The sequence below is a fragment of the Cetorhinus maximus genome, chromosome 13 (genome assembly GCF_964194155.1).
Source record: "Cetorhinus maximus chromosome 13, sCetMax3.hap1.1, whole genome shotgun sequence".
Classification (NCBI taxonomy): Eukaryota; Metazoa; Chordata; class Chondrichthyes; order Lamniformes; family Cetorhinidae; genus Cetorhinus; species Cetorhinus maximus.
In genome coordinates, this window is record NC_135891.1 from 81,996,539 (window position 1) to 82,068,627 (window position 72,089).

General features: G+C 44.4%; 1 protein-coding gene across 1 annotated transcript; it reads left to right on the forward strand.

Moving 5' to 3' along the window:
* Window positions 1-2,300: 2,300 nt before the first annotated feature.
* On the forward strand, window positions 2,301-34,729 carry LOC144688767 (cysteine dioxygenase type 1-like). The gene is made up of 5 exons (XM_078555680.1): window positions 2,301-2,554; window positions 18,341-18,418; window positions 29,593-29,753; window positions 31,635-31,804; window positions 33,643-34,729. The coding sequence occupies exons 1-5, from the start codon at window positions 2,385-2,387 to the stop codon at window positions 33,670-33,672; spliced, it is 609 nt and encodes a 202-aa protein (XP_078411806.1). The 5' UTR covers window positions 2,301-2,384; the 3' UTR covers window positions 33,673-34,729.
* Window positions 34,730-72,089: the final 37,360 nt, after the last annotated feature.

The window sequence follows — 72,089 nt, forward strand, 5'->3', positions numbered from 1 at the left end:
ACCTGTTCATGATATTTTAATGTTTCCACCCCAGCCACACCCCCCCACCAAACGCCCAAATATCTTTGGACCTCCGCTGTTCCTAGCTTTTTACCATTTAGAAAGTACCCTGATCTATGCTTTTTAGATCCAAAGTGAATGACCTCACATTTGCCTACACTGAAATACATTTTTGACCACGGTTTTGACCATTCACTTAATCTATCAATAACTCTTTGTAATTTCACGCTCTCATCTATTCTGCCTATCTTTGTGTCATCAGCAACTTTGGATGTGTCGCTTTCTATCGAACCATCTTAGTCATTAATAAAAACATTGAATAGTTGAAGCCGGAACACAGATCCTTGCAGGGCACTACTAATCACATCCTGCTAAATGGAGTACCTGCCCATTTTCCGTACTCCCTGTCTCCTGCCACTTAGCAAATTCCTAACAAAGTCAATAATTTGCCTTCAATTCCATGAGCTTCAACTTTAGCTAACTTATGAAGGATTTTACCAAATGCCTTCTGGAAGTTCATATAAATAACATCCATAGATATTCCCCTATCCACTACTTTAGTTGCCATTTCAAAAAAATTCAACCAGATTCATCAGGCATGACCAATCCATGCTGGTTCTCTCTGATCAGCTGAAAATTTTCAAAGTGTTCAGTCATCTGATCCTTAATTATAGACTCTAATAATTTCCTGACAGCAGATGTCAGGCTAACTACTCCATAAGTCGCTAGTTTTCCTCTCTCACCTTTCTTAAATAATGGACTGACCTGCACAGTTATCCAATCAAACAAGTTCTTACATTATAGCATCTTATTTTTTAGTCTTGGAACCTTGTCTGTACACTAAGTATTTCTATTACCTTTATCACTGTTTGTACTCTGACCTTTGCTCTTATTCTTTCTGTATCTTATCTTTAGGCTGCTATTATTTCTAAAATTATTTCTACTGTTATTTTTATCAAACCTTGCACCTCCTTTCTTGGTTTCAAGTTCTTTCTGCAGTCCTATTTATCCTTTCCACTAGAGCTTTGGTTACAGTCTGGTTCAGATGCAGCCCCCTTCCAGTCATATAGCTCCTTCTTGTCCCAGTATAAGAGCGGCAGTGTCCCATGAAAAGGAACTGCTCCTGGCTACAACACTCTTTCAGCTTTGCATTAACTTTCCTGATCTGTTTATGAGATTTGATAATCAGAGCACTTGTCTCATGTTGTAATCCAGAGATTACAATTATAAAGAGCCTGCTTTATAAATTTAGTTCCTGATACTCAAGTCACCAGGAACCTTGTTCCCTGTTCCTTTCTATATCAATAGTTTGGACATGGGCCATGACAACTGTTTTTCCCCTTCCCTTCCCACAACCCTTTCCAGCCACTGTGAGACATCTTTTACCAGAGCATTGGGTATGCTACACACCCCTCTGGGCTCTCAATCGGGAGTGCACAGGACACCCTCTATCCCCCTAAATATAATTGTATTATATTCTTTTTAACCTTCCCATCCCCAAACGATATGTCCTCTGTTAATGTTTGAACTCTCTTTCCTGCTGTATAGCAAAGGCAAGAAATCATGTTCTCAGGGGAATTTGAGCCCCACTATTTAGTGGCAGAAATCACTTTCAGTAGCAGCAAGATTCAGGACAGGGAGTGACTCAAGTAGGAGTGAGGCTTCAGGTAGGAATGGTGCTTCGGCTTTAGGTAGGACTGGGGCTCAGGTAAGGGACTGGATTTGTTGAGGTGAGCACCACAGAGGAGGCAGTGGGAGGCCACTTGCAAGGCTGAGGTTGTGTCGATTTTTGTTCAGAGACACAGGTTGGACAGCCTGAACCCTGATAATGGCTGCATGCTTTGTCTTAGTTGGGAGAAAATCAGTATGTGGGAGCGTCCTTCTGAATCAAACAATGATTGAGATACAGTGGAGCTTAAATCCTGCCAGTCTTCAATAGTATAAGGAACACGTAAAATTGCTTCAATAATGTGGCATAACTCTGGAGCGCATCATCATTCATTTCATGAACCTAAAGAAATGTGAATCATCTGTAAGATTTCACCAGGGCCTTGGGACCATGTTCCTATCGTAAATTGAACAACAAAAAATTCCAAAAACTAAGCAGAATACCAGATTATTTTGACACAAAATATTAAACTGTGAGCATCCAGACGTTTTGATATGTTGAGTCATCAGTTCAGAATGCAGGGAACCAGTGGTCATGTATTGTTAAATTCCCGACTTTAATTCCCTGGAACTCCGCCCTCTGTCATGAAGACCGCCCACAATTTTTCCAGGCTTCTTATAAAGTACTTTGCTGCAGTTTCAATATCACCTTTATTTCATTTAGTCTGATCTGCCGTTTGTTCGGTTCACCAAAAAAAAAAGAACGCGGAATAAAGATGAATCAGACGCAGATCCAAGTACCGGAGACGTTAGAGAATCTGATTAAACAACTTCATGAAATCTTCTCCAGTGACAAAGTCAACGTGGAAGAAGTGCATGCTCTGATGGAATCTTATAAAAGCAACCCTGCAGATTGGAGTAAATTCGCAAAGTTCGACCAGTACAGGTAACCCACTTGGTAACCTACAGGTAATCCTCAACATTGAGATTAAAGGGCAGATGACAAACTCATTACTGGAAACAGGGTCAAAGGTAAATCGTACCTGGGACTGGAACTTTTGTCACCACATACATATTTTTCTGCATTAATGTTGCAAAAGAAGAACGGTAGTTTCAGATTGGTGAAATCCAATCTGTGTGGGACGTTTGATAATCAGGGGACTCAATTGACGCGTTTCAAGTGTTGATCCGGTCAAATTGTTGCAACAGGTGCAATAATATTGCAACGTTTAGCAACGTTTTTCCGTGGCAAGACGAAAACACTCAGTTACGTAAGAGATTAATCCCGTTTCCCCCGCCCCCCAACACGGATAAATTAATGCATTGACTAATTGATGGGTTCATGTATTACAATGTGAGTGCATCGATGGACAACTTTGCCATGTATGCAATTGACAATTTGCAACCGTGTTTTCTTCTAGGAGTCGATGTAGACTTGATGCCTGCAAATTAGTGCTCTGTATATGTTTTGTCAATTCATTGACAGCAAACGTTATTGAAAACTGGTTGTTTTCAGGATGTTTATGTGCGTTCACAGTCACATAGCCTACAACACACACTCCTCAGACTTGCATGTGTAGGTTTATTAACTTGGTTGAATTGCAGGTGAGCAGCTGGTACAGGCACCTTCAGTCCCTTTTGGAGAGGTCTGGGGATCTCAACGGAGCGCTGTTTTCGTGGTAAAATTTGAGCATTTTGTTATTTAAGAAGAAAAAGACCAGAGAGCCACGTTCACCTCTGTGATCTAAAATAGTGGGACTTTTTTGGTTGGGGGCAAACGAATGAAAGATTTGCTGGACACATTCATGAAACTGGTTTTACCTCAGAGCTAAACTAGCCAATTCAATTTGTTTACATTTCTTCAAAGGTAATTATGAACAGAGGCTCGTATTAAAATATTGATTTGAATATAAAAAGTTGACATTGGGATTCACAATCTTAAATTGCTCCCCATCAACCTAAAACTAACTTTTTCCTAAATGCTGAATCTTGTGTAACTGCTGACATCCTTTGGGTATAGTTAGTTTTATTAATATTCTCAAAAGTAGATCTATTGTTTAATTTGTAAAGCTATACTCGGTAACACAACATTGCCAACATGGCTTTGTTTATATGAACATTGAATTTGTGTTTCTGTTTGTTTCGTGTATGGAATCTTGTCGATAAGTAACAACATTCTGTATTGATGCCTAAAGGACTTGTATTTATACAGTTGAAATGTTTAAGTAGCTGTTTACACAGACAAATGCTGTACCTAATCTATGCACAGTAATACTGTACAACACTGCTCTACGAAGGAATGTTGGCCTCTTACATGTCAATTCTTGGAATTCTAACATTTTCAGAAGATCCCCACACCCTGGGGCATTCTTCCTACTGCTCAGTCACAACTCGGAACTGCAGGGTAATTGAAGAGGTTGTCTTCTTTCTTTTTGCTTTTGGTCTCTGCTAGAACACACTTGCCTCCCCCACCAGCGAGAGAGAGAGAGAAATTGCCTGCCTGTCTTTGCAGGGGTGTCTGACTGGTGTTTTTTCTTGTTTCTTTCACACACACATACTGGTCTGCAGCCAGCTTTTTGAACTCATTTTCTTCATGTATTCCCGGGAGGAGAAATAGTTATGTCTTGCATTCATATCAGAACATTTTACATTGTCTTCATAACCACAGGAGATTAAAATCCAGTCTTCTGCATTTTCCATGCCCTTCTTTCAAGTATCTCTGTTTGAAGAAGGCCATGACACCTTTTCAGGTGCGACATTCCATGTTCTCCCAGGACAGGTCTGTCAGTATAATCCACATAGGAATTTTCCAGAAAGTGGCCAATTAACATTATCAACCATCTTTTGGTCAGTCTTTACTTGTATTTCTTTTAAAAACACAGGTCTTCCTAAAAAAAAGTTAAGTATGCCCATAGGTAGTTGGTAGCTGCAGTGCGTTGTCATGACAAGGGTGACTGTCATTTTAACCCCGCCTCTCATCCTATTCCCATCAGACAAGCAAACTTAAATGTGGCTATTAAGTTATTGCCTAAATTGTTTTCATAAAACTAAGATTAAAATTTCAAGTCCAGAGATCAAATTACATTTATCTAACTAATGTACTAGACCTCAGCTAAGAAATTGTCTTGTGCAAAATGTCTTGTTCTCTTGGCAAACTCAAATGCAAATAATTTTTAGGACAAAAATCAAGTACAGTATCATTGTGAACCAATTACTGTGTTTAAAAACACTGGAGGTGATGAGGCAGCTGATCAGTGATATAACCCGCTCACATGCACTGTTCCTTTGACTTCACCCTCTTGAACACTTATCTAATTGTTAGGGACTGATCCTGTGGGCTCCTGACTGCAGCCTTTTGCAAGCAACCTTGCCGGGTGTGAGCAAGACTGCAATGTAATGAGGTCGGAAATAGAAATTGAAAATGCTGTAAATACTCAGCAGGTTTGGCAGCATCTGTGGAAAGAGAAAAGGAGTTAACATTTCACTGACCTTTCGTTCTCAACCTGCAACGTTAACTGTTTCTCTCCAGAGATGCTGCCAGACCTGCTGAGTATTTCCAGCATTGGTCCCTACCAAAGCCCATTGGTAGCAAAGCTTTCAGCCTGAGTCCTGTTCTCAGGAACTCCCTCGCTACCCTCTCCGTCTTTTTTTAAAAAAATCTCAAAAGACCTAAGCTTTTGGTCACCTCTCCCTTCCGGCCTTGGCATGTTTTCCTTAAACCTATGTAAAACCTTGGGTTTTCCTTGACATTAAAGGTGCTATATAAATGCACATTATCACTTACAAAATAAAATTTAGAACTAGCATTTCATTGTGATAGACAGAAAGCTGTCACTAAACAAAGGAGTAATCTCCCTCTCAAATTGCAGCTACGTTGTGTGCGTATTCCAAAGTAATCTTCGAAAATGAGGCAGTGTGTGGGCAGTCATGCTGGGTGGATAATCAGAGAGGATGTTTGCAGACTATATTGCAACAAAGAATGAAGCAAACAATAAATTTCATCAAAGTGTTTGAGATTGGGTAGCAATGGGACAGTAACCCAATGAAATCATTAGACCCAATTTTAAAGGGGCAGGGAGAGCACATACTGTGCATGCTAGCCCCAAAGTGAGTGGTGAACCCGGGTGTCTGCATTCAGCCTTGTTACAAAAGTAAAATACTGTGGCTGCTGGAGATCTGAAATAAAAACCCAAAAATGCTGGAAATACTCAGCAGGTCTGGCAGCATCTCTGGAGAGAAACAGTTAACGTTGCAGGTTGAGAACGAAAGGTCAGTGAAATGTTAACTCCTTTTCTCTTTCCACAGATGCTGCCAAACCTGCTGAGTATTTCCAGCATTTTCAATTTCTATTTCCGACCTCATTACATTACAGTCTTGCTCATACCCGGCAAGGTTGCTTGCAAAAGGCTGCAGTCAGGAGCCCACAGGATCAGTCCCTAACAATTAGATAAGTGTACTGGCCAGACAGGGAAGTAATTACCGCTGTCCCACTCATATCTTTGACTGAAATAGAAGATAATGTCATCAGCATCTGAAGGGGGTAAGTCACTTCCCTCATTTTAATTGCCCTGCCTCACCGCAGTTTCTGTTAGGCAGGACAATTAAAATTAGGTAATAAAAACAAAGTACTGCAGATGCTGGAAATCTGAAATAAAAACTGAAAATGCTGGAAAAGCTCAGGCCTAGCAGCATCTGTTGGGAGAGGAACAGAGTTAACATTTCGAGTCCGTATGACTCTTCTTCAGAGTTAAAATTGGGACCATTCTCTGAGCATCATTGTGAATGCTGAGTAGCCTGGGACAACTTTTCATGTGATTCTCCCTCTCTCCTGACCTACACTCTCCCACCAGTGACCTCTAGGAAACTAATATTGGGAGTAACACAGTGAAGGGAAAAATCACGAGCACAAATGCACAATCCATGGCCCAGTGATACTGGCACTTCCAGATGATCATCTAACATGTACGCAAATGTTTGTTAACTTTCTCTTTCTGCAATCACTCTCTTGTCTGAAACAAGCCGCAGCATTTGAGATCAGAAGATCTCAACTCGCACAGTGCTGAGATTACTGGGCAGAATGCCAGCCACAATGGCAGGTTTTCACACTGTATTGTCCCAAATCCACCCAGCATTGGGTTATGCATTCCCAGGAAACACGCCATTTCGATGGCAGGTGGGCTCTCATTTGCCCACCACACCGTTTCATCATGCCAGGCGCCATATTTAAACTCCAACTGCGTGCACACATCTGTGTTTCCAACCCACGACTACTGCAGGAAAGGTGTCCAAGAAAGGCAAAAAGACTGCAGCCCCCAGGTTTAGTGACACACCACAGGAACATGTTTTGTACGCTGTGGAGGCCTGCCGCAATGTCCTATACCCCAGCTTTGGCCGCAGGATGGGAAGCGGTGTGACCAACCAGGCTTGGGAGGTGGTGGCAGTGATCAGTGTCAATGCTGCACAGAAGAGGTCAACCTTGACCATCCAATGCAGATAGAGGATGAATGATCTCATCCGTGCAGCCAGGGTACGGAAACCATCTCATCACTCTCAAGTCACACACTGAAGCCCATCACATATTCACTGGCATCTCACTCACTGCCAGCTCAAAGGACGACATCACCCATTCTCTCACACACACCCTCACATGTCCATCTGCCCTCATCTCTTCTGGACACTGCCTTATACAGATCAGCATGTGCCCCACTCACACCCTGGGTTACCCTGCTTCCCCAGTACAGCCCTCGTCCTGCAGCCTCTTCTCCCCCTTTGCCAAGCAAGCCCTAGTCCTGCAGCCATTAAAAAGCCATCCACATATGGCTGATCTGGTAGGTAGAGACCTATCCATGAGCCCTCCTAAAAGTGATGTGGTGATGTGGTATTGTCTGTGAAGCCTGGCGCTGATGACGCTGAGTACTGTCCGCAGCAAGGTAGGCAAACAAACCTTGAAGTCCAGAGCAAAGTGCAGCCTGCCAGGTGCACGTCGCTTATGTGCTGTTGTGAAACATGTCGGCGTGTTTTCCCACAGACGTGGACAGACAATCCAGCAGCCGGGGGAGACGATGCAGATATGCTGATTTATTACAATGAGGTTCCTGACATCCGATGGTGGAGTACGAGGCCCACCATTGGCGGGCTGAGGGACGATCACAAACTGGTTTCACGACGTTGTGAAACCGATTGCGCCAAATTGTCTGCTCACGTCACCGAACACTCCCGAAGCCAGCGGGCATGGAATATCCCAGCCTATTGTCTTTTCTAATGATCCAAAGGGTTTAACCATAATAATTTATGTAAGATTCCAATTAACCCTAAGCAAAGTGTAGATTGGAGCATTGGATGCTAGGGACTCCTGCAGAATCAGCTTCAGTGGACTGGACACTGTGCCTAGGTGTCTGAAATCCAGCCACCCCCAACTCAAACCAGGTTCTGTTATCTGACCTCTCCAGGTCCAACGGTCCAAGGAGGGCAAAGAAAATGCCTCAAAAACACTCTGAAGCTCTCCTTGAAGTGTGATTAGTGTTGATCTAATGACTGGGAGGAGCTTGCTATCAATCGTTCAGAATGGTGGCAACTAGTCCATCAAAGGTGAGGCGATGGCGTACTGGTATTGTCGCTGGACTAGTAATCAGGGTAATGCTCTGGGGACCGGCGTTCAAAGTCCACCATGGCAGATGGTGGGATGAAATTGATTCAAAACATAGATGGATGACCATGAAACCATTGTTGTAAAAACCGACCTGGCTTACTAATGGGAGAGGCAATGGCATAGTGGTATTGTTGCTGGACTAATAATCCAGAGATCCAGGGTAATGCTCTGGGGACCTGGGTTCAAATCCCACCATGGCAGATGGTTTGAATTTGAATTCATTCTCTAATGATGACTATGAAACCAAAACCGATCAGGTTCATGAACACCCTTTAGGGAAGGAAATCTGCTGTCCTTACCTGGTCTGGCCTACATGTGACTCCAGACCCACAGCAATGTGGTTGACTCTTAAATGCCCTCTGAACAAGGGCAATTTGGAATGGGCAATAAATGCTGGCCTAGCCAGTGATGCTCACATCCCGTGAATGAATTTTTAAAAAAAGACTTGTGTCTTAAATGTGCTAGCCTACAGTAATTTTAAGGTTGTGTAAGTAATAAGAAAATGAAAAATTACAAATTTTATTGCCAATAATTTCTTTGCTCTGTTGCTTGCAGCAGTGACCAGGGATTAATTTCTAATTCATAATGGATTGCTGACCCTTAAGTCTGCCCGAGATCTGTTTACTGCACAGATTGTTTTCAGCATGTTTGTGTTCTTGCTCTACATTAACAGTAGTAACCCCACTGTAATTTCACCATTGTGTACACAGCCTGTTTAAATATTAAACATTTTTGTCTGAAACAAGATGACATGCATGGCCTTTTTAATCTGAAATGGAAGAGTCACATGTGTAACTGTGTCAAAGTCTTGAGGTCACAGCTGCGCATTGCCTTCCCAACCTCAAATGACAAAAAGAAGAAACCTGCATTTACATTGCAATTTTTTACACCCTCTGGATTTCCCAAAGCCTTTCACCACCAATTAGTTATTTTTAAGGTACAGTGACTGTTATGTGGGAAAATTGGGTAGTCAATTCTGTGCATTCTGTCCAGAGAAAATAAAATTCCCTGATTCTCTAAGATGAACTCCCATTATAAGTGGCTTGGACCTCCCTGCTATCTAGCTCATAGAGCCTTGGGGATTCACCCTGTTGCAGACCATTCTGGCTGTTCCACTCGCATTTAGGGTATCTATTTTAATGTCCTGGCACACCTCGCGTCCATTAATTTCCTAAATCCACTAGTTTAAAAGAAGCAATGCTAAGAAAAAATCTTTCCAAACTGTCATTTCTAATTTTTAAATAGGCAGATCCAGTGCTTTAAATGTTACCACTCAATAGAGGCAGAGTGTATAAATTTGAACTATATAGAGGGTGAGGGCTTTTCTAGATTGTTTAATTACACAGAATTAGTAGTTCATTTACTAGAGTTTTTCAGTCACTGCTAAATTAACCATGTTTGTAAAGTCTATGGCACATGTCTTGAAGTGGATTATAATCCTAGCTCCTTTTTGTGACTAGTCTGGATCATGCGTACTCCTTGGATGATTGCTCTCACTTAAGGTTGAGAAAGACAGGCCTGTCAGACACTTAAGTGGGTCTGAAGAACTGATCTAACTCTACCTGAAGGAAAGGAACCACCAGAGAATATTACCATCCTCTAGATAGCCTTTTTAATCATTTTTAGCTAGATTATAACCCAGATATTATAAGGGTCCAGGCATCTCTCCTCCACAATGTACCCCTCCACTGAAGAGTGTACGGAGATGGATTTTCAAGTTCAGATACAGGAGACTTTGAGACGATATATTTTCTAAATTATATAAGAGTTTATTAAAGAATAAAACATGCAATTCGCTTTTGATAATTCAATCGCAACATTGTCAGTTTTAGGAAAAGTAAATATAATCTTGTTTCTAATAGAGAATCCAGGTCTCATTAGTGCTACAGGGATATTTAAGATATCCATCAATATTTAAAGCAGTTTTTACCTTAAATCCCCAAGAAGAATGCTACCGAGTCTAGCAAGATACCACAATCCCAATTAAGGTGGGAACTATCATCACTACACTGCAGCAACTACTTTTTACCTTGATAGGTGCTGGAGTGAATCCAATGAATCCAAAATATTCTAATATTTATAACCTAAAAGAATTAAACCAGCAGGAAGCATGTTGAACACTCATGCTAGACCATGTTCTTTGTTTTTCATCAACATCTTTCAATCAAACAGGATACTGAGGTGCAGACAGTGCTCACTTCCTTGCAACACTCAGTTTTCAGGATTCAGTTAACAAGTTGTTTAGGATCCTCCTTAGGTTATCATTGTTAGGTTGTAGTATCTTACAATTTACCATTGCCTTGCTGAGGTGAAGTAAAGGCCAGTTCCTGTTTTTCAGAACTGCCTTGTGTTATACTCTATGCTGCAGGATGTTGTTGTCCCCGAACACACAATTATGCATAGGCATAATTATAAACTTTTAAACCTTTGTCCAGCAGATGAACTCTATCTTTAACTTTTAATCTCTACTTCATAGGAGAATCACTCTTTTTAAATCTCCTTATTTATGGCTGGATTCTCTTTATAATACCTGTTTATAGCTGCATTCCTTCACAAGCTCAGTGGAAAATGTGAGGAAAAGATTTTCTCAAAGACTCAGTTAATAAGCAAAGGAAGAAAATCATAGTGCTTATTTTAGTGTTCTAATGGGCTACAATAATGAATAAATTACTGCCCCACTTGTACAAGCAAAATTGATTTTTTGATGTGAATTTTATGCTGATCAAAGTGGGGGCCAGGGCAGTATAGCGTTGGGGAATGGAAAACCTTTCTACTTCGCATGTTTTGAATCTGGGACTCCTGGGGCTGGGTACAGAGTGGTTAGCTCCCTCTTTTCCATTCCAGTGACATGTTTCAGCCATCCCGCTGATGTTTTCCTTTTCCAGGAAACGCCAGCTATCTTGTGTTGCGGATATCTGTGGCTTAGGAATTGGCCCGTACAAGTACAATTATCCATCTGAATTGAAATTGAACCCAAGTCCCAGGGCTGAAAGGCCAATACCTAATCCAATTCTCAAGTGACTATCTCAAGCAGGAATGTCACTCCATGTAAGTTATATGGTATTGGAATATTATTATAAGCTAGGTCCTCTGTAGCTTTTGTTACAGATAATGGAAGGTACAGAATACTGTGAAATTTAATGCTGTCATGTTGCTTGTGTCATGACTCACTGGGGATAGTGCGCTGCAATATCAAGCTCCCCGAGCCACGACAAAGTTGAAAAAGTTTGATCAAACCAGCTAATTGTTTAATTTGGGTTAACAGAATATGAGCACCAGGTTTGTAAACTTAATAAGTTGTCTCGTAATGCTGAACTGCAGAGGTGACCACAGGCATGGCTTCCTTCACCTTGATGCCAGTATGCAGAAAGCTGCCTTGAGCTCCTTTACCTTGAGGCAGTCTAATATCTCCTCTTTTCAGACTCGAGGGCAAGTTACAATTTGGCTACTCGGTGGCAAAGGTTACCCAATATTGCCCTGGTTCTTGACACCACAGCATTGGACCACCAGTGTTGCAGGAAGCGCCACAGTGAAACTTAAATCCAGTCTCATATGAGGATTGAGAAAGCAATTGATATGTTGAAAGGAAGATTTGTATGCCTAGACAAGTTAACTGTCTACTGCAGAATGTTCCTAGCACTGTCGCTAAACTGATTATAGTCTTCTGTGTTCTGCACAATTATTGTCCACAATTGCCAAGGAAAAATCACCAAGTCCCATTCATCCTTCACCCCTACGCTCGCTGACCTTGTTACTTACTTGTTAAGCAAAACCTCAAGTTTAGAATTCTGGAAATGTTGGTTAGGTGTTAAATGTTATAAGCTCACTTTTAAAAAAAATAATCAGCAGTGATTACTGTCAGACAGAGACCAATAGATAAAAGTCGAGCACACTGTGCCAAATATGTTATTAAGAGTGGCAATGCAAGGGCACAGGTGATGGAAATTACTTGGTGACCAGCGTGTCAGGGCCCAAACAACATTTATTTTGGCAGATTTATTGCTATTCTTCTCAAAAGAATTGGACATTTTATTATCTCTAACCTCTCTTGCGTATCAGTGCAAATTGATCTAAATTGATCTTCCACTTCTGTCTTGTTTACAAAGCACATTAAATGAATCTGAAGGGAAAACAACAAGTATTTCTCTGCCAGTGGTGACAGACAGGAAATTTCCTCTCATCCCACCCTTGCAAAATTATCAATCCATTCTTTTGGAACTCCCAAAATGTATAAACTGACAATGTTTTGCCAGGCTGTAGCCTGCATTGTAATGGAATTGATGAGCTTCACTCCATGAATTGTTTGAGGCTTTAAGAGGGCTGAGAATGGAAATTATGCCATCTTTCATCAGGGGTGACTTTCACTGCCTATGAAGGAAGGTGGAATGACCAGAAACCCCAGGAAAGCCTCAGAAGGATTCCAGCCACATCCAAAAGCTGACTGCAGTTAGAGATGGTGGAACACATGCAGTATCCAACATATTGTACATAAGGGTGGAATCCACATAGATCTGAGTTCCGCATACTTTATGCCCCTCAAAATCCCAGGAGGGATATGACCATATGGAGGAAGATGTTTTTTTCCCAAAAACCGAACAATAAAAAATAACTTGCATTTTGAGATGTCCTGAGGATTTAACAGACACCTTAAGCTTCTTTGCAATCAATTAGTTACTATTGAATTGCAGTCCCTGTTGTTTTGTAGGCAAGCCTGGCACAACAAGGTTGACAAACAACTATGCGAATTGGTGAACAGTTGATCTATTGTGGAATTTAAGATAAATGATATGAACATACGAATTAGGAATAGGCAACTCGGCCCTTCGAGCCTGCTCCGCCATTCAATAAGATCATGGCTGATCTGATTGTAACTTCAACCCCACATTCCTGCCTACCCCCGATAACCTTTCACCCCCTTGCATATCAAGAATCTATCTACCTCTGTCTTAAAGATATTCAAAGTCTCTGCTTCCACTGCCTTTTGAGGAAGAGAGTTTCGAAGACTCCTGACCCTCAGAGAAAAAAATTCTCCTCATCTCTGCCTTATTTTTAAACAGCGCCCCCTAGTTCTAGATTCTCCCAAAAGAGGAAACATCCTTTCCACATCCACTATGTCAAGACCCCCTCTGGATCTTGTATGTTTCAATCAAGTTGCCTTTTACTCTTCTAAACCTTAGCAGATACAAGCCTAGCCTGTGCAGCCTTTCCTCAAGACAAGCCAACCATTCCAGGTATTAGCCGAGTAAACCCTCTCTGAACTGCTTCCAATGCATTTACATCCTTTCTTAAATAAGAAGACCAATACTGTACACATTACTCCAGATGTGGTCTCACCAATGCCCTGTACACCTGACGCATAACCTCCCTACTTTCATATTCAATAACTGCAATGCCTTGCTCCCTTCTCTTCATCAATATTACTATGGTGCTTTTTATATCCACCTGACCATGCAGACAGGACCTCATTGTCCAGGTGCCGTCTTTCAAATGGGACAATGTAGCACTATCTCAGCACTACACTAAAGCATCAGCTCAAATTATGCATTTTAGACTGACCATGGTGCCTAAACCCACAATATTCTGAGTCAGTGATGAGAAGGCTACCACTGAGCTTATATTATATTGCATTTTTCTTCACTCCTAACTCCCTAAGTTGAGCATCTAAAATCTGACTGTCATTGCAAATGCCTAACTAAATTTGTTGAGACACCAAGATAGGCAGGAAAGTAATCTGTCAAGAGGAGGTAGAGAGTCTGCGAGGCGGTAGAGACAGGTTAAGGGAGTGGGTAAAAATTTGACAGTATAATGTGGAAAAATGTGAACTTGTTTACTTTCAGGATGAAATAGAACAGCAGTATACTATTTAAATGGGGAGCGAAATGGCAGAACTCGGTGGTACAAAGGGATCTGGGTGTCCTGGTACATGAATCACAAAAGGTTAGCATGCAGATACAGCAAGTGGTTAGGAAGGGAAATAGAATGTTGGCATTTATTGCAAGGGGAGTGGGATATAAAAGTAGGGAAGTTTGACTGAAACTGTACAGGGCATTGGTGAGATCACATTGGGAGTACTGTGTACAGTTTTTGATCTCATTTGGAAAAAATGATATAATTGCATTAGAAGCAATTCAGAGAAGATTTTTAAAATTTATTTATGGGATGTGGGCATCGCTGGCTAGGCCAGCATTTATTGTCCATCCCTAATTGCCCTTGAGAAAGTAGTGGTGAGCTGCCTTCTTGAACCGTTGCAGTCCCTGTGGTGTGGATATACCCACAGTGCTGTTAGAGAGGGAGTTCCAGGAGTTTGACACAGCAACAGTGAAGGAATGACGATATATTTACAACTCAGGATGGTGAGTGGCTAGGAGGGGAACTTCCAGGTGGTGGTGTTCCCATCTATCTGCTGCCCTTGTCCTTCTAGATGGTAGCGGTCATGGGTTTGGAAGGTGCTGCTGAGGAGCCTTGGTGAGTTTCTGTTCATTCGACTCATTCCTGGGATGAGGGGCTTATCTTATGAAGAAAGGTTGAACATTTGAGGCCTATACCCATTGGAGTTTAGAAGAATGAGTGGTGGAAACATTCAAGGTCCTGAGGGTACTTGATAGGGTAGATGTCAGGGCAATGTTTCCACTTGTGGGAGAGATTAGAACCAGAGGACATAGTTTAAGAATAAGAAGTCTACTGTTTAAGACAGAGATGTGGAGAAATCTTTTCTCTCAGAGAGGGCCGTTAGTATGTGGAATTCTTGTCCCCAGAAAGCAGTGGAGGCTGGGTCATTGAATTTATTCAAGACTGAGTTAGACAGATTTTTGATAGACAAGGGGGTCAAGGGTTATGGGGGGGTAGACAGGAAGGTCGAGTTGATACTACAACCAGATCATCCATGATCTTATTGAATGGTGGAGCAGGCTCGATGGGCTGAATGGCCTACTTCTACTCCAAACTCCTATGTGCCAAAATCCTAGATCTGCTACTGTGCCTGGGAGTCTGGCTAGACTCTGAATCTACACCTGGAGTCTCCGTTTCAGTGAGTACTGATCTTGCACATATTTTTTTGGCAACATTCACAAAATTTGCAACAAAAACTCAGCATACAGGTCATGAAAGCCTCTTTCTTCATTCTACATGGTGACCTCACAAACAAAGCCCTTCATTTTCTTGCCAGTACATTCCATTCTTGTTTGATGTGTTGTGAAATGGTCATGATGGATAAAGTCAGCAAAACAGACTGCATAGGAATGGGTCAAATGAAACCCACACAATCACTTTCTCGCTCTCTGGTTCCTCCCCCCACAGCCAACTCACCATCATTCCAACCGGTCCACGTCACCACCTGCTGGGGCCAAATTTGTCATCTTGCTCTACTGTCATCTGACTTTCATTTATGACAACTCAAAATCAAGGACAGATCATGGACATTGTGGCCTCACTACAGCTGTCCCTTTATTACACTGCTGACCTTTTAAGGAATTCTACCTATTGTTGGAGCAGTGGATGGAAAGCAGGTGATATTTAAAGTCTGTGCCTGTGTGTGCTCCCATTGTGTTTAGTCGGTTGACATCAGTGATGGAATAAAATCTTCTAAAACTTCTTGTTACACCAGGCAGCCGTGCAACAACTGAAATCCTGTCACTCCTTGTTCAATATTAATTAAATATCAAATAGTAGCACGAATGAATTGTTGCTTTGAAATCATCTTTGGTGTCTTATTGCTAAAAGGAATTTATTTTGCTCCCTTCCCTCAACTCCCCGCAAAAAATGTAACCATGTCAAGCCTATTTTTTAATAAGAAAATCTAAGTACTAACCGTTATCATGTAGAGGCTCGTAATAGCTTATCTTTACATACCAGTTTTACAAACTGTTTAAAAGGGTTGGTATAGTTAACTTAGATGTCAAATGTACTCTTGTTCCCTTAAAAACTTTAGCACGTCCAAAATCTATTCAAACCCACTTCCCTCCAAATGAATTGGAGTGACCAATGCAATACTGGATTTCTTGTGTCTATTGTTGGTATGAACATTGTCAAAGGAACAGAACCAGACGCATCACATAAGCTTTTTTACTAAGCATAAGCATAAAAATGGTTTTATTTTGTCTTCCTTTCAAGCACTAACTACTTTTGAGCAGATGGACAGCAAGGTACAAGAGTGACGGGTGAATGATTTTTTTTTTTCTCTCTTGAAAGGATTATGTCATCATCATGCCCCAACACTGAGCGTTCCACAGGCTGGGGAACGCTAATCCACTCAGTATTAGGATTACGTATTGAGAGGTCAAACTCCATCGAAAGCTCACACCCCCCTGCACCAATAGCCCTTGGCTCCAAACACGGGCAACAAATAGGGTGGGACCCAGTAACACTTGAGGTTCTTCCTTTGAGTTCCCTGCAGGTCCCTGCCAGCAGGGACGTTGGCAAGATTCCTGAATCCAGGACTAGGTAACAAAGAAGTGGGGCCGACTCGTGGGTTTCCAACCCAAAGTCATGATCTGCAAAACCTCAGAACCTGTAATATTTAAATTGCGGTCTTGCTTAAAGAGACTGATCCAAGAATTTCCCATACTTTCTTTTTTGCCAGTTTTGATGCTTTAACTGAAAACAGTTTCTCAGCTCTCTTAGACGTTCTCCAGCAGGTGTCCAAAATGCACCCATACTGATATGGGCATCTGGCTGTTTAGCTTAAATTCCTGGACCCCAGAAACCCTAGCAGGTTCAGGCCTGTTCCCTTGTGGCACGTCAAACTCTTCCACAGACCAGGACTGCGAATAGTCAGATCTCTATTCTATCCAATAAGGGGAATCCAGACACAGACAAGTCTGATCTGTGTAATCATTATTAATTTCAAGGCAAAGTGAACTTTTAGGTCAGATACATGTCATTAGCAAAAAATATAATGCATAAGACTAGAAATGTGGGAGAAAGGACATGATTGAAAGTGCACAAGTTATTGTAAAGGGTAGTGCTGTATGTATCTTACCTGCTCTCCTGTCCATCCTGTACTTTCTAGTCCGACTTTCCTCTCTCTAGCTCCCGCTTCTTGTTGAACCCAGAGCTCCTGCTCACAAGTGTCCTAGTCTGCTGCTCCCTGACTCTGCACAGTGGTGGCTGCAAATGGAATGTTCAACAGTGCTTTAAAATCACATTTTCCAATTGGGGAGAGCAAAGAGCTGAAGTTTTTCAGGAAATGAAAGTAGAGACATACCAGTGGAGTACCTCGGAGCGGATCGTCTCATGTTGGGTGCCAATAGCTTGATGTACGTTGGGCGTGGGAGACCATTGATATTGAACGCTGTCACCTCCTGTGTACCCGTTACACAAGGTGCGGAATAGTGCTGTGAAACAGTGCCTGTGATGCCAAAAACCAGCATACCACACGTCCACATAGCTCCTTAAAAATTCTAATTCCACAATGTTGCCTCAGGACCTGAACAGTGACCCTGGGTTTCTGTGTCCACATAATAGTTTACCTGTTTAAGAGCCTCTGCTTGGTGGTTGCATTAAGTAACTTAACGTTGATCCAGCGATTTCAGTGCGTATTTTGTGGTGCCCTTGAATTTCACTACTGTACCCCATCCATCTGCGGGTGTTGACTTAAGGACTGTTATTAAGCTCTGCATAAGTAGGATTTGTGGTAATCCTAATCTATCTGCTGATGCAGGATCATAGATATGACAAATTTCAGCCTACCTTTAGATATATTCCATAGTTCAGTGCTTTTTATCACTCTCATAAATGTATTTAAGAATATGACTGTGCTTCACATCAACCAATTGTACAATACCTTACCCCAGAACATAGAAAGCACTGAGATATAAGGCTAAGTAAAGCACTCCCAGCAGAATCAAATGAAATTTGGATTAGAAAGTAGACATTACCCTATCTCCAACTCGCTTCCTTTGAATGAATCTTCTCATCAGGATCACTGAATTTACCTTATGGGTCCCTCCCCACTTGAACCTCAATAGCTAGTGAGTAAGTACAGGAATTAACCAAACCACAAATCTGAGATGGAGTCTGTGCATTTTTCTAAATTCTCACTTGATATTAATCTGCGCACTATAATCTGCTCTTGTATTTTTGCAGATACACTCGAAACCTTGTGGACCATGGGAATGGAAAGTTTAACCTGATGATTCTGTGCTGGGGCGAAGGACATGGCAGGTAAGGAAAATCACAGAGACACAAATTCAGTAGATTTTTTTTTAAACTATTTTCTCTTTTGAAGTCAATAACACATGCTAGATATAATTCCACAAGTGTCAAGCATCCATTGTCAAAATCTACAATGACAATATATGACTGTTGGAGTTATTCACCGTAGTGGATTCCTAGCCCAATATTGTTTCCACTGAATATCCACCCCTGTAAGTTCCCACTGTGGCCTCCTGCCCCTAGTTTTCCCACCTGCCTCCTGGGACGAGGCTAACAATATGGTAATGAGGCTTTGCTGTTAAGATTGACAGGGCCTCCACATCTCTGGCCTAACCAAGTTTGTTTGGCTGATAACTTGCTCCTCTGCATTCTCCCTATTCATATCGGTGCCATAGGTGGTTTTAAATGGGTTAAAATCAGGCCCTGTTTAATGTCTAGTAGGAACTTCCTGTCCACCACATTCTCTGTCACACTTGTGCCAAAGTAAAAATTCTTGCATCAAACTTCTTTTAAAAAAAAGATAGAATCATTTGGAATAAACAAATTCCACCGAGCAACTAAAAACACCCCAGTTGATACCCCAAACAAGAAATCACAATATCTATAAGCCCGCACTGAACTCTCCAAGTACATTTTTTTTTTAAAAAGTAAGTGGGGTGGTCAGACCTACAGCCTTTAAGTGATTACTTAACATCAACAGCAATCAAAGTTTTACAGGAATAGAACTTTTTCTCAGCAGAATAATAACATGTTACATTATATAGAACACCACTGTCCTTTATAATGCAGCAAATATCTGACTTACCATAAGTAACTTAATGAGAGAACAGTCTGTACATGTAGTTGCACCTCTGCAATGATTGATTTAAAAATTTATTCATTTCCTCTGATAACTTTTGCTGCTAAATTATAGTGTTGGCTTATGAAATCAGATCTGAAACCTGTTGGCTTGTTTTTTTTATTTGTTCATGGGATGTGGGGATCGCTGGCTAGATCAGCATTAATTGCCCATCCCTAGGTGTCCTTAAGAAGGTGGTGGTGAGCCACCTTCTTCACCCACTGCAGTCCATGTGTTGCAGAAACACGCTCAGTGCTGTTAGGGAGGGAGTTCCAGGATCTTGACCCAGCGACAGTGAAGGAACGGTGATTTAAGTCAGGATGATGTGCGCCTGGCGGGGAACTTGAAGGTGGTAGTGTTCCCATGTATCTGCTACCCTTATGGGCAGTAGGGGTTGCGGATTTGGAAGGTGCTGCCGAAGGAGCCTTGGTGAGTTAATGGAGTACATCTTGTAGATGGCACACACTGCTGCCAATGTGTGTCGGTGGTGAAGGGAGTGACCGTTAAAGGTGGTGGATGGAGTGCCAGGGTTATGTAATTTGGAATTCATTCAGTATTTTTACTTTTATGAATGCTGAAAATTGTTATGTATAATGAACCCTATTAGCATTTGGATAATTGAACTATTACCATAGGTTTGGGGTTCATCACCCACAGGAATAATGCCATGATATTTACTAGGAGGCAGGAAGGGTGCTAGCGAGGCCTAAATAAGCTGTGGAACCCAGCAAGGCTGCAGATGTGGAGACCTGGCCGTTTGTATTTTGCGGGTTAGCCTCCCAAATTAATAATTTCTTAACAAGGCGGGGGGTGGGGGGGTAAAATCAAAGCTAATAATTAAACTTTACCACTGTTAACAATATTATTGGAACGAATATTCCAACGATGTTAACAGCGTTAAATAAATAAATCCATTTTTAAATTCAATATTTGTCATGAAACATCCTGACTTGTGTCCATCCAACTTTGTGATGAATCAATCTCTTTTTTTCCTTCCCTCTTGCCTTTTTTTAATTACCAATGCGTCAATTGTTTCCATTATGACATGGGAATGTTTTAATGTTGTACACATTTTGATTTGCATTGCTTCAGGAACACAGCTGAATATCAAGTTTACAAGACTCTGCACCAGTTTTTTTTTAACTATCATCTCGCGTGTCTGACGATTTTAAAATTAACAGGTTTCTCCATTTTGTGCCCTTCACAATCCTCATCCTCATTCCTTCCCCAACTTTTATCCCTTTTCACTCCTGAACAAGAATTCTTAACTGTAAGGCGCTTTTAAGGTAAAAAGAATCCCAAAGTGGATCACAGAGGTGTTAGTTTGAAAAAATGATAGTGAGTTGAAGAAGGAAAAATGAACTTGGGTGATGAAAATGTTTTTATCAAAAGAGGATGGTTTGAAGTAGCTTCTTAACAGCGGAGAGAAAGGAGAAGCAGAGGGGTTTAGAGGGGAATATAGAAACCACATTCAGCCAGTCGAGCCTTTTCCATCGTTCATTTAATCATGGTTGTATCTTAATTCTACTGACCTGCCATGGTTCCATAACCATTAATACGTTTGCCTAACAAAAATCTATTAATCACAGCTGGGAATTACTTCCAATTACTACAAAATTGCAGTCGAGAATTTGGTGCTGATTCAGAGTTGATTCAAATTGAACTACTGCCATAGGATGGGCAAGTGAATCGCCTACACAGGATTGATGGCCATAATATTCAAGGTGAGGTGGGAAGGGCACAGGTGAGGCTTAAATCAGCCAAAGAACTTGGCAAGCCTGGAGACATGAAGGCCCTGCCGTTTTGATATTACAGATCTGCCTCCCATCCAACAGTCAGCCAAGTAAACAGCTTCTTGACATTGAGGCCAATGATAAAACATCACCACTATGGGTTTACTTCTCCATTAACTATATTATTGCAAGGCTCAATATTTCAGCAATGTCAACTGCATTATTTAGAAAGAGATGGGGTGTGTTTACAATGAGAAATCATATGATCAGCCATGGAGTGAGGCGGTCTAAGGACAATGTCTAATCTAACTGCAGTTCCATTAAAGAAAACCTATATGGTTTATGGGGTTGTTATGAGAGAAATGAACCCACAAGGCAGAATGAAACTTTGTGGGAGCCAACCTGATGAGTCAAGTTGACTACGGTCACTTTGTTTTCAATCAGAAAGGTAAAGCAGAACCTGAATTCGTTAATTACTCTATTCTACAGCCATAGTCATGGTGCAAAACTAACTGAAGCATCTGTCAAACCCCATGATAAATATATCCATTTCCAAATTAAATTTATCTCCTGAGACATGATGACCTGCGCCTATCCAACTTTGTGAGGAATCAAACTTTTTTCCTTCCTCTCTTCCCTTTTTAAATCTCCCATTTATCTCATTGCTGTATGGCTTTTCTTATTCATTCATGGGATGTGGGCGTTGCTGGCTAGGCCAGCATTTATTGTCCATCCCCAATTACTCTTTGAGGTGGTGGTGAGCTGCCTTCTTGAACCACTGAAGTCCGTGTCATGTAGGTCCACCCACAGTGCTCTAAGGGAGTGAGTTCCAGGATTTTGACCCAGAGACAGTGAAGGAATGGCATTGTAAGCTAGCATCATATGTAGCTTGGAGGAGAACTTGAAGGTAGTGGTGTTCCCATGTATCTGCTGCCCTTGTCCTTATGGGTGGTAGGGGTTGCAGGTTTGGAAGGTGCTGCTGAAGGAGCCTTGGTGAGTTGCTGGAGTGCATCTTGTGGATGGTATACACTGCTGCCACTACATCAGTGGGGAAGGGAGTGAATGTTTGTTGGATGTGATGCCAATCAAGTGGCTGGTTTGTCCTGGATAGTGTCAAGTTTCTTGAGTGTTGTGGGAGCTATACTCATCCAGGCAAGTGGAGAGTATTCCATAACACTCTTGACATGTCTCTTGTAGGTGGTGGACAGGCTTCGGGGAGTCAGAAGGTGAGTTACTTGTCGCAGGATTCCTAGCCTCTGACCTGCTCTTGTAGCCACGGTGTTTATATGGCTAGTCCAGTTCAATTTTTGGTCAATGGTAACCCTCAGGATGTTGTTAATAGGGAATTCAACATTGGTAATGCCATTGAATATCAAGGGGTAATGGTTAGATTCTCCCTTGTTGCAGATAGTCATTGCCTGGCACTTGTGTGGTGCGAATGTTACTTGCCCCTTGTCAGCCCAAGCCTGGATATTGTCCAGGTCTTGCTGCATTTGGACAAGGACTGCTTCAATACCTGAGTCATTGTGAATGATGCTGAACATTGTGAAATCACGAGTGAACATCCCCACTTCTGACCTTATGATGGAAGGAAGGTGATTGATGAAGCAGCTGAAGATGGTTGGGCAAAGGACACTACCCTGAGGAACTCCTGCAGTGATGTCCTGGAACTGAGATGGTTAACCTCAAACAACCACAACCATCTTGCTTTGTGCTAGGTATGACTCCATCCAGCGGTGAGTTTTCCACCTGATTCCCATTGACTCCAGTTTTGCTAGGGCTCCTTGATGGCACACTCAGTCAAATGCAGCTTTGATGTCAAGGGCAGTTACTGTCATCCCTGGAGTTCTGCTCTTGTCCATGTTTGAACCAAAGCTGTAAAGAGGTCAGGGGCTGACTGACCTTAGCAGAACCCAAACTGAGCATCAGTGAGGAGTTATTGCTAAGTAAGTGCTGCCTGGTAGCACTGTTGGTGACACCTTCCGTTGTACTGATGATCGAGAGCGGACTGTTGGGGCGGTAATTGGCATCATTGGATTTGCCCTGCTTTGTGTACAGGATGTACCTGGCCAATTTTCTACATTGCCATGTAGATGCCAGTGTTGTCACTGTATAGGAACAGCTTGGCTAGGGGCATGGCAAGTTCTGGAGCACAAGTCTTCAGTACTAATGCCGGAATATTGTCAGGGCCCGTAGCCTTTGCAATATCCAGTGCCTTCAGCTGTTTCTTGAGATCATGTGGAGTGAATCAAATTGCCTGAAGACTGGCATCTGTGATGCTGGGGGAGGCTGAGATGGATTATCCACTCAGCACTTCTGGCTGAAGATTGTTGCAAATGCATCAGCATTATCTTTTGCACTGATGTGCTTGGTTTCCTCACCATTAAGGATGGGGATATTTGTGGAGCCTCCTCCTCCATTGAGTTTTTCAATTGTCCACCACCATTCATGACTGGGTCCAGAATTGTGGGATCGCTTAGCTCTGTCTATAGCTTGCTGTTAATGCTGTTTGGCACACAAGTAGTCCTGTGTTTAGCTTCACCAGGTTGACACCTCCATTTTTAGGTATACCTGGTGCTGTTCCTGGCATGCCCGCCTGCACTCTTCTTTGAACCAGGGTTGATCCCCTGGCTTGATGGTAGTGCTAAAGTGGGGGATATGGTGGGCCGTGAGGTTACAGATTGTGTTCGAGTACAATTCTGCAGCTGCTGATGCCCACAGTGTCTCATGGATGCCCAGTCTTGAGCTGCTAGATCTGTTCGAAATCTATCTTATTTAGCCTGGTGCCACACGACTCAATGGAGGGTATCCTCAATGTCAGGGTGAGACTTTGTTTCCACAACAACTGTGCGGTGGTCACTCCTACCAATACTGTCATAGACAGATGCACCTGCGGCAGGCAGGTTGGTGAGGATGAGATCAAGTATCTTTTTCCCTCTTGTTAGTTCCATCACCACCTGCTGCAGACCCGGTCTAGCAGCCATGTCATTTAGAATCCGGCCAGCTTGGTCTGTAGTGATGCTATTGAGCCATTCTTGTTGATAGACATTGAAGTCCCCCACCCAGAGAACATTCTGTGCCCTTGCCACCATCAGTGCTTCTTCTAAGTATATTCAACATGGGGTGGTACATGGTAATCAGCAGGAGGTTTCTTTGCCCATGTTTGACCTGATGCCATAATACTTCATGGGGTCCGGAGTTGAGGACTCCCAGGGAAACACCCTCCCGACTGTATACCACTATGCCGCCACCTCTGCTGGGTAGTCCTGCTGGTGGGACAGGACATACCCAGGGGTGGTGATGGTGGTGGTGTCTGGGACATTGTCTGTGAGTATGACTATGTCAGGCTGTTGCTTGACTTGTCCATGAGACAGCTCTTCCAATTTTGGCACATGCTCCCAGATGTTTGTAAGGAGGACTTTGCAGGGCCAACAGGGCCGAGTTTTGCCGTTGTCGTTTCCAGTGCCTAGGTCAATGCCAGGCGGTCCGCCTGGTTTCATTCCCTATTGACTTTCTAAAGGTTTGAAACTGAGTGGCTTGCTAGGCCGTTTAAAAGTCAGCCCCGTGCTGCGGATCTGGAATCGCATGTTGGCCAGACCAGGTAAGGACGGCAGATTTCCTAAAGGGCATTCGTGAACCAGATGGGTTTTACAACAATTGACAATAGCTTCATGGTCATCATTAGACCTTTAATTCCAATTTTTTTTTATTGATTGAATTCAAATTCCACCATCTGTCACAGTGGGATTCAAACCTATGTCCTCAGAGCATTACTCTGGGTCTCTGGATTACTAGTCCAGTGACAATACCACTGTGCCACGGCCTCCCCATAGGGCATAGCAACACTTTAAAATAGCACGCACTTTGACTCCAAGTTTACAAGACTCTCCACCAGTTTTTTTTTTGTTTGCTATCATCTGGTATGTTCTGACGTTAATTTTAGCATCAGTTCCCAGGATAAAGTAAACAGATGACTCCATATTGTGCCCTTTACAATGTGTTGTATCCTCAGCTGTTCTCCTTCCCTGATTTTTATCCTTTCTATCCTGGAGACATAGATATTTCTTCCAGGCAGTTACCCATAGATGTTGGCGTATAAGTCGCCCTTTGAAGCCTCAAAATCCCTCCAAAAACAGGGATCCACTTACATGCCAAGTATAAAAGTCAAGCCTGGGGCTAAGTGGTCATCATTTTAAATTGTCATCTGCTTCCAACGCAAAGAATGGGCATGTTTTGAACTCCCGCACACCTTCACAACACAGCCCATATCACATGCTTAATCCCTTACACCCAGTTATAAAGTGCCAGTAAGTAAAATATGCATTTGTGGGGAGGAAAATTGAGGCTGAATACTAATGCAAGTATTAGCATGCCGTGCCTGAAAAGAGGGTCGACTTAAATGCAGAATATATTCGAAATAATGAGATTTTTTGAGGGCTGGAAAAATGAGGTCACCTTATACAACTGGTCAACTTATTTGCTGCGATTTATAATAATTTGAAATGTGAATGACATTGACAAGGTCACATTTATTGCCCTTCCATTGTTGCTTTGAGAAGGAGCTGACTGGCCTTCTCCTTGAACTTCTACAGTCCTTGTGGTGAATGCTTCCATAGTAGGGTAGGAAAAATGGTGACAGAGGCAACAAGAATTTTAACTTAACTAGCCCATTTTTAATGTGAAACAATCTCGAGGCGCTTTATAGATAGTGAGTTAATAAAGGAAAAATTAGGAGAGATGATCAAAGTTTGGTCAGAGGTTAGTTTTAAAACCATAAGAATTAGGAGCAGAAGTAGGCCACGCCCCTCAGGCCTGCTCCACTATTGATAAGATTGGGGCTGACTTTCAACTGAATTCCACTTTCTTGTCTGCTCTCCATATCACTTGATTTGCTTAAGTTCAAAAATCTTATCAATCTCAGCCTTGAATATACTTGATGTCTGTACATCCACAGCCTTCTGAAGTAGAGAATTCCAAAGATTCACAACCCTTTGAGTCAAGACATTTCAACTCTGCTCTAAATGATCGACCACTTATCCTGAAACTATACCCTCTAGTTCTAGACTCTTGGCCAGGAGAAACAGCCTCTCTGCATATACTGTACCCTGTAAAAGCTCACTCAGAATCTTGTGTTGCAGTGTGACCACCTCTCATTCTTCTAAACTCCATTCTACTCAATCTCCTCATAGGATAATCCTCTCATCCCAGGACTTATTTAAGGCAAGTATATCAAAAACAAAACAATGATTCAGGTGTACTCACCAAAGCCCTGTACAATTCCAGCAAGACTTCTTTACTCTTATTTTGCATATCCCTTAAAATAAAAGTCAACATACCATTTTCCTTCCTAATTGCTTGCTGTACCTATATGTTAACCTGTGTTTAGTATACAAGGACACGTTTTTTATTTGTTCATGGAATGTGGACATTGCTGGCTAGGCCAGCATTTATTGTCCATCCCTAATTGCCCTTGAGAAGGTGGTGGTGAGTTGCTTTCTTGAAATGTTGTAGTCCATGTGGTATTCAGTGCTGTTCAGGAGAGAGTTCCAGGATTTTGACCCAGCGACAGTGAAGGAACGACGATATATTTCCAAGTCAAGATGGTGAGTGACTTGGAGGGGAACTTGAAAGCGGTGGTGTTCCCAGGTGTCTGCTGCCTTCATCTTTTTAGATGGTAGCGGTCATGAGTTTGGAAGGTGCTGTCTAAGGAGCCTTGGTGAGTTCCTGCAGTGCATCTTGCAGATGGTATACATTGCTGCCACTGTTTGTCGGTGGTGGAGGGAGTGAATTTTTTGGATGGGGTTTCAGTCAAGCGGTTTGCTTCGTCCTGGATGGTGTTGAGCTCCTTGAGTGTTGTTGGAGCTGCACTTGTCCAGGCAAGTGGAGAGTATTCTATCACACTCCTGACTTGTGCCTTGTAAATGGTGGACTGGCTTTGGGGAGTCAGGAGGTGAGTTACTCGCTGCAGGATTCTTAGCCTCTGACCTGCTCTTGTAGCCACCCTGTTTATACGGCTGGTCCAGTTCAGTTTCTGGTCAGTGGTAACCCCCAGGATGTCGATAGTGGAGGATTCAGTGACGGTAAAGCCATTGAACGTCAAGGATTAGATGGTTAGATTCTGCCTTGTTGGAGATGGTCATTGCTTGGCACTTGTGTGGCACATATGCCACTTGTCACCCCTCTTAAGACCAACATTTAATTGTTTCAAACCATTTGAAAAATATTCTGTTTTTCTATTCTACCTTCCTTCCAAAGTGAATAACCTCCCAATTCTGTCTGCCAGCTTCTTGCCCACTCACTTAACCTGTGCAGACTCCCTTTGCAGAATCCTTGTATCCTCCTCGTAGTTTACTGTCCCACCTAGCTTTGTATCCAAGTTTGCTGAATATACATTACTCTTGGCCGTTCCATCTAAATCAATAGTATAGATTGTAAAAAGCTAGGCCCCAGACTGATAATTTTACTGGTAACACCAGTAAAATGCAGGTAGAGGCCTATTTATCATAACAAAGTTGTGGCTTGATGATATCATTGACACCATCACTTAAACAAAGAGGGGGTGGGGGTGGGTGGTTGTCTGAGCTGTGGGACTCCTGGTAGCTAAAATGAGGTGGGAGCTGCCGATTCCCCAGAGCAAGTGAATCTTCCAGCACTCATTGTGGAGTTCTTGCAGGACTACTCTCCCAGGCCCTCAAGCAAGCCTTGGCTTCCCCCAGCCCCAATCTCTGCCTCCCTCCAGAAACCCAGATCTCCATCTCCCTGCACCCACCAGCCCTCCCAATCTCTGGTCCCCACTCAGCACTCCCAATCTCAAGCCTCCTCCACCCCATCATGGGGCTCTTCTGATGACAAGTTTTCCGTCTAAGCCCTACTGATTGTTGGACTCGCCCCCTCTCCACCCCCCACACCACCACAGCACAGCAGCCAAGCTGTTAAACTGCATTTTACAGATATCTCGCCCATGGCTTGATTTAAACACTTTAATATTTATAGGGACAGAAATGGGGTGGATTCCATGACTCTCCCCTGCCCATCAGGAGTGGTGGTGGTGGAGGTTGTTAAAATTAAAGCCATTGCAGCCTTGTTAAAATGATTTGTACAAAACTCCTGGGGAATATCATTTAATAAGCGACTGGAAATAATTAAATACTCTGAATCCTATTCTGACCAGATGACTAAGAAAAGATGAGAAATCATTAGCGAGATGAAACGAAGAAGAAATATAATTAAACATTGAATGTCACCCTTTCTCCTTTATTATTATTGTGACATTCAATGTTTCAGCAATCTCAACAGAATTATCTGGAAAGAGATGGGTGGTATTTTTAAGAGTGGGAAATTAAATTATTAATTATCAATGAGTGGAAAAGTCCAAGAACAATATCTAACATAACTGGAATACTTGCTAGTTAATTTTCTGACCCATTATGGAAAACCACCTTGTTAATATGATTCATATGAAAGATACGAACGCACAGGTACCATGAAACTCTTGGGGATGGGTAATCTGATGATAAGCCCATGGTTGCTTTGTTTTCAAACAGAAAGGCAAAATAAACCTGAGTTAATAAATTGCTCTACAGCAATTGTCATGGTGCAACAGTACTGAAGCACCTGTAAACTCAAGTGATGAAGAAACCCAATTTTGTCCTGAAGGATCATGACTTATGTCCATCCAACTTTGTGGGAATCATTTATTTTCCTCCCCCTCTTCCCTTCTGTAAATTTCCGGTGTACTAAATGCTCCTAGTTTTGGCATGGCAGAGCTTTGATTTGCATTGCTCCAGGAACACAACTGAATTACAAGCTTACAAAACTCCAAGCCAGATTTTTACTATCACCTTGCATGGTCTGATCATGATATTATCCAGGGGAATTGATGCTAAAATTAACAGATGTCTCCATAGAATGCCCTTCACAATGTTTTGCATCCTCCTTTGTTTTTCAAGCGCTATTTTCTCCCTTTTCTGCTGGAGAACTTAGTGTCAGCAGGCATTTAGAATATGGGAGATATAAGACAAAAACAGAATTACCTGGAAAAACTCAGCAGGTCTGGCAGCATCGGTGGAGAAGAAAAGAGTCGACGTTTCGAGTCCTCATGAAGGGTCGTGAGGACTCGAAACGTCGACTCTTTTCTTCTCCACCGATGCTGCCAGACCTGCTGAGTTTTTCCAGGTAATTCTGTTTTTGTTTTGGATTTCCAGCATCCGCAGTAGTTTTTTGTTTTTATCTCTGGGAGATATAAGGCCTGACACCAATCATAGTCTCATCCAACATACACATGAGCGGTGTTTCCAGACTCACTAGGTAACAATAGGAGCAAGAACCTGGCTGAATTTTAGCCCAAGGTCATTATATGTAGCAACCCCACTGCTTGTTTTGGCTTTGATCAGCATAAACTGGAAATAGGCCCCCATGACCTTTTATACCTATGAGACTCAGCACTACCCTGACCATGCCTTTACTCACTAGCATTTGGGGAGCTCCTTGTTTTCATTTGAAAGTTAAGCATCTCAGATAAAGCTAAGGTTCCCAGATCTGTGCTTTATCAGCTCTCTTTAATTTGTTATCATTTGTTTGAGTGTCTTTTTTTTTGTTTGGTTACTCCGCAGCAGTATCCATGACCACTCCAATTCACATTGCTTCCTGAAGCTACTACAGGGACAGCTGAAAGAAACCCTGTTTAATTGGCCAGATGTTAAGCACAAGAACCAGGAGCTAACCAAGAAATGGGAGAAAACCTTTTATGAAAATGAGTGCACGTACATCAATGGTAAGGTCGCGTATCCATTTTGGGTACGGTCAAAGCTGCTGAATAATGTGCAATGGCAGTTCTGAGAGCTTGCTACTAATAAACTTTCTTACTACTTAACAGTACCCAATTGGACTGGTCTAGGTGCGTGCGGTGTAGCACTATAGGAACTCCCAAAGGAATGCCCATGTAAAGCACTTTGTTTGCTGCAACCTAGTTATAGCAGCAATCAACAATACTGGAGATAGCCCTTGTAAAACATCTTGAGATGCAAAAATTACAGAAGAAAGTAGTATAGTTAAATGAAACTGAACATCAATGATTCTTCTAAATAAGCCCTTACAAATGTAATATGACTTGTTAAACACAAACCTGTTTTTAAATACCTAACTTTAGCAGGGCAGACCTGTGGATTGTTGCGTGATCTTTTTTTAATATGGATAAAATGACTACCATGAGTAGATTTCAACAGAAGGGCATGTATATGATTGTTCATGTATCATTAAGGTGGTAAGCAATATTTTGTTGATAAGTATCAGTGATTTCATATGACATTATTTTTATATGGGTTTTATCATGATAGTTTGACCTGTTGATTACTATTGGAACATTAAACTTTGCTCCTACAGGCATTTTTAAGCAGTTATTCCAAATCTGTAGCCAGTGGCAATATTGGGTTGTGAAAGTAAACCAAATTTGGAAAGAGCTCTCTGGTGATAGCTCTAAAGGTTTTAATATTGAGAAATCGAGATGAATCCCAAGGTCCACCATGCAGAATTCCACCTAGGCTGAAAGCAGCAACAGAGGAAAAGAAGAATTTTGAGAAGCTGTAGTCAGGTATCACCGATGGCTGCAGGATATACTATAATGAGTCTTTATTTTGATATAATGAGTCTCTATTTCGATTTGGTGAGGCTGCAGGGAGGAAAAAAATGATGTAAGATAAGTGTGGCCCAATAAGAAAAAAATGAAGGAGAACATTTCGGAGAAGAAATAACTGGTGCTAATGTCACAATAGACAAAAAGGCTATAATGGAGAAGGAGTTTGTTTACATTCATTAACTGAATTGAAAGTAATTACATGAAAAATTCTCATGTTTGACTAATTTCCAGTGTTAACAACGCCTGCAATTCTATTGCAAAAGTTGCATTTTTTGGCTTTAAAGGCTAAAGATATTTCCTTTCAAGTGTGTAGTGAAATTTATACATAGGTTGTCAAAGAAAAGTTTAGGGCTGAATGACAGGAAATATTTATTCATAAAAAATGAATTGCAACCACTTTGCCTTCAAAGCAAGGAACTTGCTTTATATATAGCTTTCTCATGACCTCAGCACATTCCGTAGTGCTTTACAACCAATAGGTTACTTTTGAACTGTATTTACTGTCATCATGTGGGGAAATGGACACACAGCCAGGTTCCACAAATAATAAACCAATGAATGACCAGGTATTTTTGGTAATATTTACTGAATGAGAAATAGTGGCCTGGATGCACAGTTCATTTTTTTAATGAAGAAAATGATCCAAGAAGTGTCAGCTTCAATTGCCAGTCAGTGGTGAGCTATGTGACTAAGCCAGGTTAACAGGTGCTCCAAATAGCTAAAGTGCCATGGGCTTCGGAGAGGAAAAATTATCAGTCAGGGTTAGTACATCCTATCACTAGCCAGTGACCCTGCTTGAAAGTGCAAGTGCATGGGTATCAGGTGATTACAATATTTCATTCAGCTCTGATGTTTCTTGCAGTAGAACAGTTGGCTGTCACTCATGATTAATGATGCCACATGCATGAGGTGCCAAAGAGCAGCCGATGCTCATATCCTACGCAGAGAGAAGAGAAAAAAAATTGGAAAGTTTTTATAAAAAGTTATTCCAATGAAGTAACTCCTTTCCTCAAACCACAGATACAATTGGCCTGCACCGGGTGGAAAATGTGAGTCACACAGAATCTGCAGTCAGCCTTCACCTGTACAGTCCACCCTTTGACAGCTGTCAATGTTTTGATGAAAGAACAGGGCACAAGAACCAAGTCAAAATGACTTTCTGGAGCAGATTTGGTGAAAAAAATCCTCTTGTAAGTGTTGAAGAAAGGCATTGCATAAAGCAGCTACACATAAAGCCACAATAGCTGTGGTGTATGGTGCTTGAAGTTCTCTGCATTCATGAACTTGGGCAGTGGATGCCCAACCTTGTAACATGGCAGTTGCAGTCGTGGTTTCATTCTGTCATAGGTCTCTTCTGTTGTTTAGAAATGTGGTATAACCAGCATGTCAATATCTCCCTTGGTTACCCAGTGGATTAATACATTACTCAGTGTGAGATTGAGGTGGGCAGAATAAAAAATGGTGCCCAAGTTCAATCCCTAGATGTTACACTGCCAAGGCAGTGGTATTTGTCCTACGGTTCTCAACACCCTGAGCACAGGATAGGAAAATTTGGTCATGGTTTCCACTCCCAGTCATTATCCATGAGTCTTACTAGAAAGTACACAGCGTGTTGAGGACAGGATACGGCATATCTGTGATGTCCTCCAAGCTTTCAAAGTCTGTTGACATTCACAGTTTAAGGAACCTGGACAAATTGTCAGGAGATGACCTGCACCTGTGAAACCATACTCCTGCAAGTGTCAGCTATTTGTGAGAGGAGGGAAGGTAATTGGAGCGTACGTTTTGTAGAAAAATAACCTGGTTGCCAGCCAGTGTCTTGAGTTATGTTTCCTGAAACTGAGTGGGAGACCCAGAAATGTCCGCTTTCTTTCTACTGTGTCCTTCTGACCTTTTTTTCCTCCATCACTGAACCTGTGTGCGGAGCTGCCTGACTTTTGTTTGGCAGTTCCCTGCAGGGTACAGCAAAAACAGACACTCAGTAGGTGGGATTATAAAGATGCCTCTTGACACTCTATGCCACAGTACAGTAGTTCTCTATGGTGCAAAGTATTAGCTTTAAACGACACTGTAGCATAGAAGAATACCGCACTATGCATTGGTTCTTCATGACGCTCTGCATTGGTGATTTATTGCACAATGCATTGGTACCCCCCCATGCCAGTCTCTTCCTGCTCCATGCCACCATGCATTGGCCCACATTGAGCTATTTATGAATTCGATGCATATCTGTTTCTACTTCCTGGATACACAGCCAGTCACATTTGAACTGTTAATTGTCAGGATATGTTATGAAGGTGCCACTTCTCACTATGTTATCGAAGTTTTGAAAATGCAATCACATATAATTTACTTAAGTGCAGACAACTAGAACCCCATGCTCTATTATTATGGAACCTGAGTTTCTTGCTCCTGTGGGCTGTAGCAGCACTAGGATGGACATGGCCACAAGGAGAATTGCTAGGGCGCAGCTGACTTTCAAGAGCTGGAGCACGCAATATAGCATAGTTGTGGGGGTGGATGCAACCAATTGGCTTCATTGTAGTTAGAAAGTGGCGTACTGTATAAAACTGAGTTGTAATAGAACTAGGAGTGGTATGATTATGTAGATTATTGTTTGGATGCAGCATAACAGCAAGAGTCATGGATAAGGCCACACGGAGCACTGTTTGACTGTATCACATCTCTCAGGAGGGAGACTTGCTTAGGTATAGCACACACCAGTGGAGGCAGCATAGGCCACAAGGGATTTTCTTTGTATACTGAGGATTGTAGTAGAACTACGATCACATGTTGGTGTAGTATAACTCCTGGGGGAGGGAGGCATATGGGATGTTTAATGTGTATTGCAGACTTATGTAAGGGTTTCATATACTGTAATTTAACAGAAGGGTTGCTGAAGAGTACAAAAACACTGAGTACAGTTCAGCTGTATTGTAACCAGAGAGACAGAACAAAAGCACTGTTGTAGGGCCAAAGGAGAAACTGTGCTTGAATGTATCAGTGACAATGTTTTTATCACTCAAAGGAAATCTCGGCATCAAAAGAAAACAACTGAATCATACAACGGACCAAGGAAACCTGAGAAACATAACAACTAATCCCACTGTGATAACAAAGGCCTCGGTGGATAGAATCTAAAGAAAAAAACTTTTTGGTGAATTGTCTTCCCAGTGAGGATCTTGCTTCTTTAAATGAACACTTAGCCAGCAGATTCCATTTTTGCATGATTTTTAAGCACAAAGGGAAGTTTGAAAATCTTATTGTATTTTTACTTTGATCCGAAAACTGCACTGTATCTTTCCACTTTCCTTTCCCATGGGTTCTGTCTTGTTCCTGTCTCTGCTCATCAGGTTATGAACTGCTTCCCCTAGCTAGAAGCTGAGGGATTGGAAGTTTAATTTGGGTGCCTTATATGTGCTGTTTGCCAGGTGCAAACAGCCAGGCAGACAATATGCTCCACACTTCCTTGCAGACCACACATCTTTCTGGGACCCACCGCTACATCATCCATTGGTGTGCAGTAACAGTCATCTTATTCCAGACTATAGGCTTGAAATTATTGTTTGCGATATTAATGGATGGACACTCTTTAGGTTTGTGCATCCAGGAAGAGAAAAGGCCATCAGGCTGTTCCATCTTGCCTCCATCCGTCATCAGATTTCAACCATCCCTTCCACCAAACACCTAAGAGACTAAAGAAAATCCTCTCCAAATGCTCCTGACATTCAGGCTATCCGAGGAGAGTCGCAACCCACTAATTATTTTCCAGAATATCAGTCTTGCCTTCCAAACAATGTGATTACCTTGTTATCCAAAATTCCACCTTACATTTGCCTGAATGGTTGTAAGGAATCAGTCACAATGATGTTTCCCCATGCGCTATTTCAGCAGAGTCAATGGTCCATTTAAAATAAACAAGCTAAAACAGTGGACAAAGGAGCATTGCATCAACATGTCAAACAATTACCCACTAATATCAGAAACAATAATTTCTAGACTCATAAGAAGTAATTTGATGTCCCATCGTAAAACTTTACAAAGTTCATATTGACTCTCATTGGAACAAGATTGTTTACTAAAAATGAACAATAAAGTTTATAACTTTTGTCAGACTTTGTGCTTTTGTTGTGTAATCTGTCTCTGTATAACACGATGCCACAAGTGAAGTAGGGCTATGGGGACAGAGTGGGATAATGGGACTTATTTGACAGTTGTTTCAAAGAGCTAGTACAGGTATGATGGGCAGAATGCCCTTGTTCTGTGCTGTAAAATTTTATGCTGTTGCTTTCTCTAAAGCTTAATGGTTGATTCTTAACATAATTCAAGGGAAGGTTTTGCTAATTTTCGTAGGCTGGACTAGTGTTATAACCAAACATGAACCTGATGTCACATCAGATGACTTTCCAATAAGTTTTATTGCAAACAAGGGAGAATGCTGGCTGATGATTTCCTTTGATTTTGGGATGTGGATGACATTAGCAAGGGTGGATTTGTTCTTCCCTGACAACCTACTGATTTGCTAAGCCAGCTTAGAGGGTATCCAGTATCAACCACATTGTGTGTGATTAAAGTCATTAGTAGGCCAGACCACCTAGAGCTGATAGGTTTCCTTTTGCTGAAGGATATTTATGAACCAGCTGAGTTTTTACAACGAGCAGCAGTTTTATGGGCACTTTTTCTGTTGCCAGCTTGCAAATTGCAATATTCATCAAATTCAATTTCAGAACTTGTCATGGTGTGATTTGAACTTATGACTTTTGAGATGCTTGTCCAGTACCATATCATGACATAACTGCAGTATTACATTACTACTGCTACCCTGACTGAGACGTTTATCTCATCATCTGATGGCTTGTTAGTAAATGAACTGACAATGTGTACTTACACTGAATTAGCTCATCTGACCTCGGGGTAGCAGTAGAGATAGTACATTTAGCTTCTGTGATCCTGGTCTAGGAAAGGGAAAAATCAGCCAGGATTGTTTCACCTGATCCCCACCTGGCAAGCCCACTGAAAAGAATATATGCACAGATGGCATGAGGACAGTCTGTGATAGTCCTCGCGATAACTCACTATCCAGGCTAACACAAGAATAGCACCAGCACAGCATGAAATTATAAATGCAGCTCTTCAAAAGAAGTACTGTTGGCAATATGTCGATTTGCTGGGAAAATGATGCCAGGGGTTGGAGATTCCTGTGGTCTCTGTCTGTAGCAACATCATAATGTGTTTGGCAAGGGGTCCTCTGGGGTTTCTATGATATTAGTGCAGGAATTCTTTTATAAACTGTATTTACAAATTGACAAAGCACCAAATGGAGGAAATGTTCATAGTCACTTGCATGTAAGAGGCCAGGTGAATTCTTTCTTTCATCACCATGTAGGACAAGTGCAAGTTTCACCATTCCAATCTGAATTTCTAATCTTACAACACATGTAAGGAGAGAGTACTGCTTGGTCTGAAGTTTGCTCACCGTTAAGCTCTTGAAGCAGGCAAATGCATGATGTGAAAGAGGTTAAATGACAAAAAACCCTATCTATTGCACAGAAGCAGGCCATTCAACCTAATTGAATATAAGAACGTAAGACATGGGAGCTGGAGTAGGCCATATGGTCCTTCCAGCCTGCTTTGCCATTCCTGATCTTCTGCCTTAACTCCACCTTCCTGCACTATGCCCCTATCCTGTAATTGCCTTATACCAAAAAATCTAAAAAAAAATTCTGTCTTGAAGGTACTCAACGACTGAGCATCCACAGCTCTCTGAGGTAGAGAATTCTAAAGGTTCACAACCTTTTCATTGAAGAAATTTCTCATCTCATCTAAATGGCTGACTCTGTTCTAAGACTGTGACCCCATGTTTCAGATTTCCCCAGCCACGGGAATTTAGACCTAGGGCAGAATTTTACGCCCCCTGTCACAGCGGGGGTGGGGCCGGAAAATGCAGTGAGCCATTCAGAAGTCCATTAATTTCACAAGACCGGAAAATCCCACTGGTGGGAGGGGCCATAAAATTCCACCTCTAATCTACTTGATCACCCCTCTTAAAACAACACCTTAATCCTATGAACCAGTCTTGTGAACTCTCATTGCATTCTCTCTAAGGAGAGTAAGTCCTTTTTTGGGCAAGGATACCAAAATTGCACACACTACTCCAGGTGTAGCCTCACCAATGATGTGTATAATTGTAAGACTTCTTTCCTGTTACACTCCAATCTCTTTGTAATAAAAGCTAACACATTATTTGCCTTCCTAATTGCATGCTGTACCTGCATATCAACTTTCTGTAATTGATGTACAAGGACACCCAGGTCCCTCAGAATATAAACATTTCCCATTTTCTCTCCATTTAAGAAAAATCCTGGCTTCTTATTTTTCCTGCTAGATCACTTCATACTTCACCATATTGTTTTCCATCTGTCATGTTCTTGCCTACTCACCTCCATCTGCAGCCACTTTGCAACCTCTTTTCCCACCTAACTTTGTGGGAAGTTAGGCGGGGTGCAGGGATTGAAGGACGCAGGGGACAAGGGTGAGATAGAGGCAGGACCGGGGTGGGTGGTGGTGAAGGGCCAGGGGCAAACTTCTACAAACTTGAATATGTTACACTCAGTCCCCCATCTAAGTTCAAAAGATAGATTGTATCTCATAGAGGCCGAAGAACTGATCCTTGAGATACCCCGTTAGTTACAGCCTGCCAATCCAAAAATTTCCCTTTATTATTGGTTTTCTGTCCATTAATCAATCCTCGATCCATGTGAATATATTATCTCCAATCCTATGAGTCCTAATTTTAATAACCTCTTGTTTAGCACCTTATTGAATGTTTTTTGAAAATCCAGCTACTCTACATTCATTGATTTCCCCTTTGTCTATCTTACTAGCTACATCCTCAAAAAACTCAACGCTTGTCAGACATAATTTGCCTTTCATAAATCCTTTTGACTGTACTCCACACATGCCTCCTCCCTCTTTGCTTCATCTAACCCAAACAGCATATCCCTCTGTTTCTTTCTATCTCCTGTGTTTATCAAGCAGACCCTTAAATGCATTGATGCTCTTTTAAAAAAAAAAGTGCACTTATATAGCCTCTTTCATTATCTTAGGACATTCCTAAGTGCGTCACAACAAATGAAGTGTAGTCACTGTTGTACTGTAGGAAACACAAGTCAATTTATGTACAGCAATCGCAGACAATGCGATAATGAACAAATAAGTTGTTTCTTTTAGTGACCTTGATTAAGGGATAATTACAAACAAACGAACAACGAGCATGACAACGTCATCAAGCCCCTCGAGCCTGCACTGCCATTTAATAAGACCATGGCTGATCTGATAGTAACCTGAAATCTACATCCCACCTACCCCCAATAACCGATCACCCCCTTGCTTATCAAGAATTTATCCACCTCTGCCTTAAAAACATTCAAAAACTTTGCTTCCACCACCTTTTCAGGAAGAGAGTTCCAAAGACTCACGACCCTCTGAGTAAAACAATTTCGCCTCATCTTTGTTTTAAATGGGTGACCCCTTATTTTTAAACAGTGACCGCTAGTTCTACATTCTACCACAAGAGGAAACATCGTCTCCACATCCACCTTGTCAAGACCCCTCAGGATCTTATATGTTTCAATCAAGACGCTTCTTACTCTTCTAAACTCCAGCTGATAAAAGCGTAGTCTGTCCAACCTTTCCTCATAAGACAATCCACCCATTCCAGGTACTACTCTGGTAAACTTTCTCTGAACTGCTCCAATGCATTTCCATCCTTCCTTAAATAAGGTGACCAATACTGTACACATTACTCCAAATGTGGTCTTACTGGTGCCCTGTACAACTGAAGCATAACCTTCGTACTTTTATATTCAATTGCCTTCATAATAAATGATAACATTCTATTACCTTTCCTAATTACTTGCTGTACCTGCATACTAGCTTTTTGTGACTCATGCACTAGGACGCCCAGATCCCTCTGTATCTCAGAGCTCTGTAATATTTAGATAATATGCTTCCTGCCAAAATGGACAATTTCACATTTTCCCACATTATACTCCATTTGCCAGATCTTTGCCCACTCACTTAACCTATTTGTGGCCTGTAGCTTCCATGCTGCCCAGTGTCAGATTTGAGGGGGGTGCCCCAAAGATGCGCTAGGCAATCCCTCTGGCAAGTTCCCAGGCAAGGGTTTGCACGGCAATTGCCCAGAAGTGCTAACTTCCTCTGGACAATTGCGCTGCGCTGGGAACTATCCGAAAATGCGATTTAAATCGCACACTTCGATGGTTCTGCTGGGGTTATACCAATAGTTACCCAGAAAAGTTAGAAGAATTAAAACCTCTTCTAACTTCTGGGTAACAATTGTAAACACCCAGACTGACCCCATGGGACTCCCCCACACTGCTACACCCTGCCGATATCAGATCCCCCCCCCGACCTCGGACGCCGTCTGAACTCGGACCCCCACCCCGATCTCAGGCCCTCCAACCTCCAGACCCCCCCACAAACCTGACCTCCAAAGGCCCCCCCCCGGCAGACCTTGGAACACCTGACCTCTGGACACATCAACCTCCCCCCCCCCCCCCCAACTCCACCCAAGCCCCCTCCCACGGACCCTCTGACCTCCGGACCCCCTGATCTCCGGACCCCCAGAGCTCCCCTCCCCCGACCTCCGGACACACCCCCCCACAGATCTCGGACCCTCCCACCCATTCCAACCTCTAAACGCTCCCAAGCCCCCACCCAGACCTCAGAACCCCCAACCTCCAGACATCCTCCCCCTCCCCCCGATTGCCCCCTCCCAGACCTTGGACTCCCAGACGTCTGGACAGCACCACCCAGACCTCCGGACAACCCCGTCCCTCCCAAGACCTCGGCCCCCAACCTCCAGACACCCCCCCGCCCTCGCCAATCTCGGACCCCCCTCCCACCGACCTCCGGACACCCACCCTGACCTCCGGACACCCCCAACCCCCGACTTCCAGACACCCCCAAACTCCAAATCCTATCCATTTACCTTTGACATTTGACTTCCCCTGGCCTGTCAACTACCCTAGCCCTTTGGACTTACCTGCTTGATGGCAGCTAGTGCTGTAAAAAAGGGATATGGCCTCCTTGAATACGCTGGGTCTAGACTTTGCTGGAGCCTGAGAGGATTCTTTCGATTCAGGCCCCAAGCAGCTCCGGCGAATGGAAGTAGCAATGCAATTTTCAAGACCAGGTAAGTGTGCATATATTTCTTCTAATTTCTGCGGGTTAGCACTTTCTGATGCTGGTCGGAAGTTACGGCCCTATATCTTTTTGTAGCCTCCTTATGTCCTCTTCACAACTGACATTCCTACCTATATTTGTGTCATCAGCAAATTTGGCAACTGTTCCTTCAATCCCATCATCCAAGTCATTTATATAAATTGTAAACAGTTGAGGTCCCAGCACTGATCCCTGTGGCACACCACTCGTTACATTTTGCCAACCTGAAAAAGACCCATTTATGCCTACTCTCTGCTTCCTGTTAGCCAGCCAATCTTCTATCCATGCCAATATGTTACCCCCTATACCATGAGCTTTCATTTTTCGCAATAACTTTTGATGTGCCACTTTATCAAATGCCTTCTGGAAATCTAAGTACAGTACAACCACTGTTTCCCCTTTATCCACAGCTCATGTTACTTCCTCAAAGAACTACAATAAATTGGTTAAAATTGATTTCCCTTTCACAAAACCATGTTGACTCTGCCTGAAATCTTTGAGTTTATCCAAGTGCCCTGCTATGACTTCTTTAATAATAGCTTCTAACATTTTCCCTACGACAGATGTTAAGCTAACTGGCCTGTAGTTTCCTACTTTCTTTATCTCTCCCTTTTTGAATAATGGAGTTACATTTGCTATCTTCCAATCTAATGGGACCTTCCTCAAATCTAGGGGGTTTTGGAAAATTAAAACCAATGCATCAACTATTTCACTAGACAGTTCTTTTAAGACCCTAGGATGTAGTCCATCAGGACCCCATAACCTGGATGCTCCTCTGTTCACCTCAACCTTGTGAATTCCTTATTAAATTTGTTAGTGATTATCTTATACATGTATCTTCTAATTATTATTTCCCCCACAAATGGAAACATCTTCCCCACTAACAAGGACCTTCATAATTTCAAAGGTCTCTATCAGGTCTCCCTTCAGCCATTTGTAGAGAAAATAGGTCAAGCCTATTCAATCTTTCTTTTTTTTTGCATACTGTGATTATAGGGTTATGTCACTAATGCTGCATTCCCAGCAGAAATCACACTCCAAGCAAGTGTGGATTGGAGAGTCAGCAGTAATATTGTAGTTCCACCTCTAATTGACTCATCCTTCAAATCTGGCTGTTTGCTGCAAGCACAGAATTAGTAAATTTACCTTTGTAAGTGATATTTGTAAATGTATAGGGAAAGCGATTATGGCTACTGGTTTATTAAATTCTGCAATACTTACCACAGAGCTATCTCAAATCGCAATCCTGAATAATAACTTCACTTTAAAAATGTGAACATCAAGTTACATCTGAACTTGGGCTTCAGAACTCTTCTCCTACACAAAGATATGTAGAAATGAGCAAGGCTTTTGGCCCATCTAGCTTCTCCTTCCATGGAAACCTAGGGCTCTCCCACCTTCATAATACCATTTGGCTCTTCAATTTTTTTTTGGAAAAATATACTTTATTCATTAAATATCAGAAAGAACATTACGAAACATTTCTAAATGGCCATCACAAAAAGTGCAATCATATTCAACTTTTACACATGGATCACGAGGCGCTTCAATACAATCAATGAATATTACAATCATTTCAATATGGTCATTACAGACAGTCAGACAACTCCAATCCCAATGCACTATCTACATACATCACATTGCACTCTGAGGTGCTTCAATATAATTATGATACATTTAGTATTCACTACATACAATATTTGTGAGTCGTACAGCCTGAGGGGTCTATGCAATTCCCAGCCCCTCGGTGCACTATGGCAGAAAGGTCTTAGACAGCGACCCTTCCCCACTGCGCCTTTGCGGCAGCTGCCCCAAGCTTTAGTGCATCCCTCAGCACGTAGCCCTGGACCTTGGAATGTGCCAGTCTGCAACACTCGGTCGGGGACAACTCTTTGCACTGGAAGACCAACAAATTTCGGGCAGACCAAAGAGCGTCTTTCACCGAGTTGATGATCCTCCAGCTGCAGTTGTTTGTCTCGGCGTGTGTCCCTGGGAACAGCCCCTAGAGCACAGAGTCCCGCATCACAGCACTGTTCGGGATGAACCTCGACAAATCCACTGCATCTCTCTCCAGACCTTCTTTTCAAAGGCACATTCAACAAGGAGGTGAACAACAGTCTCTTCTCCACCACAGCCACCTCGAGGGCAACGTGCAGAGGAGGTGAGACTCCTGGCGTATAGGAAGGATCTGACGGGGAGGGCCTTTCTCACCACCAGCCAAGCTACATCTTGGTGCTTGTTGGAAAGTTCCGGTGATGAGGCATTCTGCCAAATGACTTTGACAGTCTGCTCGGGGAACCATCCGACAGGATCCACCATCTCCTTTTCCCGTAGGGCCTCTAGGACGTTACGTTCCGACCACTGCCTGATAGACTTGTGGTCAAAGGTGTTTCTCTGCATAAATGTTTCCGCGAGGGACAGGTGGTACAGCACGGTCCAACTACTTGGAGCGTTCCACGGCAGCGTGTCCAGACCTATCCTTTGCAGCACTGGGGACAGGTAGAACCTCAGCGCGTAGTGGCACTTGGTATTTGCGTACCGAGGGTCTATGCACAGCTTGATGCAGCCACACACAAAGATGGCATTGTCTCTGCAATTATTCCAGAATGTTTCCTCCAATACCTCGCTGGAATTTCCGGATACTGATCATGCTTTGTGTGAAGATGTACTTTCTGACGTTACTCTTGTTGGTAGTGGTGTGCCACAGTTCACTCAGAGTCCGGCTTGCTGTGGCAACATGCAATTTTACGTGCATGTTGTAGTCTGGAGCTATGGATAGTGATGGTAGAGGCTCCAATTTTCTTACCATCACGTGGCTGACCAGGAATATCTCCCGCTGTCTCTGCTTGCCACTGACAGGTATTGGAAGGATTTGCAGAATGATAATCAACCTGATAGGCCGTGTTATGAACACCTCTTTCATGGCCATCAAGTCCTGGGGTAGGACTAAAAACCAGAATTCCTGACTCAAAGACAGACTTGCTACCCATTACACCACAAGATCTATTAATCCTGTTATCAGCTTGCACTTACACCCCTTTGTCTATCTGGAAACAGTGCTCCAGATTACCCTTTCCTTATTCCCTCTTCCTTTCACTCACTTATTCCTCTTTAATTCTCTCTGCTTTTTCCTTTGTTCTTTGTGATGGTTGAGTACTATAGCAGAAAGTAACTAATGTAACAGTGTCTTGTTCTTGGACACCCAAGGACACCTTACAAACATGCATAATAGCTCATGGGAGTCATTCAACAAAGCAATTCTGTATAATTCATCTGCATTTTCTGTCACAGTCCATTACACTATAATTTCAGAACTCTAAAAGGTCATCGACCTGAAACATTGGACTGAATTTATCCAGATTTCATGTGAAACGGCTGCCCACTCCACAGGGACAGGCAGCCAATTTAAACAATGAAGGCCCCAATTGGGGGCAATTTTTCAGGATTGCCAGCATTTTGCTGGCTGCAGAGAGGTCCCCTGCCATGTGGGGAGGTTGCTCGCTCAATGGAGGCAGGCTGGGGTGGTGGCGGGGTGGTCAGGGCTGGGTCAGGTGTTCCACAACTTTATTGTTGGGGCTGCAGAAAGAAAAAGCTGCCCCTGCAGCCTCAATGATCCACCTCACTGGAGGGCTTTCCCTCCTCCTTGCTGCCTTCCCCCATCTAAAATATTTAATTATTTTTACCTATCCAATAGCGCCTCCATGTTTAGACACCCTTGCATTCTCAGGTCTGTCTCAGTAGCACCCACCTTTCCCAGTGTTGCTGCTGAGGCTCTAGAGCTACTGGCCTTGTGATTGGACCGATAGCATTGGAAGCCCATCCACCGCCCTTAATGGGACAGTGAATGCAGAAGTGGCCTATTACAAGGCCACCTCCAGGAAGATAGCTCTGCCAGTCTGGCTCCTGGCAAGTGCGGGCTCAGGACCCCCATTGGCGTGAGAGGCGGGGTGTATCTTGCCTGTTAACTTTTCTGTCCAAAAAAGCATTTCCAACATTTTCAGTTATATTAAACATGGGGTCTCCCTGGTCGGCATGGCTCAATGCCACACTGGGAAGTGTATTTTCCGCAAAGCCATCGAGAGATCTCATATTTTCCTGTAGCTTCTCTAAGTGAGAAAGTGGATTTTCCTCCCAAAAGTCAGGTGGGATATTGGCAGAAGTGGGGCACAAATCAGGCAGTGAAGCCAACCACCATGTAGCCCCCTTCAAGTTCAACTTCACTCCTTCCACACCAGCCGGGATAGGCTCCACCAGCTCTCTCAAATGGAGCTCAACAAGATGTCCTATTTTCTGCTGCCACCTCAATCAACCCTAGGGACCAGCAGGACTAATGGCGGTAGGTCACTAGCCAGCAACAGTAAATCCCCTAGTCAGTGCATGGAAAGAGAGGGCCTAATGGTGGTCTCTATTCCATATGGGCCCTCATCCCCATTTAAAAATTAGTGATGATAAAATATACTCAGAAATTGACAAGAAGTTGCATAACTTCAATGTTGCATAAACCACTTCTTGTTAAGTCCTGTGTAACCTACACTTCCCATGTACAACCTGTAGCCAAATGGAATTAAAGCTGATCTACAAACATTAAAGTTAGAAGCAGTCAATTCCTGTGGGGTGTAATTAAGTAGTTCCCTTTATGTGGTACTGAGTAGTAAATGGCTCCATGATTCCTAGCCCATGCTGAGTAAACTAATCTCAGCCCAGGTAGCAGTTGGGATGGTATCCCCTCCTCACCCTTTAACTGGAGGAAGGTTCACAGCAGTGACAGCAACCCGTCTGGCAGCAGCAGGACTCCAATGAAGGTATTCAATGAGACAGTTAGCACCAATTTTACCACAGCGATGCAATCTTCCAAATGTCGCTCAGGCCATCCCCACCTCAGAAACTTGGAGGAGGCAGCTGCACAGTGGAAGGTCAGAGACGTGAACGATTTGAAGGATTTTAAATATGCACCTATGAAAAACAGCAAGCCTCCTTGAGTGGGTCAGAGACTTTTCATAGCGTCAGGTTCTCCTGGAGACTGACATCTCCAACAGCGGTGGGGCTGATTGAGTGGCAGCCACTCCCCTGGTAGAAATGGTGCCTCCATTGAGTTCCTGCTGCTCTTGCTGCTTGGGCCTCAGCAGCGCTTCCGCAAGTGAGACACTGAAGACTGCTGGCCACCCTAGCAATGGTCCATGATCTACAAAACTTCCACTTCTGATCCCTAATTGAATGGCAAACGCAGAGGCAACCTGCTAATTGGTCACCACCTTTAAGATTTCACCAGCGGGCACACTGCTGCCATAAGTGGGACTAGGTCCAGAAATGGTCCCGATGCTCAAAAACTTTCTAAATGCAGCAGATTCCAGCCCAAGTGACTCCTGCTGGATGGATTACATCGGACTTAGAGCATGGAAACAGGCCATTCAGCTTAACCAGTCCATGCTGGTGTTTATCCTCCACTGGAGCCTCCTCCCTTCTTTCCTCATCTAAGTCCATCATTGTAATCTTCTATTCCCTTCTTCCTCATATACTTGTCTAGATTTCCCTTAAATGCATCTATACTATTCACTTCAACCACTCCATGTGGGAGCGAGTTCCATGTTCTCACCATTGTTTGGGTAAAGAAGTTTCTTCTGAATTCCCTATTGGATTTCTTGGTGACTATCTTATATTGATGGCCTCTAGTTATGCCCTTCTTCACAAGAGGAAACATTCTCGCTATATCCACTCTATCAAGCCTTTCATAATTTTAAATACCTCTATTAGGTCATCTCTCAACCTTCTTTTAAAATAAAAGGGACCCAGCTTGTCATTACTTTCTTGATATATATATATATATCCAACTCATTCCTGGTATCATCCTTGTAAATCTTCCTTGCACCCTCTCCAATGCCTTTTTATAATATGGTGACCAAAACTGCATGCAATATTCTAAGTGTGCTCTAACAAAGGTTCGACATAGGTTTAGCATAACTTCCCTACTTTTCAATTCTATCCCTCTAAAAATAAAACCTTGTGATTGGTTTCCTTTCATTCTGACCTTATGGTGGCGGATGAGTTCAGCCCGAGACTTGGAACTGTTGAGACTCAAGACTGAAAGAATCATCATTAGGCTGAGGTGCCTAAAGGCCAGGACCAGTATGCCCATTCCCTAAACAAATGTCAGTACCTATAGGAGAGAATTAAGGAAATCTAGAAGGATTAGAACGAGCAAATAGTTTGTCAACAAGTACACAATTCTACAAAACCAAAAAGATGGAAATATGAAATAAAAACAGAGAATACTGAAAATACTCAACAGGTCAGGTGATATCTGTGGAGAGAGAAAGTTAACATTTCAGGTCAATGGCCTTTCATCAGAACCAGAAGTCGTTAAGGATTTAACAGTGTCAAGACCTCAGTAGAGGCCAGTAACATTTTTTAAACAAAAATAAATTGGAAATCCCAGTTATTTACTAAAAGAATGAAGCCACAAGATTCTGCAGTTTAAAACTGAAGAATTTTAACTGTACAAGAATCAAACAAAGCGAACACTGAATACTATCATAGATGACATTCTATACTCTAATATCCAGAATCAAAATAAGTTAAACATGAACTAAATATAATTAAACATAAGTTCAACATAATTAAACATAAGTTAAACATTAAACAGGAAAATTGTGGCTGATTATAAACTATAACTACACATTAAATGGCAGATACAACTAAGACAGACCTCCAAATAGTCATTTGGTAGTACAGAACTTGAGTATTGCTGTAAACATTTTGCTGAAGCTTCATTTTTCAGCAATATTTAAGACAGATCTTGTGAATTGGCTCAGCAGTCCACACAGCATATAGGTCATTGAACTCAGTCACAAAGCCCTTCAAAATTCTGTCTTCATCACAAAGAATTTCAGCTCCTCTCCCAGGACGTAGCCTGATCCCCAGCTGACAGCAGCACACAACCAACCCAAGTTCATGGGCACGGTCTTCACCAAAATTGGCCCATGTCTGCAAAACCTCCTCAACTTGATCTGGATGGTATAAATCCACTAATGTTATCTTCAAGTAACAGAAACTGCAGCAACAACTTATTCTCAGCTTCTGGGTATGATCTCTGTCTTCTTCAGCTTGCCTGTACTGTACCACTGGACTGATCAACTGCTACTACTGAGCTCGGATGGCTCTGCGTCCCTTTCTGTAGCCTCAACCAGTTTCAGTCTGCCCAGAGGTTTTGGTTTCCAAATCCCAGTTTCAGTTTTCGCTTCCTTAGAAACTGGGATTGTCAGTTTCCTTTCACTGTTTATTTTTTCTGTTTCCTTCTTCAGTTTTTGTTTTCTGTTAGGATCTGCCTAAAAAAGAAACACAAGCTTGGCAACCATGGATTTCATGACAGCTTATAAGCCAGTAGAAAAAAGACAGGGAACAAAAGGGGAAGGAAGTCAGGGGGAGAGGAGGAAAGAATGATAGAGAAGGTCTACAGTAGGATGAAAAGCAGGAGTGATTAAATGGCCAGTAGGGTTCTAGCACATCGGAAACAGATCCTTTTAATTTCTTATTGTTGACACATTCCTGTAAGCGCGGGGAAGGGTGTGGGGGGCGTTTCCTTGATTTAATCGAAGAGAATGAAGTGGAACAAAAAGATATCAGGTGACACCTGAGGGAGACAGACCACACATATCGGTACACCACCAGCCACATCAACCGGCCTAGGTTTAGCTTTTTGTCAATGAACCAGAGGCACAGCCTCCATAGACTCTGTTCAACAGTGAAATAGTTGCAGAGCTGTGCCATCTGCTTCAAGGAGACTTGCAGCCAAAGTCCACCATGGGTATGGCATTGTCAGTGGTAGTCAATATGACCATAACCATGGTATTGCCAGTCTGCTTCCAGGCTGTGGAGAGATATTTACATTTTCAGCCACTTCGCCTTAGTCATATTTCACTGTGCTGCTGGATTTCTCAGGCGCTTGGATGCATTGCTCTGCCTTGCAAATAATCTCCATTTCCTTAGAACAAAGGCAAAGTACTGAGGATACTGAAAATCTGAAAACAGTTTCATTTCCTCGTCCATTGAACAGCAGCATTACAGGGCTGCTTAATTTCACTGCACTACTGAAGAACAAGGGGTAACTGACGACACCCATGTGGGGACACAGGGTTTTAATCATATTGCAATGAAATGCACAAACACTAAGAGGCTCTACTCCATTAATGTGCTGGTTAATGAACACATTCACTGTAACAGCTAATGCCAGGCCAAAAATGTTCTCATATATGTCGTAACAATCGTCCGGCTTTGCTCCAAAACATTTTAAGGCAATCTAACGTCCAGCACCTCACGCAATTTAATATTTTTGGAAGACATTGATTGCTATTATGTTGCACCTGCAGACACAAATGCAGAAAAACATCTCAGAAAAGCAACACTGAAACTTAGTCTGCATTTGTTTAATTGCACTTTAAATTCAAAAAAACATTGGCTGTCAGCAATGTGTGAAAATCTGCTTTACATGCTGTTCAATGCATAGGCTTTCCACTGAAGCACGGCTTTCAAGCTTAATGCACTGAGCAGATCTGAAATTGACCTGTCTCTTCCCTCAAAACACAAACAGTTTTGTCTGTGCCAGTTCGTGCCTATTGGAATTGTTGATGCTGCTAAGGCACCCGAAAGCTGATTTTCCACTGCCCATATCCCGATTTTTGAGCCAAACAGGGTAGTAGGCAGATAAAAGTAGTTTTCAAAATGGCCGACTTTAGCTGTCTAGCTCTCCCTTCCAAAACTAGCAAGGGCCAATTAGCATTGAAATGAGAATCCTATGACATATTTAGAAGCTGAGCACTATTTGCATCTAATTTAGCACTGTCACTGCTGCTACCTAAAACCACATGCAGGATGGGAGGAGATCTGTTCCAGTGCTATTTAAAGAGGTGCTCCCCTGCTTTCACTTAAATGACTGAAATCATTTGACAGACATCTTGCTGTAGCTGCACAGTACTTCCTGGGACAGAATCTCTCTGTTTTATAGTGTATGGTTGGACAGTCTTCAGTGAGCTTAAGGGCGTTTTGCACGAGGTGCAGCAGCACCAGGACCCTATGGAGTCAAAGAGATCTCACATTACCCTCCCAAAGGGGTGCATAGGAGTGATATAACCAAGGCTCAGAGGAGCAGTGCATAAGGATGCTGCACTTTTACAAGGAGACTGTCAGCCACTTGCATCACCTGCTGCAACCAGTCTTGCATAAGTTCAGAGTGGGGATATTCGCTGATGATTGCACAAAGTTCAGCACCATTCGCGACTTCTCAGATACTGAAGCAGTCCATGTCCAAATGCAGCAAGACCTGGACAATGTCCAGGCTTGGGCTGACAAGTGGCAAGTAACATTCGCGCCACATAAGTGTCAGGCAATGATCATCTCCAACAACAGAGAATCCAATCATCATTCCTTGATGTTCAATAGCATTACCATCACTGAATTCCCCACTATTAACATCCTGGGGGTTACCACTGACCAGAAGCTGAACTGGACTAGCCATATAAATACTGTGGCTGCAAAAGCAGGTCAGAGGCTAAGAAATGTGTGACGAGTAACCCACCTCCTGACTCCCTAAAGCCTGTCCGTCATCTGCAAGGCACAAGTCAGGAGTGTGATGGAATACTCCCCACTTACCTGGATGAATGCAGCTCCCACAACACTGAAGAAGCTTGACACCGTCCAGGACAAAGCAGCCCACTTGATTGGCACCACATCCACAAACATTCACTCTCTCCACCACCGATGCACAGTAGCAGCAGTATGTACCATCTACAAGATGCACTGCAGTGATTCACCAAGTCTCCTGAGGCAGCACCTTCCAAACCCACGACCATGACCATCTAGAAGGACAAGAGCAGCAGATACATGGGAACACCACCACCTGGAAGTTACCGTCCAAGTCACTCACCATCCTGACTTGAAAATCTATCGCCGTTCCTTCACTGTCGCTGGGTCAAAATCCTGGAACTCCCTCCTAACAGCACTGTGGGTGTACCTATACCACATGGACTGCAGCGGTTCAAGAAGCAGCTCACCACCACCTTCTCAAGGGCAACTAAGGATGAGCAATAAAATGCTGGCCCAGCTAGTGAAGACCACATCATGTGAATGAATTTTTAAAAAACTGTCAAAGATGGCACTGCTTTCCCTGATCGCGAGCAGCACATCATTTAAGTCTGTCCCCATTTATCTGGCAGCGGCCATTACAATTTCATATTGTGCCAATGCTCCATCCTCTCACTCTGACACTGCTTAAAGACAAGTGTTCTTCACTGCACACTTAGTTCACGACTCCTCTGAGGAAACCCGCCCCCCCCCCCCCCCCCCCCCCCACCTATTCATGGGCTAAACTTCACTGCAACCAGATTGTTACGAAACACAAACACTTACCTTGATTTAAAACTGGAGGCTGGGAACTCTGGTTCCCAGCAGGCCTCGGGCCTTCTGCACATGTGCCGGCTGGGAACTGGCCGGACATGCACAGTTAGTGTTTTTTCCGTTCTTCAGGCCAGGAACCGGCCCAGTGCAGAAGGAAAGGGAAATAAAGAAGTGAAATGGTGTGAAATGGCAGGTCAGGTGATCTGAACTGGAGCACCCAGGGAGCAGGACACAGGGATGAGGGCAGGGAGAGGTCGCAAAAGAAGGTCCCAGGCAGGGACAAAGACAGGGATCAGAAAGAGGTCCCCAAAGGAAGTCCCAGGTAATGGACAAAGAAAGGAATTAGAGAGAACTCCGTTAAGGAAAGTTAAAAGGAGCAGATAAATAGGCTCCAAATTAAAGACAGAGCTGCATGGAGCAGACTTGAACCAAAGTGGGCTTCAGAGAAACCCAGAAGATCTGAGAAGACAGCCTAAGGTTGGTGACTCCATGCTGCGGGCTATAGGGGCAAAGGTACCCCTTTGGAACAGTGGTGTTCTGCATGGCACGGCTGAAGATCTGAAAATGTGCTTGGAAGGTGAAGCCTGGGTGTACTCGGAGATCCAGGAGAAAGGAATCTCAGAGGCAAGATTGAAATCCTGGAGGTGGATCCTTGTTGCAGCTATCCGAATGGGAGCAACGCTTGGAGAGAATTCCAAGGTGAGTTATTCGAATATGGAGATTGAAAGCCCTCATGAGAAAGGCAGAGTTTCAGTGAGACTGGTTGACTCACAGTGTGACAAGCTTCTGGGTGGGTTGTTGAGAAATCCATGGCATCTGCTTTGGTCGCATCTGTCATTTACTTTAGAGTGTGATGTGTCTGACCACAGTTCACCTGTTAATTCACATGTACCTCATACTTACCCTGAATATTAGAGTATAAGGTAGATATTGTAGATTGTTTCATCTTTCTGAATTTGTATGTGTCTGTAAAGATATAGCTGGAGTGAAGGAATAGTGAACATTTGAATCATCTTCTTGTGTTTATATTGAGATCTTGCCAAACTTTTTGTCTGGTGTAATATAGTTCCTTTTTCTAGTTCAATAAGTATTTTATTCTTTGTGTTAAAAATTCATCAGCAGACTTCTGTGAATGTGTTCAGTAACCTTCTTCCACGGTTTTCAAAAAAAAATTAGAATCAATCAAGCCAGGTTTCACTCTGGGATCTGACTTATTCAGTATTAACATCAGCTGGGATCATAACAAGAACCAGAAGTCAACCGGAGCCCTCACTCAGCAGATCATCAGAATGTTCAAGCAACTTCCTCCAAGACAGCCCAAAGAGGTTAATGGTATCATTGTAGTTTGCTAAATGCTGCACAACTTTGGCCTGCAAAGAGGTCTCAGGGCTTGTGAGAGGAGCAAAACAATTTAGGGCCGATTGAAGGGGCACCCTACAAATTTCCTGCTCAAAGCATAGAGAGCATGGCTCAGCTGAGTGCTGGACTCGAGGAACGAGCTTTGCTCCTTTACTAATGGTGTGCATTCAGGCGAGAATCCATTAAGTTTCGGTGCTGCAGTGCATTTGGTCTTAATTGGCATCTGATCCTTGGCCATATGAAAAGGATGAAGGTCAAACAATCAAGGGCCACAGCTGCTGCACAGAAGCAAAATGGGCTCTATAAGCCTCAACAAAAACAGAATTACCTGGAAAAACTCAGCAGGTCTGGCAGCATCGGCGGAGAAGAAAAGAGTTGACGTTTCGAGTTCTGTTGAAGGGTCATGAGGACTCGAAAGGTCAACTCTTTTCTTCTCCGCCGATGCTGCCAGACCTGCTGAGTTTTTCCAGGTAATTCTGTTTTTGTTTTGGATTTCCAGCATCCGCAGTAGTTTTTTTGTTTTTATCTCTATAAGCCTCAATGTTCCCAGTGTAGTGGTCATGGCACCATGCTTGCAGTCATGACATAAGTGCAATGATTGGGTATTGATAGTTATTGTCAAGGTTACTGGAGTACAACTAACAGTAGCTTGACTGAGGATTATAGCACATGGGTCTATTAAGCCTAATCGAGACCCTCATTGTGAATGCGCAGTCATGTCTGAAGGGGATGCTCAGCCATCTGTCGTCCTCCAGGATGCTATCATCCTGCAAGGGGTGGTCTGGGGATGCCACGTACAGACTGAGGGCAGGTCAAGGGCTAGATACTGGATTCCTGCCTTGGATATGAGGGAGACTGTTCAAGGGAGCGGAGAATGCGATGCTGCCTTGTTGATAGCTATGATTAAATGAGAAGGGCCCACCGCCGATTGGCACAGCTCCAGGGTAACCATTGCCCTGAGGAGCAGGAGCCAGCAGAGCCCCAGGAAGTCCGAGGAGGGGCAAAATCCGCAAAGACATTTGTGCACCCAAGGGTCTACAGAATACGTAGCTCATACATGGAGATGAGTGAAAGACAGTGCCACAGATGCCTTCACTTGACGAAGGATATCGTAGTTCATATTTGCCACCTTCTCCATGAGGAACTCACAGCACGAGGACCAGGAGGACATCCCATGCTAGTTGCTCTGAAAGTTACCTCTGCACTAAACTTTTTTGCCAGTGGGTCCTTCCAGGGCTCCACAGAGGACCTTTGCGGAATATCACAATTGGTGGCACACAAATGCATAAAGGAAGTGACAGATACCCTTTTCAGTAAAGCTCACCGTTACATCCAGTTCCGTATGGGTGATGCAAGCCAGACTGCCAGAGCTGTTTGATTCGCTGTGATCTCAGGTTTCTCACAAGTGCATGGTGTCATCGACTGCACACATATGGCCTTTAGACCTCCCTGGCAGCAGCATGTGAGATTCATTAAGATATAAGGATTTCACTCTCTGAATGTCCAGCTAATTTGTGATCACAAAAAGCAAATCCAGCATATATGTGCCTAACCCATGGAGCTCTCATGACTCTTACATTTTGAGTCACTCCCAGGTGCCAAAGATATTTGAGGGACCTTGGCTCTTAGAGGGTTGGCTCCAGGTGCTCCTTCTCATGCAGACAGGGAGTGCCCATTGTGCACCCAAAGGGAGAAGGATCGCCAAACAGGTGTCCCAGCGGCATCCGCCCAGGACACTCCAAGGGTCCTCTGCTGCTCCAACATCTCTCTGCCAGTGACCCCATCAACTCCAGCAGGTCAGGTTGAGGAGTGTGCACCTGCCCCAGAGCAGGAGATCCTTAGCAGGCCAGGGCCCTGAAGGCCTTGGGCCACCAGAGGAGACGCACCATAGTAATTTCAGACAGCAAGGCAGTCAGCAGGCTGCCTCCACCTTTGCTGCAGATGTTGGTTTTGCACCCAGGCGTAACGGTAGGGTTAGAAAAATTAATAAGTTTTGAATGCACACTGGTGGCACAGGTGTTAAATCATTGTAAAGGCTTTTCACTTTTGTAAATGTATTTCGCATTAATCCGTCTCCAAGTCTCAGGGATTCAATGGCTAATCGATGTGATTCAAGGTTCTGCATTCAGTCAGGGGTCTAAAATGTATCCTCGTGCTCCCCCCGCAATGAACTCCCATCTGGATCTTCAGTTGGATTAATGATTACATAATCTCACCACAGTTAGTAGCCTTTATTTCCACATCTACGACATCACCAAAGGCACATCATATGTGACAATGATGCCTGGCAATACATCTGCGACCCTTAAATCTCAAGCAGACATTATTTGGGCTCCAACAGAGGGCGCTGGGAGAAGTCACTGCAGCCACCGTGACTCAGGAGGGAATTGAGGAGAGCCCACTGTCAAAGAACGGAAGTGCATTCAGGAGTGCACCAGACCTACGGGGGACACTCTTCTGAAAGTGGATTTTAAAGAAAAAGCAGCTGATTGGTGAGTAAATCCTGGGATCAGACTCGGAGGGAGGAGCACCGGAGCGGTGAGTATAAATCGAGCTTACCTCGGGGATTCGCGGCCTTGTCTCCAGGGAGCAGACTCGGAGGAAGGACGACCGGAGCGGTGACCTCGGGGCACAGAGTAACTGAAGCCAAAACTGCAAATGTGACATCACAGGAAAGCTGTGACCTGATTGGTTGGTAGGAAATCTGAACCAAATATGAAAAAAAAACACTGCAAAGCTAATGAATAAATTAATTATCTAAGTCGAGATGGCTGGGCAGGTGATGTGCTGTAGCTGTATGATGTGGGAGCTGGCAGATCCCATTGCGAGCCACAGTGACCACATCTGCAGCAAGTGTTGGTTGCTGGAGGAACTCCGGCTCAGAATTGGTGAGCTGGAGTCCGAGCTCCGGACGCTGCGGCACATTCGGGAGGGGGAGAGTTACCTGGACGCTTTGTTTCAGGAGGCGGTCACACCCGGTAAATTAAGTACCTCAAGTTTGGTCAGTGATCAGGGTCAGCAGGAGATGACTGCAAGTGAAGCAGGTAGAGGGATCCTGTGTTCAGGAACAGAGGAGCCTCAGCTCTTGACCTTGTCCAACAGGTACGAGGTACTTGCTCCCTGTGTGGATGAGGAACAGGGCTGTTGGGAGGATAAGCCAGCTGATCACGGCACCGTGACAAAGGAGGCCATTCAAGAGGGGGTAGCAAAAAGACAAGTGGTAGTTGTAGGGGATTCTATAATTAGGGGAATTGATAGCATCCTTTGTAAGCAGGATCGAGAGTCCCGCATGCTATGTTGCCTGCCCGGTGCCAGGGTGAGGGACATCTCTGACCGGCTTGAAAGGATATTGGAGAGAGAAGGGGAGGATACAGTTGTTGTGGTCCACGTCGGGACAAATAACATAGGTAAGACTAGGAAAGAGGACCTGTTTGGGGATTATCAGGAACTAGGAACTAAATTAAAGAACAGGTCCTCAAGGGTTATAATCTCCCGATTACTACCCGAGCCATGTGCAAATTGGCATAGGGACGCAAGAATAAGGGAAGTAAACACGTGGCTAAAGGAGTGGTGCGGGAAAGAGGGGTTCCATTTCGTGGGGCACTGGCATCAGTATTGGAACAGGAGGGATCTGTAACGTTGGGACGGTCTCCACCTGAACCGATCTGGGACCAATGTTCTAGCGAAAAGGGTAAATAGGGTGGTCAACAGGACTTTAAACTAGAAAGTGGGGGGGAAGGGAAGGGTAAAACTCCAAGAAGTATGACTAATGGGAAACAAAGCAGCAGGTAAGCGTGTGGGGGGGGTGGATTCAACTTCATGGAAAATTATGAAAAAACTGAAAAGAAAGGAGAGCCCAGGAGAGGCTATTAAAGTCTTCAGAGCACAAAATAGGAAAGGGCTAGGAATCTAACTTCAAGCACATCAGGTAAAGGGACGACAATGAGAAAGGGGACGGGAAATACAGGACTGAAGGTGTTGTATCTGAATGCACGCAGTATATGAAATAAGGTAAATGAGCTTGTGGCGCAGATTGAAATTGGCAGGTATGATGTGGTGTGCATCACAGAGACATGGCTGCAAGGGGATCAAGACTGGGTGCTAAATATCCAAGGATGTACATCCTATCGAAAAGATAGGCAGGTTGACAGAGGGGGTGGGGTTGCTTTGTTAGTAAGAAATGAAATTAAATCGATAGCAAGAAATGACGTAGGGTCAGATGATGTAGAATCTGTGTGGGTAGAGCTGAGGAACCGCAAAGGTAAAAAAACCATAATGGGAGTTATGTACAGGCCTCCGAACAGTCGTCAGGATGTGGGGCACAAGATACACCGGGAGATAGAAAAGGCGTGTAAGAAAGGTAAGGTTACAGTGATCATCGGGGATTTCAATATGCAGGTAGAATGGGAAAATCAGGTTGGTAGTGGATCCCAAGAAAAGGAATTTGTGGAATGTCTACAAGATGGCTTTTTGGAGCAGCTTGTGGTGGAGCCCACTAGGGAACAGACAATTCTAGATTTAGTGATGTGTAATGAGGCAGATTTGATAAGGGAGCTTAAGGTGAAGGAACCCTTAGCAGGAAGTGACCATAATATGATAGAATTTACCCTGCAATTTGAGAGGAAAAAGCTGGAATCAGATGTAACGGTATTACAGTTAAATAAAGGCAACTACAGAGGCATGAGGGAGGAGCTGGCCAGAATTGACTGGGAGATGAGCCTAGCAGGAAAGACAGTGGAACAGCAATGGCAGGAGTTTCTGGGAGTAATTTGGGATACACAGCAAAAATTCATCCCTAGGAAGAAGCATACTAAAGAGAGGACGAGGCAACCATGACTGACAAGGGAAGTCATGAACAGCATAAAAGCTAAAGAGAAAGCATACAATGCGGCGAAGAGCAGTGGGAAACCAGGGGATTGGGAAGCCTACAAAGACCAACAGAGGACAACTAAAAAAGAATTAAGGAGGGAGAAGATTAAATATGAGGGTAAACTAGCCAGTAATATAAAAGAAGATTGCAAGAGTTTTTTTAGGTATATAAAGGGTAAGAGAGAGGCAAAAGTGGACATTGGGCTGCTGGAAAATGACGCTGGAGTAGTAGTGGGGAACAAAGAAATGGCAGAGGAACTGAATAGGTACTTTGCGTCAGTCTTCACAGTGGAAGACACGAGTAACATCCCCAAAGTTCAAGAGAGTCGGGGGGCAGAGGTGAGTATGTTGGCCATTACCAAAGAGAATGTGCTAGGAAAACTGAAAGGTCTGAAGGTGGATAAATCACCTGGACCAGATGGATTACACCCCAGAGTTCTGAAGGAGATAGCTGAAGAGATAGTGGAGGCGTTAGTGGTGATCTTTCAGGAATCACTGGAGTCAGGGAGGGTCCCAGAGGACTGGAAAATCGCTAATGTGACCCCCCTGTTTAAGAAGGGAGTGAGGCAAAATTACAGGCCGATTAGCCTGACCTCGGTCGTTGGTAAGATTTTAGAGTCCATTATTAAGGATGAGATTTCAGAATACTTGGAAGTGCATGGTAAAATAGGGCAAAGTCTGCATGGTTTCATCAAGGGGAGGTCATGCCTGACAAATCTGTTAGAATTCTTTGAGGAGGTAACGAGTAGGTTAGACAAAGGAGAGCCAATGGATGTTATCTACTTGGACTTCCAGAAGACCTTTGACAAGGTGCCGCACAGGAGGCTGCTCAGTAAGATAAGAGCCCATGATGTTAGAGGCAAGGTACTAGCATGGATAGAAGATTGGCTGTCTGGCAGGAGGCAGAGAATGGGGATAAGGGGGTCCTTCTCAGGATGGCGGCCGGTGACTAGTGGAGTTCTGCAGGGGTCAGTGTTGGGACCACAACTTTTCATTTTATACATTAATGATCTAGATGAAGGAAATGAGGGCATTCTGGCTAAGTTTGCAGATGATACAAAGATAGGTGGAGGGACAGGTAGTATTGAGGAGGCGGGGAGGCTGCAGAAGAATTTGGACAGGTTAGGAGAATGGGAAAAGAAGTGGCAGATGGAATACAACATGGGGAAGTGTGAGGTCATGCACTTTGGTAGGAAGAATAGAGGCAAAGACTATTTTCTAAATGGGGAGAGAATTCAGAAATCTGGAGTCCAAAGGGACTTGGGAGTCCTAGTCCAGGATTCTCTTAAGGTTAACTTGCAGGTTGAGTCGGTAGTTAGGAAGGCAAATGCAATGTTGGCATTTATTTCGAGAGGTCTAGAATATAAAAGCAGGGATGTGCTGCTGAGGCTTTATAAGGCTCTGGTCAGACCACATTTAGAATATTGTGAGCAATTTTGGGTCCCGTATCTCAGGAAGGATGTGCTGGCCCTGGAGAGGGTCCAGAGGAGGTTCACGAGAACGATCCCAGGAATGAAAGGCTTAACATATGAGGAACGTTTGAGGACTCTGGGTCTATACTCGATGGAGTTTAGAAGGATGAGGGGGGATCTGATTGAAACTTACAGAATACTGAAAGGCCTGGATAGAGTGGACGTGGGGAAGATGTTTCCATTAGTAGGAGAGACTAGGACCCGAGGGCACAGCCTCAGAGTAAAGGGAAGACCTTTTAGAACAGAGATGAGGAGAAACTTCTTTAGCCAGAGAGTGGTGAATCTATGGAATTCGTTGCCACAGAAGGCTGTGGAGGCCAGGTCATTGAGTGCATTTAAGACGGAGATAGATAGGTTCTTGATTGGTAAGGGGATCAAAGGTTACGGGGAGAAGGGGGAAGAATGGGGTTGAGAAACTTATCAGCCATGATTGAATGGCGAAGCAGACTCGATGGGCCGAATGGCCTAATTTATGCTCCAAGGTCTTGTGGTCTTATGGTTCAGGAGAATTGCTCATCAAGGTTAGAGATTATCCTGCTGCTATCGCACTGATGTCTGTTGTTTGTGGATATTGTTTGCTTCATGCCTCCCTGAAGCTTGTTATCATCTCTGTGCTTAAGGCTATTCCATTCTTAGTTCCCACTCTCCCCATGCATGACGCTGAACTATGGAAGTTGGAATCAATTGATAACGTTACAAATGTCTGCAAGAGGGGAATGAGTGTGTGATGTCAGAGATGTGTGCTCATCTTGATGAAGCCTTCTCCTTACCTGTGGGGATCTTACATTGCTCCTGAACAGCTGCCTAGCAGTGCTTTACATGCTCCTTCTGTAAAGGCACAGGACACAACTTGACATGGAAGTCATTGCATGACTATGCACACCACTCATCGACTTAGGGTATATAGAAAGGATTGGCCTTTGTGAGCTGGACTGTCATGCTCTGAAAGTAATGCTTTTGCACATCTGCTAAGTCCTCGGCAAGGTCTATGAAGGGAAGAAATTGTCAATGACTGCTGTGTCAATACTGCCTGGAGCAAAGGTGTCAATTCTTTCTGATACAGTCCACTGGCTGAACCCTGAGATTCTCCAGCCATTTACCATTCAACTCCATGGTCCAGAGGGCATCCCATTGAAGGTGCAAGGGCAGATGACTGCCACACTTTGTGATAAGGGAAGAGAAATTACAGAAATTCTTTATGTTATCCAAAATCAGGAGTGTTCATTACTGAGCTGGAGCGCCTGCTCAGATTTACAACTTAGTTACAAGATGGAGGAGCTGAATAACCAGGACAAACTGGATAAATTCAAGAGGGAATTTCCAAAATCAGTCACAGGTCTGGAGAAGTTCCAAATGACTTACCATATTACCTTAAAGTCAAATGCCAAGCCAGTGTGTTTGTTTACCCCAAGAAACATCCCAAACCCACTATTGGAAAAGGTGGGACAAGAGGTTGATATCACCAGTAACACAACCCAATAGTTGGTGCTCATGCATGAGCCTAACAGCTCACTGTGCATTTGTGTGGACTTCACACAGTTAAACAAGGCAGTTGAAAGGGAGATCCACCCTCTAGCATCAGTCAACGAAAGCTTGGTGAAGCTCGAGAGGAGCCCAGTTTTCAATAAACTGGATGCAAACAGTGGCTTCTGGCAGCCCCCATTAGATACGGAATCCAAACTGCCAACGCCATTCATCACACCCTGCGGCAGTCACTGTTTCAATTGTCTACCATTTGGAATTGCCACAGCACCTGAGATCTTTCAGTGGACCATGACTGGCATTTTGGAAGGGCTGGAAGGAGTCATCTGTCATATGGATGATATTCTCATTCACTTTGGACCACGACTCCAGGGGGAGAACAGTGCGACAATGCTTACAGGCCACAGGCCTTAATCATAAATGTGAGTTCTCTAAACCCACTATTAACTTCTTAGGCCATATTGTTCACACATCTGATGTCAAGGCAGATCCCCAGAAAACCATAGCCATCAAGGATTTCCCATTGCCCCCTAATGTTCAATTTTAGGGGCATGGTTAATCAGCTGGGTATGTTCCTGCCCAATCTTGCACACATCAATGAACTGCTAGGACAACTCCTGAAGCAGGACTGCATCCCGGTATTGTGATAAACAACAACAGAGGGCACTTGATGCAATCAAAGATATGCTCATGTCCATAGAAACACTGGTCCATTACAACCTGACCTACCCACCATAGTGGCGGCTGATGCATCACCCATTGGCCTAGGGGCTGTATTGTTCCAAATAAAATCGGGCGGACCACCCGGCATTGACCTAAGCACCGGAAATGACAATGGCAAACTCAGCCCTGTCGACCCTGCAAAATCCTCCTTACTAACATCTAGGGCTAGTACCAAAATTGGGAGGGCTGTCTCACAGGCTAGTCAAGCAATAGCCTGACATAGCCATCCTCATGGAATCATGTCTTACAGATAATGTCCCAGACACCACCATCCCCATCCCTGGGTGAATCCTGTCCCACTGGTAGGACAGACCCAGCAGAGGTGGCAGAACAGTGGTATACAGTCAGGAGGTAGTTGCCCTGGGAGTCCTCAACATCAACTCCGGACCCCATGGAGTCTCATGATATCAGGCCAAACATGGGCAAGGAAACCTCCTGCTGATTACCATGTACCACCTCAGCTGATAAGTCAATACGCACCCATGTTGAACACCACTTGGAGAAAGGACTGATGGTGGCAAGGGTGCAGAGTGTACTCTTGGTGGGTTCAATGTCCATCACCAAGAGTGACTTGGTAGCACCACTACGTACCAAGCTGGCCGGGTCCTAAAGGACATGGATGCTAGACTGGGCCTGCGGCAGGTAGTGAGGGAAGTAACAAGAGGAAAAGATATACTTGACCTCATCCTCACCAACCTGCCTTCCGCAGATGCATCTGTCCATGACAGTATCGGTAGGAGTGACCACCGCATAGCTATTGTGGAGACAAAGTCCCGCCTTCACATTGAGGATACCCTCCATCATGTTTTATGGCACTACCACCGTGCTAAGTAGGATAGATTTTGAAGGGATCTAGCAACTCAAGACTGGGCATCCATGAGGCAGTGTGGGCCATCAGCAGCAGTAGAACTGTACTCAAACACAATCTGTAATCTCATGGCTCGGCATAACTCCGACTCTATTATTACCACCAAGCCAGGGGATCAACCCTGGTTCAATGAAGAATGCAGGCGGGCATGCCAGGAGCAGCACCAGGCATGCCAGCAGCAGTACCAGGCATACCTAAAAATGAGGTGTCAACCTGGTGAAGATATAACACAGGACTACTTGCATGCCGAACAGCATTAGCAGCAAGTGATAGATAGGGCTAAACAATCCCACAACCAACGGATCAGATCGAAGCTCTGCAGTCCTGCCACATTTAGTCGTGAATGGTGGTGGACAATTAAACAACTCATTGGAGGAGGAGGCTCCACAAATATTCCCATCCTCAATGATGGGGGAGCCCAGCACATCAGTGCAAAATATAAGGCTACAATCTTCAGCCAGAAGTGCCAGGTGAATGATCCACCTCAGCCTCCTCTGGAGGTCCGCAGCATCACAGATGCCAGTCTTCAGCTAATTTGATTCACTCCGCTGATATCAAGAAACGGCTGAAGACACTAGATAGTGCAAAGGCTATGGGCCCTGACGATATTCCGGCAATAGTATTGAAGACTTGTGCTCCAGAACTTGCCACCCTTCCCCTAGCCAAGCTGTTCCAATACAGCCACAACGCTGGCATCTACTCGGCTATGTGGTAAATTGCCCATTTACATCTTGTACACAAGAAGCAGGATAAAATCCAACCCGGCTAATTACCGCCTCCTCAGTCTACTCTTAATCATCAGTAAAGGGATGGAAGGGGTCATCAACAGTGCTATCAAGCGGCACTTGCTTAGCAATAACCTGCTCACTGATGCCCAGTTTGAGTTCTGCCAGGGTACCTCAGCTCCTGACCTCATTACAACCTTGGTTTAAACATGGACAAAAGAGCTGAACTCCCGAGGTGAGGTCAGTGTGACTGCCCTTGATATCAAGGCCACATTTGACCGAATGTGGCATCAAGGAGCCCTAGCAAAACTGGAGTCAATGGGAATCAAGGTGAAAACTCTCCACTGGTTGGAGTCATACCTAGCACAAAGTAAGATGGTTGTTGGAGGTCAGTCATCTCAGCTCCAGGACATCACTGCAGGAGTTCCTCAGGGTAGTGTCCTCAGCCCAACCATCTTCAGCTGCTTCATCAATTACCTTCTTTCCATCATCAGATCAGAGATGGGGATATTCGCTGATGATTGCACAATGTTCAGCACCATTTGTGATGCCTCAGATACTGAGGCAGTTATGTCCAAATGCAGCAAGACCTGGACAACATCCAGGCCTGGGCTGACAAGTGGCAAGTAACATACACGCCACACAAGTGCCAGGCAATGACCATCTACAACATGAGAGAATCTAACTATTGCCCCTTGATATTCAATCACTGAATCCCCCACTATCAACATCCTGGTGGTTACCATTGACCTGAAACTGAACTGAACTAGCCATACAAATACTGTGGCTACAAAAGCAGGTCAAAGGCTAGGAATCCTGCGACAAGTAACTCACCTCCTGACTCCCCAAAGCCTGTGCACCATTTACAAGGCACAAGTCAGGAGTATGATGGAATACTTCCCACTTGCCTGGAAGAGTACAGCTTCCACAACACTCATGAAGCTTGACACCGTCCAGGACAAAGCAGCCCAATTGATTGGCACCATATCAACAAACATTCACTCCCTCCATTACCGTTGCACAGTAGCAGCAGTGTGTACCATCTACAAGATGCACTGCAGGAATTCACCAAGGCTCCTTGACAGCACCTTTGAAACCCACTACCACTACCATCTAGAAGGACAAGGGCAGCAGGTAGATGGGAACCTCACGACCTGGAAGTTCCCCTCCAAGCCACTCACCATCCTGACTGGAAATATATCACCGTTCCTTCACTGTCACTGGGTCAAAATCCTGGAACTTGCTTCCTTACAACACTGTGAGTGTACCTACACCACAGGGACTGCAGCGGTTCAAAAAGGCAGCTCACCACCACCTTCTCAAGGGCAACTAGGAATGGGCAATAAATGCTGGCCCAGCCAGCGAAGCCCACATCTGCTGAATGTATAAAAAATTCAGTAAGATGACTCTCGCAGACCGATCGGTATATTATACCTCCAGGGCACTAACAGATATAGAGCAGCAGTATGCTTCATTAGGAAATCAATTGATCTGTGTGTCCCTGTGTATCCCTGTGGAGATTGTAACATTAAAGGTACAGCATGTTCCAATGCTGTTACATTGGTTGCTGCCTAGTAATAAGGGGTGGGATCCACTGGGAGCGTTTTGTTTGGTCCCCCTGATCAGTTCAAGGGTCAGTCAATTTTAGTCAGTCAGTTAGTCATGAGCAGGTGAAGAGGAAGGCGACTAGCTCAATGCAGTTAAAGTGCTGCTGTCAGCCCTGGGAGCCATTTGGTAACTCTGTACAGCTGGGACTCAGACAAAGCCCCAGTAGCCATTTGCTCATTCCGTGCTGCTGAGAGAGTTCAGTTTAGAAGAAGCTTTGGGGGCCATTGAGAGCTTGGTGCAGCCAAGAGTTGGGGCTCAAGAAATCCTAGGTGACTGGATGTGTTCAGAAGCAGGGAGAAGAGGCTCCAGGCAGCAGAGGTATTGTGGTGAGCAGTCTCCAGGCAATCAGGGCTTGGGAGAAGTCCTAAGAAGCAAACCCTGGAAGGAAGCAGTCATTAAGGCAGTCTGAGTCAGAGCGGCTTTGAGAGAGTTCCAAGGCTAGATCTTTGAAAGTAGAGAGTTGGAATCCCTTGTGAAGAAGACAGAGTTTAAAGAGATTGTGTAACTCACAGTGAACACTAATGTCTGGGCAGGTTCTTGAGGAAATCCATTGGTTGCAATCTGGCACTTACTCTGCAGTGTGGTGTGTTCGACCACAGTTTGTCTGTTAATTCACATGTACCTCATACTTATCCTGAATGTTAGAGTATAAGATATATCTTGTAAATTGTTTTATCTTTCTAAACTTGTATAATAAATTTTGTTTTTCTGTTTATTCAAAACCCATTGAATCTTGTGGCTTTATTCAAAAGCAAGTGGCTTCAATCTCCACCTTTATTTACTTTAAATAAAACATTACTGGTGCCTAACCGGACCTCCTCCCCCACAACAACCCGAGGTCTGGCCGAGGATCATAACAGTTGTTATTGAAAAAGAGGCCCTGGCAGCCACTTGTGTTGCAAAAAGTTTTCAGATTACATACTGGGACTCAGGTTTACTATTCAGATGAATCGTAAGCCATTAGTCACCCTGCTTAACACCAAAGAATTAACAAAGATCCCACCCTGATTTCAAAGGTTTCAATTGTGGCTCATGAAGTTTGACACCACTATAGAATATGTCCAAGGTAAACACCAAACCACAACTGATACTTTGTCCCACATACAGGACGATGTACACTATGTTGAGGACATGGAGTCCTACATCTGCTTGTCTACCAAGTTCCTCTCAGCAACCACCCAGATGAAATTCTAGCAGCCGAAAAAACTGATGGCGAGTTTGCACAGATACGGGAATACTGTGTCACTGGATGGCCTGTGTATGTTCCTAGCAATTGTATCCTAAAGCAGTACTCGTCACCTTAGTCTTATGGATGACTTGTTACTCTATAATGACCGAATTGTCATTCCCTGGGTCCAATGGCTACACCAGAGACACCTGGATATCACCAGTGCAGGGCTAGTGCCAGCAATTCAGTCTGGTGGCCAGGCACCTCCAAAGCTTTTGAAGACATGATTTCCAATCGTACTACTTGAGAGAGACATTATTCTGAAAGGAGCTTCGTGCTTATCTATCCCTGTATATAGTTGTACATAGTTAATAAATATTTGAAAGTTCCTAGGGGCCTTGTTTCCAGCAATCTATGTTAAACACACCCTGGGACTGTTTACGACAATACTTCAGTTACAGCACAGGAGATCATTCAAACTACTGTGACCATGCCAGTTCCCTGCAAGAGCAACTATGCTCACCCCACTCTCCAGCCCTTTCCCTGTAGCCCTGCGATACTTTTTTTCTCTTCAAGTGCTTATCCAACTCCATTTTGAAAGCCACAACTGAATCTGCCTCCGTCTCAGGTAGTGCATTCCAGTTCACTTGCTGCAGTTTTCCTTCATGTCACTGTTGCTTCTTTTGTCATTCACATCAAATCTGTGTCCTCTGACTCCCGACCCTTCCACCAATTGGAACAGTTTCTCTTTATCTCTTCTGTCTAGATCCCTCGTGATTTTGAACACGTCTATCAAATCTCCTCTCAACTTTCTCTTCTTTAAGGAGGACAACCCCAGCTTCTCCAATCCACGTAACTGAAGTCTTTCAATCCTGGAACCATTCTTGTAAATCTTTTCTACACTCTGTCTAAAGCCTTCACATCGTTCTTAAAGTGCAGTGCCCAAAATTCTCAAGGGCAATTAGGAATGGGCAACAAATGCTGGACTTGTCAGCAACATTCACATTCCCACGAAAGAAGAAAAGAATTGGACACAATACTCTAGTAAAGGCTGAAACAGTGTTTTACAAAGCTGTATCATAACTTCCTTGCTTTTGTACTCTATGCCTCTATTTATAAAGCCCAAGATTCCATAAGCTTTTATAATCACTTTCTCAACCTGTACTGCCACCTTTAAGTTAAATACCTCAATCAAATCACTCTTTAACATCCTGTTCCCGACAGTTGCAGCAGTGCGTACCATCTACAAGATGCACTGCAGGAATTCACCAAGGCTCCTTTGAAAGCACCTTCCAAACCCACAACCACTACCACCTAGAAGGACAAGGGCAGCAGATAAATGGGAACACCACCACCTGGAAGTTCCCCTCCAAGTCACTCACCATCCTGACTTGGAAATATATCGCCGTTCCTTCACTGTTGCTGGGTCAAAATCCTGGAACTCCCTTCCTAATAGCACTGTGGGTGTACCTACACCACATGGGCTGCAGCAGTTCAAGAAAGCCTTCTCAAGGGCAACTATGGGTGGGCAATAAATGCTGGCCCAACCAGCGAAGCCCACATCCCGTGAATGAATAAAAATAAAGAATACAACACTTGTCCAGTCTCTCAGCAATCAAGGTATCATCTCGGTGAATTGGCACTGGAGTCCCTGAAGGCCCACAGGTTTTTCTTCAGGTGGGGCACCCAAAATTTCAATATCCAAATCAGATCTGATTAGCAATCTGCAGGCTGGATTTTCTATTTCACAGGTGGAAAACATGTTCCTAATACAATGCCACTGGGATATCTGCCAACCTGTCATTCTGGCCTCCAAAGTTCAATACCTCACTACATGTTCCACTGAACCACGCAGTTCACCACAGTTATTGTCATCTACAAAATTGAAAATTCCACCCTGTATTCACAAATTGAACTCATTTCTGAAGAGTGAAAAACCAGAGCCCCAGAATTTATTTTTCAGGGACATAACTAATAATTTCCTACTAATCTTCCTCTTTTGTTCCAGATCCTAACATCCTCTAATTCCTTCCAACTAAATTTGTTGGCTTGAAGACATGTTAGTTTAGGGAACGATCTACAGTTTTTATTTTCTGCTTGTTCTGCCACCTCATTCCCATTCTACATGCTACTTAATAATTTCCCACTATACTGTACCATTCTTCCAACAAGTGTCCTTGACCTGTGCATGCACATACTACTGTCCCAGCTCATAGCAATCAATCTCTGTCAATTCGCCTACCACAGACCCAGAGAAAAATCCCAGTGGTGGAATGGCTTGGGAACCATCGGCCCAAAATCACCTGCTCCTCCCAGGCATATCACATGTCATGTCTCAAATTACTTACATATTGTATCACAAAATGTTATTTTTTTGAAGAAAATCAATCTCATTTGCATTTGAAGAATCAATATTAACTGCTTTCACTGTCTTCCCTGGGAAGCCTTTTCTTGACTACTGAATTACTGAAATAATGGCCCCTAATATTGACAGGGAGGTGGGGCAGTTGCAGGAGAGGATGAAAATGGACTAAGGACAGAGGATTAATGACAGAACCCCCTAAAGTATTTTAGCTGCGTGACCTGTCCAGCCAATGGCAAAAATGCCAGTCTGGCTGTTGGGTGGGAGGGAACGCCAGCGGCAGGAAGCCACAAACTTTTGGGATGGTCCCTGCCAATCAAGATGGGAGGGAAGAGAGGTTGCAATCGGAAGGGAGGAGAGAGAGGTCACGAATGGGATGGGGGAGACTGTGTTGCAATCTAGAGGAGGACAGAGGCTGTGATCAGGAGAATCAAGAGAAGCCATGATCAGAAAGGGAAGACAGAGTGAGACTGGGAGGGAAGGAGGGAGAGAGAGGTCAGGCCCGGCAGAGGGGAAAGGGGCCACAATCGAGGCAGAGAGAGAGAGAGAGGGAAAAACGCTGCTTTCACTAATCTCACCCATCATCAGACCTCCATGCCCAATGCAAAATGACCCTCAAGGTCAGGGATTAGATCCCCCTGGGGTCAGATATATGACCCCCTGGGATTGAAATTCCTCCAGGGTCAGGCATTGGACCCCTCCGGATGGGACTCACTTCAGAGTCATGGATCAAACTACCACTAGAATCAGAACACTGCTGAATCAGATCTGTCCCTCTGGGGTCAAGGATCAGACTCCCTTTTCAGATTGGACACCCAGGGTTGAGCTCAGATCTGCCTGGTCTTGTCAACTCTTCCAGAGTGCTCCCCACTCCATTGGGAGCCTATAATTAAAACTGACTTCTGGGTGGGAACCTGCATGAGCCAAAAGTTGCAGGGGAACCAAATTTTCCAAGTTTGTCATGTGTTACAGGATTACCACCTTCTCCCCGCATCCCCTGCCTCATTAATTTTAAATCTGAGGATTGGTAGATTGAAGTCTCTCATTAAAATAATGGCTTACTTTTCCCAGAATTGCACTAAGTGCGGTGGCAGGCAGGTAAAACGGAGTCCTACCTGCCGATGAAAATGGCGGGTTTTCACGCCGTATCTTCCTAGGCCCGCCTCATTATATACTCACTCCCACAAAACATGTCGTTTCCATGGTGGTTGGGCTCGCATTCGCCCGCTCGCCATCACCCCACTGTTGCATTATGCCGGCTGCCATCTTTAGAAGGCAGCCGCCAGCAAAGCGCTCATTGTCACCAGCTCACCACCGCTGCCTGGGAGACGTGACCAGCAAAGGCAAAAAGACTGCAGCCCCCCCGCTTCAACAACAAGTCCCTCAAACGATTGCTGGATGCCGTGGAGGCTCGCTGGGATGTGCTCTACTCCCGCTCTGGCTGCAGGATGGGTAGCAATGTCACCAACCCGGCTTGGGAGGCGGTGGTCAGCACCAATGCCTTCAGAAGAGGACAGCCACCCAGTGCCGCAAAAGAATGAATGATCTCCTCCGTTCCGCCAGGGTAATTCACACTTTTCATCACTCCCAAATCACACACTCCCAAACCCATCACACATCCTCAGGGCGCTCACTCGCTGTCAGTGCAAGGGACATCGCCATTCAACTCTTTCATACACACTGTCATTGTCCTCATCCCGTCCATGGGACCACTCACCACCCACACAGGCCAGACATACTTATCATCTGGCCCGGCAGGCGTGCTGATACACTCTCCCCATCTCTACCCTTGCAGGACAAACTGGCTCACAACAGGAGGGAAAGGTTGCATACAGGAGGAAGGATGCTGGAATCAAAGTTCTCATAGAATTTGAAAACAGAGTCATCCAGCTGCCCGGCGATGATCAGGACCAGTTCTGTGCTGACGATTAGGCCGGCGCTGCTCTACCAAGTGAGGATCCAGCAGTGCAACATCCATCAGATAACCATGCCGTGAGTAATGTGTCCTGTTTCACAGGCCACTGCCATGCACTAATTATCTCCCCTTGCTTTCACAGGCACATCTGGGAAGCAGCAGACGGAATCCATGACCCAGAGCCTCCAAGCAAGTCCGAAGAAACCTCTGAAGAGGAATCTGAAGGCACCCTCTGTGAAATCCCATCACAGCACTCACCCACACCCTCCACCAGCGCAGAGACACACACTTCAGTGGGACCTAGCTTTAGGGTAGCCTTGGGACCACAATCTGGTGAGCACATCACACTTTCTTTTCCACAGCAGGCGGAGGAAGGGACTTCGCAGGTCCCCGGCACTCGGAGGACTGCGGGAGGCCAGAACATTGCTGAGTCTGAGTCAGATGACGAGCTTCTGGACTTGGTCATGGCTCAGTTACAGAAGCTGCAAAGGCAAGCTTGGGAACATCAGGAAGAGATGGCCGCTGCAGTCCTCAGATTGCAAGGCACGATGGAGGAGTCCATCTGTCTTCAGGCTGAGGTGATAGCACCGGCATTGCAATGCACCGAGGTCAACACTGGCAGGATGGTGGCCGCCATAGAGACCTTGGTCCAGGACGCCACTCCTGCACTGCTGCACGGGCTTAACTCCATTGCTGATGCCATAGTTGGCCTCCAACACTGTATGGGAGAGGGGTGTTGGGCAGCTTGATCTCACTCCAGCTACCCCTTCCGCTCAAGGAGTCAATCAGGGGGGCCCTCGGGCACCCATAGGGAGGAGGTGCATGCTCCAGGGCCATAGGGAGGATCAGCATGCTCCAGGGCCATAGGGAGGATCAGCATGCTCCAGGGCCATAGGGAGGATCAGCATGCTCCAGGGCCATAGGGAGGATCAGCATGCTCCAGGGCCATAGGGAGGATCAGCATGCTCCAGGGCCATAGGGAGGAGGTGCATGCTCCAGGGCCATCCACTCAGGTGACTCTGGGAGTGACCGGCCCATCTGACTCCCCTCTTCCTGTGACCTCCGCAGATCCAGCTTCACAGGCCGAGGAGGGTACCACTGCCACACAGCAGGACCCCAAAAGCAGGCCGGGGCCTTCCAAGTCTCAGCCCTCCAGAGGACGTCCACCAAAGTCATCACAGACAGGGTGTCACGGTCAGCAGGCTGCCTCCATCTCCGCTATGTGTGTCCAGGGAGCACCAAGACGTAGCGGCAGGGTTAGGACAGTTAAGGAGGATTAGTTGTGCAGCCTGGGCTATGCAGCCTATGGCTCCTTGCTCTGATGAGCAGTATTCTTGTTGATCAGATCTGAGACCTTTTTGCACAAGATAAAAGGCAGTTATCTCAGTCCAGGGCCTCTTCCCTGTGCTCTGTGCAGCCTTCAGACCACAGTGATGGTCCAGCCTCACACTCCCTGGAAACATTACAGATGCCTGCACCTTGGCATTGCTGCCAGAATGTAATGGGCAGGCGCCACAGAGGTCTCTCATGCTCTCTGTGTGCTCTCAGCATCTTTAAGGTGGGGCTGGCCCCATCACACCAGCATCTGCGACCAGTGATGATGTGCACCAGCTCCTGAAGGGCTGAGGTGTTGAAGGCGGGCGCAGCATCAGATGCATCTAAAGTTTTATGGCTGCGTCTCTGAGATGGCCCTGATCACGGAGCGCAAGCGAGTTGCCTTCAGCCAGACAGGAGTCAGACATTCTCAGGGGCCATGTGAAGATCTATGGAGTGTCCTCACTGCATGTTGTCATCATCCTCCTGTGATCGAGCAACTATTAGGGCCTCCACTGCATCTCCTTGACAGGAGCATTCTCTCAGAGGGTATTGGCGCTGAGATAAGCCAGACTGGAGTCAAACGTTCACAACTGCGATGTGAGGATCTATGGGGACACCTCACTGCATGTTGTCATCATTCTCCACAAATCTGGCAACTATGAGGGCCTCCCGAGTGCACCTGCCTTGTCAAGACAGTGCGTGAGTCTCATCCCCGTTGTCATTACCACTGAGGACCCCTCACCCCATCCCCGTCAGCATCCTCCTTATCGGAGGAGACATGCAGCTCTTCCATCTCCTCCTCAGCCAGCACCTCACCCCGTTGCCAAGCCAGGTTGTAAAGGGTACAGCAGACGACGACGATGCGTGACACCCTTTGCGGACTGTATTGACGGGCTTCACCAGACTGGTCCAGGTACCGGAACTGCATCTTCAGCATCCCGATGGTCTGCTCCATCAAGTTGCGAACTGCTGCATGAGCCTCATTATAACGTCGCTCTGCTGCAGTCTGAGGCCGACGCACGGGTGTCATCAGTCACGGCCTATGCGGGTAGCCCTTGTCTCCAAGGAGCCAACCCTGCAGCCTCTGTGGACCCTGGGAAACTGCAGGGATCTGCAAGTGACTCAGGATGTAGGCGTCGTGCACACTCCCTGGAAACCATGCCCATACCTGCAGGATGCGTTTCTGGTGGTCTCATACCAGCTGCATGTTCAGTGAGTGGAAGCCCTTGAGGTTGATGAAGTTCACTGAGTGTAGCAATGGAGACCAGCGTGCCACATGAATGCAGTCAATCGCACCCTGCACCTGTAGGAATCCTGAGATCAGGGCGAATCCAATGGCCCTTGCATCCTGGCTATCCCGGTCCTGGGCGAAATGCACAAAGTTGTGTGCCATGGAGAAGATGGCATCCGTGACCTCATGGATACATTTGTGGGTGGCAGGTTGTGAAATCCCACAGAGGTCACCTGTGGAGCCCTGAAAGGAGCCACTGGCATAGAAATTGAGTGCCATGGTCACTTTCACAGCCACTGGCAGTGGATGCCCTCCATGTCCCCTTGGCACCAAGTCGTGCAGTAAGTGGCAGATGTGAGCCACCAGGTCCCTAGACATGTGCAGTCTTCAGCGACACTGGTTCTCGGTCATCTGTAGGAATGACAGGCGGTGTCTATAGACCCTGAGTGTCACTAGGTGCATACCAGCCAAGCTCACTGTCATTTTTGGGTCCAGGTGCCTGCTTTTGCTCAGTCGCTCTCTCCTCCATCTTCTACGGTCTCTGTCAGCCATCAGGCATGCAGCTAGGTCACCAGGATCCATGATCCTGATGTGGCCCTCCCGCAGCATGAAAAAGAGAGAAGCATGGTTATCATGGCTGTACTTAGCACCTTTCCTGGCCCTGTGTGACCGCCTCTTAATGCTTCCCGGAGGGTGCTGGTCACTCCTCGGATGGCCAGAGATGAGTGCGCTGCATGGCTGCCC

Excerpts from the sequence above, each read along its gene's own strand:
- LOC144688767 (XM_078555680.1), top strand. The coding sequence starts at position 2,385 with ATGAATCAGACGCAGATCCAAGTACCGGAGACGTTAGAGAATCTGATT. Across the intron at positions 2,555-18,340 it reads GCAAAGTTCGACCAGTACAG|ATACACTCGAAACCTTGTGG; the intron begins GTAACCCACTTG and ends GTATTTTTGCAG. Across the intron at positions 31,805-33,642 it reads TTGGTGAAAAAAATCCTCTT|GAAATCTCGGCATCAAAAGA; the intron begins GTAAGTGTTGAA and ends TATCACTCAAAG.